This window comes from Lepus europaeus, chromosome 16, assembly GCF_033115175.1.
Source record: "Lepus europaeus isolate LE1 chromosome 16, mLepTim1.pri, whole genome shotgun sequence".
NCBI classification, from domain to species: domain Eukaryota; kingdom Metazoa; phylum Chordata; class Mammalia; order Lagomorpha; family Leporidae; genus Lepus; species Lepus europaeus.
Window position 1 is genome coordinate 31,524,909 of NC_084842.1, and position 72,089 is coordinate 31,596,997.

Sequence of the window (72,089 nt, forward strand, 5' to 3'; positions counted from 1 at the left end):
ACCCACATGGGAAACCCGGAAGAAGCTCCTGGTTCCTGGCTTCTGATAGGTGTAATTCCTGCTGTTGTGGCCAACTGGGGAGTGAACCAGATGATGGAAGTCCTCTCTCTCTCTCTCTCTCTCGCTGCCTCTCCTTCTCTCTCTGTGTAACTCTGACTTTCAAATAAATAAACAAATGTTAAAAAAAAAAAAAGTGTGGAAGCATAGTCTAGATTGTTTGAAAAGGTACCAGGCAAGGCAGGTGTTAACATAATGATTAAGTCACCACTTGGGATACCTATATCACAATATATCACAGCACCTGGTTCAAGTCCCAGCTCCTCGTTTCTGATCTAGCTAAAGCGCAATCTGAAAAACAGCAGATGATGGATCAGGTACTTGGATCCCTGGATACCGGCAACCAATGTGGTTGACCTGGCTTGAGTTCTAGATTCCTGGCTTCACCCTGGCTCAGCCCTGCTGTTGAAGGCCTTTGGGAAGCAAAATAGTGGATGGGAGATTTTTCTATTTCTGCCTCTCCATTCTTATTACTCTGACTTTCAAATAACATTATTTTTTGAAAGGAAATACCCAGCAAGATATTAAAAAAAATAGTGTTCATCACTCCATACTTTTTAAGGTCCATTTGGTTGATTTGCAAGCAGAATAAGGTATATTTCTCAATGCTTTTTCTTCTTTTGCTAAGAGCTCAGAGTTTAAGCTACTACACAACTACCAGGAATAAATGTTAGCAGATTTCTATCTTTGAATAAAAAAAGCCATCCTTTAAGGAATGTAAGAGGACATTGCAAGGTGTATAAAAGTATACAAAGTATTAAGGAATATTGTTTCTTACTTTTCCTTAATTTAGCTCTAAACATTAGTACATACATTAGTACATAGTAAATGCAACACATCTCTTCTCAAAACCATAGGCCAAGGCTTAATGTACTTCCTCTTTGGGGACAACCTTTAAACATTATATGAATATAAATTCTTTTTTGTGTGTGTTTAGCTATATCCTGTTACTATGAGAATGTGAGGCTCAAATAAACTAGCTCCTTTATATCATTTCTGTATTTAAATTGCCTCCTTAAAAATAATGATTTATATACATGTATATTTTGATTTACAATTTCATCTTCCTTAGAACCATCAATATCTGAATTATTTATTTATTAATAGTTTAAATCTCTCTAAACTGAGTAGCTAATTCCCCTATAAATATTCACTTGTTCAGATAAACCTGATTTCCTGTCAGAAGTGCTTCAGATGTTTCATAAGAGCACAGGATTGTTTTCTCCACTACTTTCTTTTTGTATAATTTAAAATGTAAAATTTATTGAGAAATTGGCCTCCACAAAATTCTCTCATATAATTGATAAGGTCAGATAGCAATGAAAAAACATTTGTTTGTCTCTTTCGTCATTAGGTTTCATAGGCAATTTTCATAAATATTTTTCAAAAGACTGCTCATGGGCAATCACTCATTTCCAGTTTTGAACAGAATGACTGAAGTATATTTATTATCCGATATTCAGCACTCAAGTCACTAGTTTTCATGCAGTGTCTGCTCTATCTTCATTAAAACTTTGTTTTTTCTAACTCAGTGTACATATAGCAGCAGAGCTAGTGACGTACAACACCAAGAGCTTTCTTTTAATGAGGAATTGGAAATAGTTTGTGGAAGGCTAACTATTCAAAACTAGTGATTTAAATAGTGAAATTGTTAGATCTTTTTAACTGCTGAAGATTATTTTGCTCCTTTTTCTTACCCCTATTTTTTGGGGGACCAAAAATGTTAATATTGGGATCAGAGAAACAAAGGTGTGCATTATTTACTGATTAAATATTTCAAGTCAGTTTGGCTATATTTGAATATTTCTCTCATTCTTTTCTGAATGAACTTGAATCAATTTTTTGTTGTTTCTAAATAGTAGTTTTGAATCAATGATAAAACGTAAAATGTCAGGGCGACATTGTGGTAGCATGTTAAGTCACTGCTTGTTACACTAATATCTCATATTGGAGCACTAGCCCAGTCCCAGCTACTTCATCTCCAGTCCAATCCCCTGCCAATGTGCCTGGAAAAGCAGTGAATGATTACCCAAGAGCTTGGGCCTCTGACATCCAAGTGGGAGACCCAGATGGAGTTCCAGGCTCCTGACTTAAGCCACTGTAGCCATTTTGGGAGTGGACCAACGAAATGTGATGTCTCTGCCACTGTTCCCCTCCCCTTCTCTGTCACTCTGCCTTTCAAATCAGTAAATAAAACTTTTACAAAATGTAAAAAGTCATTTGTAAATCAGAAATTCATTTTCATCATGAAATGATAAAGTGAAGAAAAATGCTAAGAATATTATCAGCCATATTGCAAACTATTTAATAAGTTTCAACTAAGAGTTTCAATAATTAAAATATATCAACCATTAAAAATGTGCCCAAGTCCAGCTCAGTCTATGGCATAAAAGATGGCTAGAAGAGCAAAGAAGTTGCTCAGAGGACTTGATACTGACCAACGTTCCTTATAAACACCAGTTGCCATGTGTGCAGCTAGTGCTGCAGGCTGGGGACTGCCATCTTCCCGTGTCAAGATAGGAAGAAGTTCCCCCATACTGCACCACCCACAGCTTAGCTGAGGTAGAATTCCACAGTCCTCCACTGACTCCAGCCTGAGGAATTAACAGGCCTGAGCAACAGCTTGTCTCCAAGAAGGGAAATGACTTCACCTCTTTTCCCTCAGCCATGCACCCAGAGCATGGGAGTCAGTGGGTTAAGTAACACAGCTAATTGTCCTTCTGCCACCAAAACAGAGCCAGAGTCCAGGCAACTTGTGGGGCAGAAAGCAGACCCTCTGCATCCTGCAGCTGTGGGAGTTTGGAGTAGAAGCCCCAGTGTTGTGCTCACTCACTCTATGTGATCAAGAGGGGTTTCTCTGTTTCTCGGGTATAGCACTAAGAGTCATCCATAACATACCTCTACTCAACCTGAGGAAGTTCCCTCCACAACTCCTAACTCAAGGTACTAGGAACCCTAGGCACAAACTTGAGCAACACCATTGCATGTTTTGTAAGAACTGGGACAGATTCATCTATGCTTTGCAGAACCAAGTCTGCTGATGTTGATATTATAATCTTTGGAGAGCTTCACTGCTCCCATTCAATGTAGTACTGGAGTGTTAGCAAGAGCAATTAGTAAGGAGAAGGAAATAAAGGGAATCAAAAGTAGAAAGGAGGAAATCAAAAATATTCCTAATTGCAGATGACATGATAATGTACATGAAAAAACCTAAACGCTCCACTCTACAGGGGCCGGCGCTGTGGCGAAGCAGGTTAAAGCCCTGGCCTGCAGTACTGACATCCCATATGGGTGCTGGTTCGAGTCCCAGCTGCTCCTCTTCCCATCCAGCTCTCTGCTATGGCCTGGAAAAGCAGTAAAAGATGGCCCAAGTCCTTGGGGCCCTGCACGCACGTAGGAGGCCCAGAAGAAGCTTCTGGCTCCTGGCTTTGGATCGGCTCAGCTCTGGCCATTGCAGCCATCTGGGGAGTGAACCATCAGATGGAAGACCTCTCTCTCTGTCTCTATCTCTCTCTGTAACTCTGTCTTTCAAATAAATAAAATAAATCTGAAAGAAAGAAAGAAAGAAAGAAAGAAAGAAAGAAAGAAAGAAAGAAAGAAAAGAGAAAGAAAGAGAGAGAGAAAGTGATCTCAGATCCCATGCAATCTGTGTCAAAATACCAATGATATACTTTACAGAACTAGAAAAACAAAATCCTAAAATTCTTATGGAATCACAAAAGATCCAGATTAGCCAAATGATCCTGAGCCAAACAAATCAAACTGGAGATATCACAATACCTGCATCCAAAGCATACTACAAAAGTATAATAGTTAAAATAGTAGGGTGCTGGTATAAAAACTGACACATAGATTTAAAATACCAAAAAATTAAAATCCTAGGGATGAAAAGTGCTATATTTTATTTCTCTTTTTCTTCTTATTTGGGTTAACTGATTATGATTATTTTTCCTTTGGAGGGTTTATTCACTATAACACTTTGATCTCTTATAATATTATGATTCTTTCAGGGCACAGTGACATAGTGAAGCTTCTTCAGAATATCTTATATTGGTTGCTATAATATCTAAGATATGCATCCTTAAATTCCTTTTGCAATCTATCATTTATTATCATACACTGAAGTGAAAGAATCTTAAACCAATTCATTGTACTCCCATTATGATTCATGATTTTTATCTTCTCTCTAGATTTAATCATAATAAATATGTTACATAATTGCATTATGAATACCAGGTATAGTCTTGTAATTTTTGTTTTAAAGTAGTTATATGTGTTTTAATGATTGTATCCTTAGAACACCTATAAATATTCTGAAGTGTTTCTTTGTAAAAACCCAATGATCTGTTAAGTTTTCCTTTCAGTTTCATAAATTTCCCTTGTTTTTTTCCAATAGTAGAGTGACTTTGCCCATAAATTCTTTGTTTCACTAATTTTAAAATGCTTTAATTCTAAAGTTACATTATGCATTACTATAGAATTCTGAATTGATTTTTTTCCTTCTTGCACCATAACAGTGCTATTACTTGGACTTCCAGTCTCCACTTTTTTCTAACATAAAGCAGCTTTTTCATATGTTAATCATTTTATAAACTGCCATTTTCCTTTGGATATAATTAAGATTTTACTTATTGCTGTTTTAAAACATTTTAACTATACTGTACCTGTTTATCTTCTTTGTGTTTGTTTGCTTTCCAGATTGTATAAATTAATATTTTCAGAAAATATGGGAAATTATTTGCCAATATTTATTCAAATAATTTCTAATTTCTCATATGAACACGGAATAATATCTCATATCTGACAAAGGTGTTTATTTTATTCTGACATTTTATTCATACTTATCTTCATTTTAACTGATTTCTATTTCTTTCTTTTGAAGTTCACTGAGACTTTCTGTTGTTTCAAATGGTATTTATGAGAATTTCTTTTTTATTCATTAGAAATTATGTAATTTTACACGCCTAAATATAATAAATGGCTGCTTTGTAGCACTTAGCTGCTAATCCAATGAGTGTTAGTTTACTTTAATTATCTTTTCTCTCAAGTGCAAATATGGTTTGTAGTTTCTGTTTGTACAATTTTGGATTTATATTTTAATCAATGAATCATTATTAAGTAATATTTTTCAGAGATACTCATTTACTTATCTGAAGAAGGTTGAAAATTGTTTTTATTTTTTTCAGCAGCTTTGCTTAAACTATCAAGATAATGTCTTCTTTGATATATAGTAGCTGAAATCTCTTTTCAATATTTAATCTTTACTTGTATTGATTGGAGCCTTAGGCAAGTGTAGTTCACAGATCAGTCAGATATTTGTACAGAATTTTCAGTTTGCTTTGTATGGACTTTTCCTTTCTGGAATTTAACTTATGTCTTCAAGCTCCTACGTATAGTTTCTGTTTCCCACAGACAGGAAAATTATGGCATCATATATAAATAGTAATGGCCTATTCTAGAAGGCTATGAGACATACCTTTAGGTACAAAGTTGTGAATGGAAAATATTTCACTGTCTTTCCTTTCCTTTAAGTATTTAATTTCTGCCTGATTTTAACATATTTTACTATTTTAAAGTAATCGTGCTGTGGCTTTTTTTTCCAGATTTTATGTGTTGAGAGAGGATGTATTTGATATGATTTTTGTGATCAGTATTGGAAATAGAAACTCCACAAATTCCTGTGTTTTAGTATTTTAATAATTTGCTTATTGATTCTAATATGTAATATGTACATTCCTTAAGTCTTTCTAATTACATAATTGTTAATTTTCAAATTATGATTCCTTTCCTTCCTTCTTTCCTTAAACCCTCCCTCCCTACTCCTTTAATTATACCTTCAGAAAAGGGGTTTGCTAACTGTGACCTATAGGCTAAATATGGTATAGCATCTTCTTTTGTAAATAAAGATTTATAGAATATAGAAATGCTCATTCATTTGTGCATTATCTCTGTTTGCATGCTACAATGGCCAAATTAAGTAATTGTGATACATTGATCTTTAGATAAAGTCTACATACTTACTATTTGATGTTTTAATAGAGAAAATTTGTGAACCTCTGTTTAGTTCAATGCCAGACAGGATTCATATTAGTGAGCAACTATATCTAGCTATCAGAGACAAAACTTTATTTTTAAAATCTTCTTGTATTGGTTCCCCTAAGTTTCCTCTCCATGTACTTAATCTTTAGATATATTCTTCCTCCATTTCTTGTTTCCTAGGAGACTATATCAAAGAATGTGTGTTGAATTTGCTTTAACTGCACTTTAAGAGTCTGTTGAGAATATCATATGCTATTTCCCCTTGAATTTGTTAATGTAATGTCACAGGATACATTCCTTAGGTTATAGATTTTGAGATAAAGTTTTGCATGTAGAGTATTTCTAAGGAAATGTTCTCAGAATCAAAATCTCTGGAGTAGAAAAGAAAGTGGGATTGGCAGTGGAATAATTTGAGCTACAAGACAGTGAAAACACAGGTTTTTAGAAATCCTATGGGAAACTGTGGAGCTGTAATGGCCTTACAGAGTTTTCCTGAGCTGATGCAAAGCTAATGTAGAATTCAGGAGTCTCCCAAAGAGGATATCATTAAGATGGCTCTCCAGCCAACTGCAATTGCCAGAGAGGACAACAGCTGACGTATCAACATGCCTAGCTGCTAGCTCAATGTGTGCCTCAGTCTGGGGATGGATATATTTAGGCGACTCATCACAGTACAAACTCCATTAAAACAACTCATTATACTGATCAAATTACAAATATTCAACATTGATTCACTCTCCAAAAGTCCCCAACAACTGAGGCTGTACTGGGACCAAAGCCAGGAGACAGAATTTCAATTAAGGCCCCCAAGTGGGTGGCAGGAACCCAAGTAGTTGATCCATCACTGCTGCCTCCGAGGGCCTGCACTAGCTTGAAGCTGGAGTCAGGATCTGGAGATGGGTACAGACCCCATGCACTCAGATAATAGGATGTGAGTGTCTTAATTACCAAGTCAGATGCCTTCCCCTAAATCTTTTTGCTTTATTCTCTGTCTTCTACTCTTATTATCTAACACACGTTAAATTGATAATAGTTCATTTAATTTATAAGATATAAAAAGAGAACACTGTCTAAGGAAATTACATCATTTACTCAGTAAGAACAATATTTTCCACTGTAAATGAAATAGCTGTCATGGGAGGCAGAACTGTAACTTGTTCATTGTCCTTACTTAGAGATTAAGTATGATGTGAGGGGATGCATGTGCAGGCCAATAGGACAAGTGTTGGGCTCTGATGGTCTTTCAATTTGTAATCTTGGCTAGGATTAATTCAGTTATTAAAATAAACAAATCTTGATATTACTGTAAAAATATTTCATGGAGGAGATTAATATCTATAATCAGGTGACTTTAAGTAAGGAAGATTATCCTAGGTATTCTGGATGTTCCTGTTTCAGTAAATAACTGGTCAAAAAAGAAAGAAGAAAATCTGCTCCTGGAAAAGATCCTGAACCCATTTTCAAGTTTTAGCCTCCTTCCTGAATGCTTCCTATGCGATTTGCAGTTGCCTAGCTATTCCCCACCATCAAGTAAACAATTCATTTTTAACGGTTGTTTGTTTGAAGGGCTGAGTGAGAAAGAGGAAAGAGAGAGAGAGAGAGAGAGAGAGAGAGAGAGAGAGAGAGAGAGATCTTCCAATTTTGGGCCAGGCAGAAACCAGAAACTTCAATTACCATCTGGGTCTTCCATGTGGCTAGCAAAGGCCCAAGCACTTACATCACCATTCACTGCCTTCCAACGATACATTAGCAAGAAGCTAGATTGGCAGCAGAGCAGGAAAGAGTCTGGCATTCTTACATAAGATGTGGGCATCTCAAGTGGTGACTCAACCCACCGTACCACTACATCCACTTGTATCATTTCTATGAGAATTACAAAAGTTAGCTTTAATAGTAATTAAAACCAGGAACCACATAAACAGATAGTCAAAGCCACCTTCTACTGCTTTTTCTAGACCATCAGCAGGGAAGTGGATCGGAAGTGGAGTAGCTGGGACATGATCCAGCGCTCGTATGTGATTCCAGTGTTGCAGGCAGAAGCTTAATCTGCTAACAACATAATGCCAGTCCCATGCAATGCTGATGTAAAGTTTATGATAGTTGTTATATTGCTAATTTCAGCCCCCTAAGATTTCATTTTAACTGTTTTTTAAAGAATATAATTTTTTAAAAACATATCTCATACTAAATTAGTACTTTCCCTCTAATACTACTTGTAATTACCAAGTTAAAATAAATAATATGTTAGGACCTCAGAAATATAAATATTTTGGAGTATAAACTGTGCATTGTAAGAGTCATTATATTTATTCATGTCAAAACTATATATGGAATGAAAGAGTTTGATTGATCTTCAGTGTTTTACATGTGAGGATCTCCAAAGATAAGACTTTCTTTTGGAGTTTAAAGCAGTCTTGTATGATTGTAGAACAGATAATCTCAGAGTACTTGAAGATTAAAAAAGCCCTCCATTTTGTGAATTTTCCCTCGAAGTTGTTATTGCCAATCTCCTTAAACCCTAAAGTGTCTGAGACAATATAATAATTCCCATACAAAGAGTTGTTTGGATAACTTGCTTGTGATGTGGCAGGTCCAGGTTCAGTAACAGAAAGAAACCTTGGCAGCAGATGCCTGGGAGTATTGTTTTCTCATAATAAATGTCATGATTTCATACAAGTGAACAATGGAGGCAACGCACCTTTACATACTGTGTGTGCTAATTCTTGAGAAAGATTGGCACCTCATTAAGAAGACCTTGCCTACCTTCGACAAACATTTCCAGTGAGTTGCTGATTTTTTTCTTCCAATGTATTTTATTATAGCCCTCTCACCAATTTACCTAAAACCAAAAGAACTGTAAAATAATGACATATATTATAAAGGAAGTAGTGGCAGTTTGATATTTGATTTCAGCCAATTACCCATGAAATCAATTAGCCTTATTTGAATTAATATCCTGGTCTAAGACTCAAAGGTGAAATTTGAACTTGTTAAATTCTTTCATATTCCATAACCTCATTTATAAAGTAGAAATTTATAAAGAAATTTATAAAGTAGAAATTTAAAAAATTATAAATTTGTCCTTGGAATTAAAAGGGAGACAGTTTTAAATGTATCAGTTTTATGCTTTGTACATCATAATCAACAAATACATAAGAGCTCCATGCCCTTTGTTTCTTACAGCACAGGGCAAATGGAAGGCTTGATTTAGAGCCAACCACTGAGGTACATATCTAACCAGGCTAACTATAACCGGTATTGTTATTTACAATCTTGCATATGTTACAAAACAATGTAAAGCATTTTAAAAAAGACTCAGAAGATTATATGTCACTTCAGGTACCCAAAAAGTTCTTGAGAAAAATAGTAATCAAACAACAATGAGGTCTATCTGTTCATTTAATGGAGCATTTACAGTACCTTTTATTAATAAGTGTTAAGCACCTAATTGAACTATCTCAATTTGTCTCTCAAAAATCTTAAGAAGAATATATCATAAGTATCCTTCTATATAAGATAAAGATAGCTTTGCAGAAAAGTTAAATATCTTCCCCACATCCACACAGCTGATATGTAATTGAGTGAAGTCAGGCTCCAGGCCTTGCAGAAATAATGAACATGCTATAGACCCAGGCTACACAATGGAAAGCAATAAGAAGAATCTGTTAATATATACCAAAATGGATAGAACTGTCTTGAAATTTGCTTCCTATTTATCCTCTGTGGAACTTAGCTAAGGCTACTGATTCTGTCAAATTGAATCCTGGGGACACACACCTCTTATCAAACTTTCTGCAGCTTTACTTACATTAGATTATAGAAATGTTTCCTTTTCTTTCGTCTTCTGGCTATATTATGAGTTGTTGCTTGTCTTGATGTTTACATCTCCATTTTTTCTTTGCATAAAGGATTTTTTGCATTTTTGCATATGTTAACCCCTTCAGACAGTCAAGCAATTTGGTCAACTTGACTGAATCATTGGCTTGTGTTAGCCCAAATTATCCCTCTAAGATTGCCTTTATGTCTCTGTACTTTTTGTCTCAAAGATATGGTAGCACTGAGAGTAATTATTTGCAAATGTTATTTCCTGAGGTTTCTAACTGGGTTATTTTGTCTGCATCTTACCAGATTTTCCGTAGCACTTCTTGATCTTATTTTCTCAAGGGCTAGACTTAGCATAGATGTCTTAAATGCCTCTCCTTGTTTCATAAATCAGTATCTGTGACTTCCAGATGTCTGTAACCTCTGGCTTATTGTGCAGCTCATCCTAGATAACTTCAGTTTACTCTATGTCAAATTTCATCATTATTCACCTGTGCTCTCTATGGTGGTAAACACATTGACCTTCCAGGAAGATGCTCAATATACTTATAATAAAGCCCAACTCATCTCCCATATATATCCACTTTTAACTGAAATGTTAGTTTATTATGCTTTTAGCATCACTTTTATATTTCCTTATTTTCAACTTATCAGCTAGTAAAGATTTTGACAGAAGATAGTAGCATACAATGTATTTAATGCAAAAATGAATGAATAAAGACAGAAATATATTACAGAGAGAATATTATTTCTTGGAAATTGTATGAAATGATAGTGCTATTATTATAAAGGAAAGTGTGAAACTTCTACCTAATAATATTTAGAAAATAATGTACAAGAGTACTCCAAAAGTTCATGAAAAATGAGTATTACAAAATTACACATGGATTTCAAAAAATTTTTGCACCAAAACACATTTAACTTTTAGGTCCATTTTCCATTAACTTTTTGAAGTACCCATGCAATGGCACAAGAATATATGGTTAAGAGGCCGGCGCTGTGGCACAGCAGTTTAACGCCCTGGCCTGAAGTGCCGGCATCCCATATGAATGCCAGTTCAAGACCCGGCTGCTCCACTTCCAATCCAGCTCTCTGCTGTGGCCTGGGAAAGCAGTAGGAGATATCCCAACTCCTTGGGCCCTGCACCCGCGTGGGAGACCCAGAAGAAGCTCCTGGCTCCTGGCTTCGGATCGGTGCAGCTCTGGCCATTGTGGCCATCTGGGGAGTGAACCAGCGGATGGAAGACCTCTCTCTCTCTGCCTCTCCTCTCCGTGTAACTCTGACTTTCAAATAAATAAAATAAATCTTTAAAAAAATAATATATGGTTAAGCTTTCAGTACTGCTAAGTACAATATTTTGGAGCAGGTGGGTGGAAGAAATCTGTTAATTTTATTATCTCAGGCAGATATATATTTATAGAACAGAAATAGTTGAAATTGTTTTGTGTAACCACAAAATTGTTATAATAGTGAAAATACGTGTCAAAAATAAATACATATCAAAAGGAAAAGTTTTCTAGGTGGGTCAGACATAAACTAAAATCATTTTTAAAGAATCAGGAATTATCTATTACTAGAGTATTAATGATTTTGTGATTATTTTGAAATTTATATAAGTGAATTTGACTGTTTTCTCATTTGATTATTGTTATATATACAAATTTAAGAACATAATGATACTACCCTACCCATACTCCTTATATCATTATGATACCACCCATAATGATACTACATCATACCCATGCTCCTGCCCTCCCTTCTCTTTCCTTTTTCTTTTAATTTTTGCAATGACATACTTTCAGTTTATTTTATAATCACAAGCATAACACTCCACTAAATTTCTTGAACTTTTTCTTTAGTCAAGGCTTTGAGTATGAAGTAAATTAAAAATATGTTGTCAAAAATATTTTTTAAAAGTGTCTCTACATGGGGCTGGCTCCGTGGCTCACTTGGTTAATCCTCTGCATGCAGTGCCATCATCTCCATATGGGCAATGGGTTCTAGTCCCAGCTGCTCCTCTTCCAGTCCAGCTCTCTGCTGTAGCCCGGGAAGGCAGTGGAGGATGGCCCAGGTATTAGGGTTCCTGAACCCACATGGGAAACCAGGAGTAGGCTCCTGGCTCCTGGCTTCGGATCCATGTAGCTCTGGCCTATGCGGCCATCTCGGGGTGAACCAACGGAATGAAGACCTTTCTGTGATTCTACCTGTCAAATAAATAAATAAAAATATTTAAAAAAAAAAAAGAAAAAAGTGTCTCTATAGGAAAGAAATAATAAACTAATAAACAAAAAAGAAGCTCTCTCTTGCTGGCCTTGAGATAGTAAAATGCCATGATATAAAGACAGCTACATGTAACAGAGATTGAAGAACAGCTCCCATGCACTGAAGGCCTCAGTTCTACAAAGACAAAGACCAGGAGCGTAAGAACTCTGTGAGCTTTATTATCGCAGACAGTTATGGAACAGAGATTATTTAAAATCATTTTATGTTAACAGAGCTGAGAATTATTATAATAATCAAAAATGTATGTCTATTGCCAAATGAGCTTCAATGAGTCCCTAAACATAGATGGAGTCAAACACCTAGGCTGTACCCATAGGCTTGTAAACCATGGATACTGTGAGATAATAAATGCATAGTGCTTTACACTTTTGAATTTATGGCATTCTGTCAGTCACTTTTTTTTTTCTAATTGAGAAGAAAGTACAATAATTATCTAAAGTTGTGGAGCAGTTTTTTTTTTTTTTTAAGACATTACTTATTTATTTGACAGAGTTACAGACAGTAAGAGAGAGACACAGAGAGAAAGGTCTTCCTTCCGTTGGTTCACCCCCCACATGGCCACTATGGCCCGTGCGCTGCACCAATCTGAAGCCAGGAGCCAGGTACTTCCTCCTGGTCTCCCATGCGGGTGCAGGGCCCAAAGCAGCTGGGCCATCCCCCACTGCTCTCGCGGGCCACAGCAGAGAGCTGGACTGGAAGAGGAGCAGCTGGGACTAGAACCCAGTGCCCATATGAGATGCTGGTGCTGCAGGCGGAGGATTAACCAAGTGAGCCATGGCACCGGCCCCATGGAGCAGTTTTGGAACTGAGAAATGAGTAGAGACAGGGAGACTTTTGAGGAGCCTAACGCTGAAAATCCGAATTACTTTTGTTAAGGCCTTTTTGACAGAAACAGACAGGATCTGCAAAAAAGGTTAACACCGATTTATTCAGGCAGAATGTGAATGACCTAAGTGTGGGAAACCTAAACAGAATGACTTTTATTGAATCACGGGAAGTGCTCCGAAGTGGTCAAATTCTAGTCAGAATTTACGTATTCATGTATTACACAGTGAATATACATGGGCTTGGCTGGAAAGGCAGACTTCAGGTAGCATGATTGACTGAAAACACTTTCAGAGACAAGGTGGGTGTGACAAAGGGGCTATTGAAAAGAAAACTACAGCTTAATTTTAAGGAGGGAATTCCACAAATGGATACTAGGTGTATAGACAAAGAACAAAATTCAAGGTTGCTGAAAATGTCTGAAATGGGACAAACTTTATCACATCACCTAAGTCAAATTGTCTTGATAGATGATATTGATAGCCCTGCCTGGCCACTTCTCAGATAGTCACAGGAAGTATTTCTCTGGAGCACCTTTCTCGGCTTTTTTAGGGGTAATTCTTTCTCAGGCTACGTGCTAATCACATCCTGAACCCTCAGGATCTTGCCAGTACAGATTAAGAACAAGATGGGCATAAGGAACAGGTTACTGAAAACCAGAGGAAGGGGTTTACTTGCTATGTAGCGACAGAAAGCTTTGTGTCCTGTATTTTATGAAGAAAATAAAATTTGTACGTGATGAACCTAAATATATAGCTAAGGACATTTACTAGTAAAACACTAAAGGTGCTATATGTCTCCTTCTTACTATGTACAGTAAAATGTGACACAGATAAATGGAAAGAAAAACTGTTAAACCAAAGTGAAGCAGGCTAGACAACCTTTGAAAGTTCTCTGCACCTTGAGATGACAAAAATTGCTCAGTGTAAGGAATGTCAGCCAGAAGTATAATACAGAGAAAGACTGAGTGTGTGACTGAAATCTTTCATTAAAAGCACAGATTGTCCAAAGGACAAAGTAGTCAATCACAAGAAGGATCTATTCCAGAGAAGGGTGCACCTCAGATATCTTTTTAATCACACAAGAGCATCTTTTGTAAGTTGGAGGGTATTGTTCCTTAGCCATTTCAACAACAACCAAAAAAAAAAATCTAAGATGGAAATAGGATTATTGCAAAAAGTTCCATGGATGTGGCTCTTATCTAAGTGTGTGAAGTGCTCAGAAATCCCCACAAGACCACAAAGGTTTTGAGAAATTTATTTGAGCAGAAACACTGGTGGCTTGGACTGAAACAGAAAAAGAGAACACAAAACGATAGGAGGCTTTTTAGAAAATTCTACAGACAGGAAGAAGATGGTTAGAACAATTAAGCGGCAAACATGTAATACCTTTAATGAAAAAGGGAGGATGGCTCAGAATATAGAAAATAAGAGCCCAGTCATCTCAGGCCAGACACAGGGAAGATTATGTCCAGGCATTAAAACCTAACCAAGTTAAATCTAGCACATGTCCATTGGATTTCAGAGTTATGGTGCACCAGTGGCTTCTCACATTTTATTTGCTCCCCACTTGAAGTGGAATATCTGTAACCAGTATACCCTATATGCCATGCCTTTCTGTTAATTGTTGGGAGTATGGAGAACAGATGCCTTGTTTCTTGAGTAGCATGGGTCCGCAGAGAGAAAGGAATATCTGTGAATATAAATTCACTCATATATGACTTATATGAGAATTTGGAATTGGTACTGATGAGATGATAAAATGTGTACATGGATATGTTTTGGGACTTGAGAAATTCAGCTGTTGCTCAACTCTTGAGAATCTTGTGGAGGGTGGGTGGCTGTAAGCATACTTTGCAGGTTGAATGAAGTGAACTGTTGAGTTCCAGAGAATTGGGTTGTAGTAGACAGAACCAAAAGCAATTTACAGATTCAATGAGATGTCAATCAAAATGCTAATGATGTTCTTCTCAGATCTAGAAGAAAAGATGCTAAAATTTATATGAAAACATAGGAGACTGTGGATAGCTTAAGCAATCTTAAACAACAAAACAAAACTGGGGGGCATCACGATACCAGATTTCAAGGCATCCAACAGAGCAGTTATAATCAAAGCAGTCTTGTACTATCACAAATATAGACTTGTAGGCCATGAAAAAAGATAGAAACCCCAGAAATCAATCCACATATCTAAACAGCTAATCTTTGACAAAGGAGCTAAATCAATCCCTGGAGAAAGGAAGGCTCTGCAACAAATGGTGCTGGGAAATTTTTATCTCTATATGCAGAAGTATAAAACAAGAACTCCTACCTTATACCTTATACAAAAGTCAACTCAAAATGGATCAAAGATCTAAATTTTTGAATTGATACTATCAAATTACTAGGGGGAAACTGCAAGACATTGCCAAAGGCAAAGACTACTTGGAAAAGACTCCAGAAGTGCAGGCAATAAAGGGAAAAGTAGACAAATGGGATTATGTCAAGCTAAGAGGCTTCTAAACCACAAATGAAACATTCAATACAGTGAAGAGGCAACTGACAGAATGGGAGAAAATATGCAAAGTATGAAACTGATAAAGGATTAATATCCAAAATTTATAAAAGCTCAAAAACTCAACAATAATGAAACAATATAGTTAAGAAATGGGAAAAGACTTGAACAGGTATTTTCCAAAAGAAGAAATGGTCAACAAACACATGAAAAATGCTCAGGATCAGTAGCCATCAGGGAAATGCAGATAAAAACCACAATGAGGTTTCACCTCATCCCAGTTAGAATAGCGCTCATTAAATAAATAAATAAATAAATAAATAAAAACAGGGGCCTGCGCCTTGGCTCACTCCGCCTGCAGTGCCAGCATCCCATATGGGCACCGGGTTCTAGTCCTAGTTGATTCTCTTTCCAGTCCAGCTCTCTGCTGTGGCCCGCGAAGGCAGTGGAGGATGGCCCAAGTACTTGGGCCCCTGCACCCACATGGGAGACCGGAAAGAAGCACCTGGCTCCTGGCTTTGGATTGGCACAGCACTGGCTGTGGCGGCCATTTGGGGGGTGAACCAATGGAAGGAATACCTTTCTCTCTGTCTCTCTCTCACTGTCTATAACTCTACATATCAAATAAAAAAAATGTTATATGGAAAAGAGTATGTATTCAATTAAAATCCTCTTCAGTTGACTTTGAGTTCATTTAAAGGTGATAATGTGGGTGCATCTGACCTAATCAGTTGGATCCTAAGAATACAATCTGAAGATCAACGATTCACATGCTGTCTTCAGAAGATTAAATTACTACAACTTCTATAATGTCAAAGAAACTAATCTGCTAGTTAATAAAAGAGATAACAGAAGAACCCAAGACCCCAGGCCCAGCTGTCACCCTTACTTAAAGATTGTGAGATCCTGTGCAAAACACTCAACCAGGGCATCCTTAGACTTTGGACTCATAGAAATTTTGAGATTAAACTTAAATTTTCCAAGTTTGTGGTAATTTGTCACACAGCAATTGATAAGAAATAAATAGTGCATTAAATACTGTATTGCCATAACAACTTACTTACTGTTTTTTTCCTATTATAAGAGGCTTTATTCTCTTTCCTTCTGTGTTCCTAGTATAAGTTACTGCGATTCAATTATTGGATGCTAAGTTAATTCCTTTCCAGACAAAGCCATTCACTCATGTTATTCTGTTAGGAATGTGTTTCTTAATTTTCATTAGGATGTTGTCTATTAATTAGTCTTTTGATTTTTTTGGGGGGGGATCTTTTGGAGACCTCTTTTCCCTATTTAGTTATGTCTCAATAATAAAGACATGCATGAATCTTCTCTATTCTATTTATTTCTTTTGTACTATACACAATAATTTATTACTAATTTCATTTATTTATTCTTCATCTTCCAAGTGAAATTATGTACTTTAACTCTTTTATTCACAGTTACATAATGAACATATATTTTAAAAAATTAAATCAACTTAAAAAAAAAAAAACCACCATTTCTAGTACTAAAATCAGAGCTAAATATTGCCTATAAATCAACAGCACAAAGAATGTGAATCTCAGTGGCTAGTATTTCTCAAAAATGTCAATGGAATAACTATAAAATCAGATTTTTCTTCTAATACCATTGAACAGGCTGATAGCAGCATGGTAAATTTCAGTTCCATATAAGTTACCACCCCATGATAATTAATATGACTCTGTAAAAGTGTCAAGCTTACTTACACATAATCAAAGAGTTATTTCTAGTGAATCTCATTGAACTGACAGAGTGTATACCTTCATAAAATCTTTAACATTATCCCTCTCATTTGAGATTTACTAAGTATTGAGTGCCAGAGAAAAATAAAGTGCTTTAATATTGTTAATTAAATGTAGAACACCTTGATCTATCAATTGGTGATATTGTTGACATTTTTAAATTAAATTCAAAAGAGCTCATGCTTGACTCAATCTCTATAAGAAAGCAGATCAAAGGATATATATAAACAGTCAAGTTTGTCATCAAAAAGTACAGTGAGGTTAGTTTAATCTAAGAAATCAAAGGAAGAAGGATTCAGTGCACAAAAGTAAAGCTGTGGTCCGCAAATGCTTTGGAAAGCTACTAATATTAACAAAACTTTGGCAATATACATCCAATATAGCTATACTTGTTAATTAATTGCATATATGGCTCTGTAACTACTAAGTGAAGGAGATATATATTTTACAAATAATTAAAACCTTAATAAGATAAAATATGGAATTTAAATAAATGATTAATGTAATTTTAATTATTTGCAAAATTATTTTTACTACAAATCTTTTTTAAACTTTTATTTAATGAATATAAATTTCCAAAGTACAGCTTATGGATTACAATGGCTTCCCCCTCCCCCACAACCTCCCTCCCACCCGCAACACTCCCCCTTCCTGCTCCCTCTCCCCTTCCATTCACATCAAGATTCATTTTCAATTCTCTTTATATACAGAAGATCAGTTCAGTATATATTAAGTAAAGATTTAAACAGTTTGCCCCCACATAGCAACACAAAGTGAAAAAATACTGTTGGAATACTAGTTATAGCATTAAATAACAGTGTACAGCACATTAAAGACAGAGATCCTACATGATATTTTTTAAAAATTAATTAATTTTCTATGCCATTTCCAATTTAACACCAGGTTTTTTTTTTCATTTTCAATTTTCTTTATATACAGAAGATCGATTCTGCATATATTTTTACTATAAAATATTTAAAATGTGTGTTTGGGAATTTATAAAATAGTTCCTCATAGAACAATTTTTATTATATACAAAAATTTTAAGATGCATTGTAGAATTTTTACAACTTTTACACAAAATGGATTATGTTACTTTTTCAAATTTCTTCCTGTGGAATACAAACTGTTGTCATCAAAATAAAATAATGTATATAAATGTAGAATTAGAAACTTAATACCTTACAACTAAATTAACAGATGAATTACCATGTCTCTATTTATTTGAAGTAACAGACAATTATTACACTTCATAGGATAAACCTAATTAACAACTCAGGTACACTGCTCCCTTATTTCTATTCAGAGAATCACAAAGTTGATCTTTTTTTTTTTTTTTTTCATTTGACAGATAGAGTTGGACAATGAGAGAGAGAAATAGAGAGAAAGGTCTTCCTTCCATTGGTTCACCCCCAAATGGCCACTGTGACAGGCGCTGTGCTGATCTGAAGCCAGGAGCCAGGTGCTTCTTCCCGGTGTCCCATTCAGGTGCAGGGCCCAAGCACTTGGGCCATCCTCCACTGCTTTCCCTGGCCACAGCAGAGAGCTGGACTGGAAGAGGAGTAACTGGGACTAGAACCCGACGCCCATATGGGATGTTGGTGCTGCAGGCAGAGATTAACCAAGTGATCCACGGCGCTGGCCCCACAAAGTTTGATCTTAATAGGCATGCTTATCATACTTTCATGTCAACATCAACTTGTATCTGAAAGAATAGTGTGGGCACTTGAAAACATCCATCTTTAACAATAAAATATTTTTGTGTGTATAGTATATATATGTGTGTGTGTATATATATGCACACACATATTTGAATTTATGTAACATCTAGGAGGTCAAATGACATAGGTTTGATTAATTTTGAGGGGCAGAAAAAAGTAGTAAACAATGTTTCATAGATATATATTTTTTTTTTGCCAGGCAGAGTTAGACAGTGAGAGAGAGAGACAGAGAGTTACAGACCGTTAGAGAGAGACAGAGAGAAAGGTCTTTCTTCAGTTGGTTCAACCCCCAAATGGCCGCTATGGCTGGAGCTATGCCAATCCGAAGCCAGGAGCCAGGTGCTTCTCCTGGTCTGCCATGCAGGTGCAGGGCCCAAGCACTTAGATCATCCTCCACTGCCTTCCCGGGCCACAGCAGAGAGCTGGACTGGAAGAGGAGCAACCGGGTCTGTCTCATAGATTTTAAGCTTGGGTTGAGACATAGAAAGACTTTTTTACTCATAAATATGCTAATGTAATTAATATGGTAGGGTTGAAAATCATAGTACTGTGGGTTGAGGGAATAGGAAGTGAGGGAATGCAAAAGTGGTTCTAGTGACTGTAACCTTACTCTTTCAATAACAGTGACTAGCTATTACATACACTAATCCTTCCTCATCTCATTTCTCCTGTGGATATTCATTTCCAACTCTACGTTTTGTCATTTAGAGTTGTTTTACTATTTGTTTCTTGCTGGTCCATAGCAGTTCTTATGATTGTATGTATTGATTTTATACCAGTAGACAAAAAAAAAAAAAAAAAAAAACTTGAAAAGGAAAAGAAGGCAGAAAATATGTTTTTGCTAGAGGGAAAGATGCAGATTACAAACTAATGGAGAGCAGACGGAGCGAGAAGTCAGTAGAGTGAAGTGGTTCGAAAAAACTTATGTGTTACAGATATTTCCTTAGGATATCAAATTGAATTGTTCTTTCTCTATTTTTGGTTTTTATTTGAAGGTAGAAAAAGACAAATGGACACAGAGGGATCTCCAACCTACTGATTCACTCCCCCTCCTCAAAAAAAAAAAAAAAAAGGCATGCAACCTATGTGCCATCATAAAATGGTATGACTGCCTAAGAAGCAGTGGGTACTTGGTTAGACTAATAGTCATTTTGGTCAGTCAGAGGATTTTCTTACTGACAAGAAGTTACTGAGGCATTAGAAAGGTAGAGAGAGACAAATAGACACAGAGGGATCTCACATTTACTGATTCACTCCCCAAAGTCTGAAACAGCCAGAGTTGGACCAGTACGATGATAAAGAGTCTAGAATACTAGAGCTATCAAATGAGCATTGAGCAAGCTAAATAAGCTAGCACTGTGGTTTACCACCATGACTGGGGTGAATGTTTCCACAGGTTCATTTTACTGTGTGGATGTCTTTAATTCATTTTCATAGAAGGGCATATTTTGGTGCCATTCTTCTTTAATGTAAATAAATATTTACTTTTCCTTATTTGAAAGTCAGCGGGGAAGAGAGAAGAGGGAGAGAGCCGGAGAGGGAGAGACCAACAGAGGGAGCTGTTCCATCTGGTGCTTCATTCACCAAATATCTGCAACAGCTGGGCTAGGACAGGCCTAAGACCAGAACTGGGGATTCAAGCCAGGACATCAAACCAGAGTCCCATGAAAGTGGCAGAGTTCCATTTACTTGTGTCATCACCTGTTACCTCCCTAGGTGTGCATCATCAGGAAGCTGGAATCAAAACCAGAGCTGGGACTTGAACTCAGCCATTTTAATGTGGATGCAGCCATCCAAAGTGGCATCTTAAGTGCTTTGCCAAACTCACACTCCAGGGCACTATTCTTTACATCAAATTCTCTTTGCAGTACTAGGGTCTTTTCTTCCTGCTTGGTGATATTTCATTCACCATTATTACTCAGATTATAGACCTGCCCTTACTTGTCATCACAAACAGAACATTGAGACCAATCAATTTCATTTGTAGTAAGACGAATTTCCCAAGAAGGAGGAAAAATCTGCTTTGACCGATGGTAACGCCACTTCAGAGAGGCACTCTTGCACTTGGAATCTATGAGTAAATTATGTAAAACTGCATAGCAAATATTTCATGTCTAATTTCTTTATTCATCTGCATTTTTTGTGAGAGTGTTAGCATTTAAGCAATTTCATCAACTCATAACATCCCTATTAAAAACCATTTGATCAGAGTTTGGTATCTGTAGTAAGACAAACAGTATTTCATTCAGAAGATCCTTGAGGCTTGCTCTCTTATCTCCTATGACTATTGATAAGTTACATAAACTACTGAGATCACTCTGCATTCTGTCCATTTTTCTTTTGGTTACAGAATTATTAGTATGTAATTGAAGCTAGCATTTGTAACTGAACTACTTTCATGGATTTTTATTGCTATTTATCAAAGTCAAATTTAAACAATGTAAGTAGTAGTATGTAAACACAATAATAAATGAGTCTTCTCTTTCTTTTTTCCTCTCCTACATGTACTTTAGGTTTTTTTTAACTTTTGGAATAAAAATATTGAGTATTAAAAAAGTCCAATTTATCGAAGTGAATTTAAAGCTCTGTAGAATCAAATAGATGGTAAACAATAGACAATGATATATTTTAGAGATTTGCAATCACAGATTGGTGAAGTATTTTGAAAGAATTTAAGAATTAAATTAAGAATCAAAGCTCTTTTCTTCAATCAAGAAATGCTGTGCTTCATCTAGATAAATTTTTATATTGAGTAATAGTATAATGTTAGAAAATATTGTTTTCATGGGATAGAGAGCTAGAGTCAACAACCATAGATTTTTATTTTAAAATAAAAGCTAAAGATGTCACTGTATTATAGCAATATGCACAATGATATTTTCAAAGATCAGGCTATTGACACTGTAGAAAAATCACTCAAAGACAGGGATTATTGACATAACTTCAAACTTGACATTTCATGAACTGTTAGACCATGCTACAGTGGGGAAGTGCTGTCAGATAGCATGCATTAAACATAAATAAACTGATTTTCATGGTGCCATAGTGAAATATGTCAGGCATAAAGGTGGGGAAGCCACAGTGCATTGAAGCAGTTAAGAGTCTTGCCCAAGCAAGAGATTATGGGCTGCTGATGAGAGCTTATCAGGTCACAGGTTATGTTAGCTGAACTTCACAGGAAACTGGTATTTTAGGGGCAGGTTAAACCATTTGCATGGATGTGTGACACTGTGGTAGTGAATTGTAAACTATTAATCGACAGTGCAAATTACATTCTTTATTCAAGGGTAAAATAGATATTCTTCAGATGATCTGTCTTTCTTGCCTGAAGATGTAGAAATGCAATAATTATTTAAGTGTTAGAATATTCATTAAATTTTCTGAGATAATATTTGGAATATACATGTAAGTATGATGCATTCCTATTTCAACACAGTTTCTAGAAAACAAAAAATAATAACAGTGTAATGAGAAAGCCATCAACAAAGAAAACAGTATACGTGATGGTTTGCATATTGGAGAACATCAGTTGACACAGAGTAATTAAATTACTGACATAGCAGAATAGATTCTATTGCATTTTTAGAAAATATTATTTTGTTGCTATTATTTAATATTTTAAAAAGGCATTTTACATGCATATATGTAATTTAGGATTTCCCAGAAATTCTTTGATTATATTCAAAGGTAATTTCTCTAAAGACAAGAACAAAACTCATTTTAGTATATATTTTTAGAGTCCTGCAGTCAGTTTGTACTGTAATTTGAGGATGAAAAGCTTTAATTGAATTGCATTATTAAACTGAAAATAAATAGCTAAATGGATGATGCATTTCAATCTTATCCTGACAGGTACTTTTGAATCTCATTTTAAATTACAGAAAATCATCTTCATCTAACTCAAGTACATATAAAAAGTGGAAAAGTCTCCTGACACTTATTTAGTGCCACAAAACTTTCTGTGTATATGAACTTGAATTCAATTTGCTAACAAATCACTGGTCAAACAAATAATCTAGTCTCTAAATCAAAGCCACCTACAGATTTAAGAAATGTCGATGATATAATGACTGTCATGCTTTGAAACTGTATTTTGACAAATAAGGATCACATCTACTAATATTTCAAATAAGAGTGAACTGGCATTACTGAAAGTTCAGCTTCCAGTGAGCAATGTAAGACAAACTATAAATTCTAGGGAGTAATAAAAGGCTGTCATAAAAGATCATTAAAAGGAGTCAATCTTTAAAAGCAAAAGATGAAAAAACTGAAACAGTTCAATAATATATATACTCTTTCCACAGTGTTTCTTTATACACACATAAAACATCTATATATCTGTATAGTGTGCATGTATGCTTACATGTAATTATTTTCATATAGATAGTTGTATATTTATATGTAATTATTTTCAATTTATATGTCATACATACATACATACAACCATTTTCCTCAAAGGCAGATACTGGAGTAGAGATATCAAAATCTTTACATTATTAGATTAAAACAAATTTATTATAAGTTTAACAGGAAAATTCAAATATAAACAAGGAACTAAAGTGAAATTTAGGAATATGAATGGAAAAACTAAGTAGAACAAACAGCACTTAATAATTTCATAGGCTATGTGTGAATTTTACATGTTAGTGAGTTCACAAAATTATTATTAACAATATTCATCTTTTTCTGACAAATCACATTTTGTCTTATTCTTGTAAGATAAATATTATTTTTGTTTTATTCTAATAAATTATGCATTTCTTCTAAATTTAACACTAAGACATACTATATGGACCCCTAGTGATTTTTTAGCAATTTTTTTTAGTTTTTTCTGAGGTAGCTGTCACTTATTTCCTTATCAAAATAATCTAATAATTATAGGGAAAGTAACCTAAAATGGTACTATCGGCATTTGTTTTCACTCTATATTTTTATATTGATTACTTATTACTTGCAAATATATGTTTATCACTGATGTGATTTTTCTTACACTGGACTACAAACTACTAGACTAATTTTTAGGTTTATTCAATGTAATTGCCGCATTTATATGCAATAAAAGACAATTGTACAAACATACAAATTAACTTTTCTGATATTTGTGATTGGATTTTGATAAAGTAAAAGCTGTATTAATATTATATAGAGTTATAAGAACTCAAGACAAAAACCACTGATTCCTATTTGCAAAATTATAACTAGGTAATTATTCTAAGATGGATTGTCTGGGAAGGAAACACTGAGACAGAATTAAAAGAACAAAGGTTTTATTGAGAATGCTGGCTAATACTTAAAGTCAGGCAATAGGAAGTTAAGTCCTCCATGAAGCACACGTGTTCTATGAATCAGGCACTCTGTCTCTGAAGAATCCAAATGTTTGGTTATGGGGATCATAAAGTCTGCCAGTGAGTCACTGGAGTGACAGTAAGTGGGGTTATTCATGTTTACCCACTTGGACTTCTAACACATGTACTCTTATTGGACCCTGACAACATCCTCTCCCCTCCTCTCGCTTGCTCTCTCTCTCTCTCTTTTTTTTTTTTTTTGTTTTTTAGATTTGTTTATTTGGAAGAGTTACACAGAGAGAGGAGAGGCAGAGAGAGAGAGAGAGAGAGAGAGAGAGAGAGAGAGGTCTTCCATCTGCTGGTTCACTCCCCAGATGGCTGCAATGGCCGGAGCTGAGCTGATCCAAAGCCAGGAGCCAGGAGCCTCTTCCGGGTCTCCCATGCAGGTGCAGGGACCCAAGGACTTGGGCCATTTTCCACTGCTATCCCAGGCCATAGCAGAGAGCTGGATTCGAAGAGGAGCAGCCGAGACTATAACCATCCCATATGGGATGCTGGAGCTTCAGGCCAGGGCGTTAACCCACTACTCCACAGTGCCAGGTCCCCCCTCTCTCCACCCCCCCCCCCCCCGCTGTCCTCTCCTGCCCTCCCCTCCCCTCCCTTCCCTCTCCTCTCCTTTTCTTTCTTCATGGTATTGCCTAAGAATTTGCCCTCATCTGGCCCCTTCATGCTTTCACAGGTACAGTGGATCCTAAGGCCTGGGCCCATTCCCGTAACTGTTTCACTATAATGTGCTCTCCTACTCACAGTTGGGTGGCAAGTACTTACTGAGGAGAAATGGAGTAAAGCTTGTCTGCATCTGCCACATGAAGTAAGCCATTTTATTTACTATTTCCCTCTTTCTTCCCCAAAGGATGTGAGTTCAGTCATGACACATGATAAATGTATTAATAAAATGGAGATGCAAATTTAAAATGAATTGGAAGAAAAGCAAGAGGAAGTCAATTTGTGCACAGTAAAGACAAACATGTTACTAAAATTGAGGATTAAAAATAGCACTGAGCCTTCTGACAACCAGATCAAACAGTAATGGCATACATTCCATAATTCTAGTCCAGAAAGAGGGCAAGTAGCAGTCCCTCAAGGATGATGCCATTTTGTCCTGACATTCTATTTTAAAATTTACTTGTCATATATTACCATATAAACAGGGAAATTATGAGTTCTTTCATGAAAATATTTGGTAATAAAAAATATTGTAAGAAAACTGTCACAGCCTCAGTAACAAAGGGGCAACTAAACTGCAATATAACTACTAAGGAAAGTCAATGGATAATTAAAATACCCCGTAAGAAATAAATCTGTAGGCCCAAGTGTTTTCATTAGAGAACTCTGCCAAATAACCAGAGAAGAAAGGACACCCAGTCTATTCAGTCTCTTATAGAAAATACAAGATGAAAGAACACATCCCAATTTGTTCTGTGAAGCTAGTATTACACTAACACCAAAACTAGGTAGTGACTACAAATACAATAAGAAAATCACAGGTAAGTTTTCCTTATGAATAGAGACTCTAAAATCCTTAAGAAAATATTGTAAAAATCTGGAAATACTTAAAAATAATGGCCGAGAAATTTGTTCCAGGGACTCGACTGTTTAATGTTTTAAGAATAAAACTTAGAATCTCTTATATCAACAGATAAGAAAAAAGCACATGATATAGAAAACCATTTGATAGAATTCAAGGACATGGGCTCATGATAAAAAAAATGGACATGGGCCCATGATAAAATCTGCTTGCAAAAAATTAGAAACACATCCGATATTATACTTAATACAGCAAAACTTCATGTCTTTCCCCTGAGATCAAGGATGCTTGTTCCCCTTAGTTATATTCAACTTAGTGCTGAAATTATTAGCAAAGTCAGCACAGCAAGAAAATAAGATGAAAAACATATGGATGAAATATGACTGTCTTTATACGTAGGTTAAATGATTGTCCTTACAGGAAATTCTAAGAAATCCATTTTCAAAGCCAGAAAAAATAAGTTCAGCAAATCATGGGATGCACATGAACATACTAAAAGTGACAGTATTTATCTGTGTTAGCAATGAAAATGAAACCCAAATTAAAAATAAAATACCATTTATAGCCATCCAAAAATAATGCACTTACATAGGTGCCTAACAAAACCTATTTAAGAGGTTATGCCAAAAGCTACAAAACACTGATAAATGTTTTAAAAATATTGAAATAATTGAAGATATTTATTATGCATATAAATTAGAAGATTCATGAGAGTAAGCATATCAAAAAGATATACATATATTAAAAGATGTTCAACATCAATAGCCAATTGGTCTAATGTAAATTAAATCACATGAGTTTTCATTCTACACTGATAAAAATGACCAAGAACAAAAAAATGACAATACCAAATTCTGATGAGTATGCAGAGACTGGATTATTCACATATTGTTGATTGGAATGTAAATGGAAAGTTTGATAATTTTAAAAAGTGGAATATGTCCAATAATGTATAGCAATTGCAATCTTGAAAAGTTATCTTAGATAAATTATACTCATGTTTATAAAATTTATGTAGATAACTGCATAGCAGCTTTATTCATACTTGCTAAAAATTATCAACAACATGAATACCTTGAATTGGAGAATGTTTAGCAAACAATTAACACACACACCATGAAATATCAGTTGGTGATTAAAAGAAACACTATATGCAGCAATCTCTACAAAGCTTCAGAGAACAATGCTCACCAGAAAATAAATTCCCAACAGTTACACGCTGTGCAAATTCACATATACAACTCTCAAAGTGACAAAATTAGAGTTTGGAATGCATTACAGTTTGACAGAGATAAACAGGGAATGAGGAGAAGTTTATGAGCGATCATTATGGTATTTAAAATATGTTGCATGTCTGTTGTATCAATTCTAATGTCCTGATATGATATTACACATTTTTTTAAAATATCACCAAACTGTTGAAATCTTTACTTAATATATACTAAATTGATCTTCTGTATATAAAGAGAATTGGAAATGAATCTTGATGTGAATGGAAGGGGAGAGGGAGCAGGAGAGGGGAGGGCTGTGGGTGGGAGGGAAGTTATGGGGGGGGGAAAGCCATTGTAATCCATAAGCTGTGCTTTGGAAATTTATATTCATTAAATAAAAGTTAAAAAAATAAAATATTACCACTGGGAAAAATTGGATAAAGAATATTATATTTTCTTCTGCATGTGAGTCCACAATTACCAATAATAAAGAGGCTTAAATATATATTTTAATAGTCCATTATATTCAGCAGGTAATTGAGCCCAAATAAATGTATTTTGTGATAAACAATCTTGTGATTGTTTATAAATTGCACATATGTAATTATTAAATAGATGAATAAATATATATTGACATTTAGGATAAACCTACATATTTTGCGTAATTATTGAATAGTGTAAAATCAGGTCCAAAGTATTGCCAAAACTTTTATGTCTTAGTTTATTTATTTATTTATTTTTAGAAAGGCAGAGTTAGACAGTGAGAGAGACAGAGAGAAAGGTCTTCCTTCTGTTGGTTCACCCCCTAAATGGCCGCTATGGCCAGTGCGCTGTGCCGATCCGAAGCCAGGAGCCAGGTGCTTTCTCCTAGTCTCCCATGCTGGTGCAGGGCCCAAGCACTTGGGCCATCCTCCACTGCCTTCCCGGGCCACAGCAGAGAGCTGGACTGGAAGAGGAGCAATATGGAGAGAATCTGGCACCCCAACAGGGACTAGAACCCGGGGTACCGGCGCCACAGGCAGAGGATTAGCCTAGTGAGCTGTGGTACTGGCCTGTCTTAGTTTATTTTCAAAGATAATAGTAAAACATAAATTTAATGCTGGTTCCTAAGATATTTCTGTTTTCCAAGTTACAACTGTCATAGTCACATGAGGCAGAGCTGTGATGAAAAGGAAGGGGTTTCTTTTATTATTTTAATAATTAATATATTTTCTTTATTTGAGAGAAAGAGAGAGAAAGAGCACGCGTGCAATGTACTGACACAGGTTTTTCCATAGGCTGGATCACTCTCCAAATTCATGCAATAGTCAGTGATGTGTTAAGTCAAAGCCAAGAGTATGGAATTTAATCTGGGTCTCCCATGTGGGTGGCAGGAACCCAAGTTTTTGAACTATCACCTGTTGCCTCCCAGGGTGCATATTTGCATGAAGCTGGAATTGAAAGCAGAGCCAGCCCTCAAACACAGGCCTGAGATATGGAATGCAGGCTTCCCATGTGGTGTCTTACCTGTACAACCAGATGCTTGCCTTTGTCCATAAGTTTTTATTTGATTTTAATATGACAATTATATAATCTTTTTTTCTTAATTTTAACTTTGCTTGCCCTGTCCATAAGTTTTTATTTGATTTTAATATAAGATAATTATATAATCTTTTCTTCTTAGTTTTAACCTATAGTTTAGGATATTTGGAAAATGGTAAACCGTGCATTTTGTAAATAACTTTTTAAATAAAATCTTCCATCTAGGTAGAATAAGATCTTTATGAGATTTTTCAGCCTACAGAGAAAACAGTGTACAATAGTGACTTCCCAATAGAAAGCCTTCTTTGAAATGTGTATATTAATAAAATTATTAGAATTTGGTGAAGAAAGTGACCAAGATGAAGCTTTTGCAATAATAGTAGTTTTATTTGCAGGGATGTTAAGGTCTGACGTGTTCCTTGTATACCCAGAACTGTCACAATATTCAAAAAGATGTAAACGTCAGAAATAGTTACAGTTAGGGAGCTGACAAGCATATATTAAAGAAACTTATCTCTAGACAAATATTTCTGGGCTTTGATTGCTGTTATTTTCATTTCACATAATATAAACAGTCTATGATTAATATTTATTTAGGGATTGTTTTCTAAATCTGTTATTTGATTTGCTGTGATGTGGCAATATTGTCAGGTATTCTACTAAAGCATAGGAACCATGCTCATGAACATATTGAAGAATGAGTCTAATTTTCTTTCAGAAGTGACATCCCAGGCCCAGCCAAATGCTGCCTCCTGTGATATTTTGTGTTCATCAGAAAGTCCAAGGCCTACTCAACTGGAAGACCTCTAATCACTCCAGCTCATTAGGTGTTTAGTAATGGTTCATTCGGAATTGAAAGGTTAGTCACACTGATTTTTACTGAGACCCTAAATTCTCTGAGATTATATGCAATCTGTAGCATTGTCTATGAACTTCCTTATGTAAAGCACTTTCTTTCAGGCTGTATATGAGTCATGCCAGTGTGTATAGTGACTATCCCTTTTAAACTTCTATTTATTCCTTCTGGGTATATCTTGCTTTCCAAGTCAAAATGATCATTTATCACCCACTATTTTTATTGTTGTTCTTTTAAATACAGGGACCCAGGAAAATGCAGTTATCTTGGTTTAAAAATACTAATGCTACCTTTATAATAAGAAATAATTATATGCATTTAATTGTTTCCCCGTTTATATTACCAAACAACTTATTCACCTAGACGATCTTATCATTTATTTCTTTTTTTTTAAATTAAGTTTATAACTGTGTTAGTGTAGGCTACTTATACAAAAAAATTTCACATATAAACACACACTACAAAAAATAAATCAAATAAGCCAACCCTCAACCTAAAAATGCTCATTTCATAGGGTAACAAATTTTACTATTGATAGGTAGCACAGCCAAGCGAATGGTTAGTAGATGCGCATTAACTGAGGTGCTGAGATCACGCAAACCTGTTTAATTTAAAATAAGATATATCTTCTTCAGGATTTTAGTGCTTGTGGACAATTATTATATGAGAAGAATGGCCTCTATTTTGCCAAAATCTAATTCTGGATTTAGTCATCTAGACTTAAAACTTGTAAGAAAAAAATGTGTTTCTATCTCAGGTGAGTATTTAATTTCTTAAAAGCTGATAATAAATTGATGTGAAAAGAAGTATGATTTCTTAAACATAGGGCCATATTTTTCCTTTCCAATATTGACTGGACTTCCTATTTTATTCAGGGTCATTCTGGTGAGAAAAAGGCTCTGGCTTCACTTTGTAGGCTACATACAAAAAAGCATAATGAGTTTAAGAAGCAATGTCATTAAGAATAGAAGATACGGCATCTATAATGTACATAAAATTGCAAATACTTTGCATGTGAAAATTTTCCAAATTATTAAACAGCAGGGTGATCTCCATCAGAATCTTGGTTTCATATGATTACTTCCTCAAAAATTTTTTCTTTAAATAAGAAAAACTTAGGATTAGAGCTCCCAAACCAGCTAAGTTAGAAACTGCTAATTTTCTGAATAAAAATAGCACATTTTTATTATAATACCACTTAACTGAAAAGTTAGGAAAGGATGTGCAGTTGATACAGAAAACTATCAGGCACTTCTCTGCATTGAGCATCTGCAGCCACTTGCTTCTGCTTTGTCATTCACAGACATTTCAACCCCGTTGGCTACTGTTGGCTACTGACTGGAGATGGCCCTCTGACTGTCCACCAGTGTAGGTGGGGGTCCTGTACTTTAAAAGGATCAATTTAAACTGCAACAGAAGTATCCATATGCACACCCATTGGGACAAAATGAGTCCTGCTTACTTGAAAGCCTGCTTGAGAAAGCACAAAAACATTTTTAATTTTGACATATTCATTGCTTTAATGTTTTGTCTGTGGCTATTGTAATAAAAGGTAGGATGTTCAGTACTGATATCAGTCTTGCTTTTTGGAAAAAATTGTGATCATTTCATTACTTTTTCTTTTCCTTTATGCAATGCGATTGTCTGATGTGGTTTTAATAAATACATCATTTTCTTCCTGCTTGCTGAGATTGGAGGGTGCATGAACTGAAAACTGACTTTGAGGAGTACATTCTGATTCAAAGATTAATGTCTTACTAGGGCCTGAATGTCATCCAAGCCATGATAAAGAGATTCTAGAAGATATATCTATATTTCCTAGCAGGGCAAATTCCAGCCTATGGATTGTTTTGATTCAAATAATCTAATTCATTCTAAAATAGAGCAAGAGATGATAGGGTCATGTTTAAACACATTATCCCAAATCTGGAAATATGTATGATTTGTGGCTTGGCTTATAAAAAGTTTTTGACAAGTTAGAGTAAGAGCAAAAAGACACAAAACTTTTGTAGTTATGGGAAAATAAGGCTGCACTAGCCCTTTTACCTTATGTGCTAGATGAATTACTAACAAACAAAAAAAACACACACACACATTTTAAAAGGACAGAGATAATGCACATGAGGACAGAGAAATCAGTGGAAAGAAGAAAGAAAATTATAATTAAAAAGTGCAATGAATTTGTCAATTATTATTCCTTCTTGTTCTATGTAGAGTTTTGCCCGGATATTCATGAGACAAATATTCTAAAATATACACCTTGAAAACTGACTGATTCAAGTAGGTTTCATTCCTGGAGTCCAAAACAGTCTCATGAGTATAAAATTATTAATAAAAAATTATAGCATACTAGTAAATTTGTATATTTTAAAGATGATAGTGTAAACAATTAGAGCAAGGGTTTCTATTGTAAAAGCAAGGACTACATTTGCAGTCAGAATAGCATGTGTTTACTTAATCCCAAAACTATTGCTTTTTCTCTTTACCATGTAGTCACTCCTATGTTAATGCAGACATTGTTGTACTCTTCTGTCATGCAGCCATTAACTGATGTTGAAATTCACCGAACTGAATTGTAAAAACTATCCAATGAATGGTCTGTAAAGTAAGGAAGAAAAAAGTTTCTTTAAACACAGCCAATGATTTTTCTGTCTGTGTTTGCTGAATTGTGTATAATAAAAAGTAAAAGGATGAAAGAGACTAAAAATTTTTTTCAAGGAAAGATGTTAGGTTTTTTTTTTTTAAGATTTTATTTATTTATTTGAAAGTTAGAGTTACAGACAGTGAGAAGGAGAGAGAGAGAGCAAGGTCTTCCGTCTGCTGGTTCACTCCCCAAATGGCCGCAATGGCTGGAACTGCGCTGATCCGAAGCCAAGAGCCAGAATTTTCTTCTGGGTCTCCCACACAGGTGCAGGAGCCCAAGGACTTGGGCCATCTACTACTGCTTTCCCAGGCCATAGCAGAGAGCTGGATTGGAAGAGGAGCAGCTGGGACTAGAACCATATGGGATGTTGGAACCGCAGGTGGAGGATCAACCCACTGTGCCACAGTGCAGGCCCCAACATATTAGTGTTTAGAAGAGAATCAATTTATATGAATCTAGGTGGGATTAATGTGAAAAAGTATTATTTAATTTTCACTACCACTAAATTGCAGAATCTACATCTCATGAGAGATGAAAAATACCTGATCATACTCATGGAAATTATACTGAAATGGATGCTGATAGCCATCAGGATTAGGACATATAGTATAAAAGATGATTACCTGTTTACTGGGGGAAGAGGCTTAGAATTATCCTTAAAGTAATTGAAGAGTTATTATGGGAGCTATCTGTTCTACATGTCCTTGAACTATATTATAGTAAGAAACAGGATTAACTCATATGATTTAGGTTTTGGACAGTATTTAATCACACTAACAAAATGCCTGATGCAGCCAAGCTTTATAAAGGCAAAGGTTTATTTTAAGGATCATATTCCAAGTTTGGGTGTGCCCCATCTGTTCCATCTCTGACAATCGCGTTCCTGCTAGCACAGTCATGGAGTAATACCCAGGATCATGGGGCAAGAGGGAGCGACTGTGCTGGGTCTATGACCATGTGGTCTCTTACAAAGTCTCCAGGATTTGATTCCATGAGAGCTCTGCATAATGGCCAAAGCTAACCTGGTCACCTCCCAAACCAGTTCCAAATCCCCTAAGTGGATTACATTTCCACCTCTTAGTACCATTAACATAAAATATTGGGAACCAAACCTTTCATTTATGGGCCCTTAAGAGTCCTTCAAGATGCAAACATCCAAACCATAGTAATTTGTTAGGTGTTGGTAACAAAAAAAGACACTAGGAAAGGTTATTAAAACATTTCCAACATTGGAAAATGTAGGATGAGTAGATTCTCTTAATAATTATACATATGACAACATTTAGCCATAGAAGTCTAATTAAATTTCAAGTCTCCATATATGATTCCAAAAGATAAATACTGTGGTGGTATCTGTTTACAAATATATCTACTGAACTATTATGGACAGTGAATCATTCTTTATTTACTATTCTAAATACAGAAACTTATGAAGGATTCAAATATATAATGTCTCTAAAATTACCATATTAAGAGATGACAAATTGTACATTAATCTGTTCCTTGATTGATTGTTCTTATATTGACATCATCTGTTGTAGTCATCCTGAAGTTCTTGCAAAAAGTGGCTCAAATGTTAACATCGTTGACATTGCACACATACCAAAAAGATATGAAAAGGTTAATTACTTAACTAAAGAGGCTTTTGGGGGATAGCCAAGAGGGATTCCCAAGGTAGTCTAAAAATGGGTTGAAAGAGCAAGAGAACTGGCTTAGGATATTGGAGGAGGTTTGTTTTTGGTGTAAGACTGGGATTTCATGCATGGATAGGCAGTGGTTTTCATGGTTTGGTACATACATTTCCCTCCAAAAGCACCCTGAAGCTAGGCCACCATTGTGCAATACTTATCTGAATGTCCAGATAGCTTACTCTTCACTGATTTCTTTCTGTCTGTAATAGGCAGCAGTGTAGTTCTGAAAAATTTCTAAAAATTTGCTTTCCAAACACTTATAGGATCATATACCCTAGCATTATTGTGCATGATTGGGGCATACATATATATACGGGCATGAAAAAATAGTTTTGAGTTTTGGGGTTGTCTGTTTCACAGTCCACCTGAGTAAAACACAATCCTTCTCATTACGCTCTTTTAAAAAATATTTATTTATTTGAAAGTCAGAGTTACACAGAGAGAGAAGGAGAGGCAGAGAGAGAGAGAGAGAGAGAGAGGTCTTCCATCCACTGGTTCACTCCCCAATTGGCCACAACAGTTGGAGCTGCGCCGATCCAAAGCCAGGATCCAGAAGTTTCTTCTGGGTCTCCCAGACAGGTGTGGGAGCCCAAGGACTTGGGCCATCTTCTACTGCTTTCCAAGGTCATAGCAGAGAGCTGGATGGGAAGAGGAGCAGCCGGGACTCAAACCTACGCTCATATGGAATGCCAGCACTGCAGGCAGCGGCTTTACCTGCTCAGCCACAGCGCTGGCCCCCATCTCATTACCTCTTAAATTTATTGCCTTGAAGTCTGATATTCAGTGAGCTCAGTTCAGTAACGTTCTGATTTTGAGTATTACTGTTCCATCACATGAGAAAATATTCCCATGGACATTCATCTTGAGAGACATCAGACATAGCTCACTGTAACCTTTTGCCACAAGGAAATGGGAAAGTTATGCAAACCATAGAGCTGAAAGTTTGAGAGCACAGATGGGAACTTACTTCATTCTCTCATTCAATCACAGTAGGATCTTTTTTTTCAAATACAAAAGGAAAAATAGGGGCAAGTGTTTGGAGCAGCACTTAAGTTGTTGCTTAGGACGATCATACCCTGTATTAGAGTGATTGGTTCAAGTCTTACTTTTCCTTCATTCCCAATCTTGCTTTTCTGGAAGGCAGCAGCTGATAATTCAAGTTTTTGAGTCTCTGCCTCCGGGATAAGACACCTGAATTGAGCTCTGGGCTCCTGGCTTTTTCTTGATCTAATCTTGGCTGTTGCAAAATTTTGAAGAGTGAACCAGCAGATGGAAGATACATGTATGTCTGTTTTTTCAAATAAAATGAAAAGAAGTAAAATTTTTTTAAAAGAAAAATGTTTCAGGCACATTGAAAAACACTGAAACTTTGTTGTCTTATTTTTAGGTGTATAAGGACAAATTAATCAAATAACTGAATAATTATTTTGTTTATTCATTAATTTAAGAAACATGAAGTGGGTGCCGGCGCTGTGGTGTAGTGGGTAAAGCCACCGCCTGCAGTGCCGGCATCCCATTTGGGCGCTCGTTCAAGTCCCAGCTGTTCCACTTCAGATCCAGCTCTCTGCTATGGCCTGGGAAAGCAGTGGAAGATATTCCAAGTGCTTGGTCCTCTGTACCCAAGTGGGAGACCCAGAAGAAGCTCCTGGTTCCTGGCTCCTGGCTTCGGATCGGCGTAGTTCCAGCTGTTCTGGCCAACTGGGGAGTGAACCAGCGGATGCAAGACCCTTCTCTCTCTCTGCCTCTCTGTAACTCTGCCTTTCCAATAAAGAAATCTTAAAAAAAAAAAGAAAGAAATATGAAGTGGAGTCTATGTGGTGAGCACTGATCTAAGTGTTAAATTATTTTTCAAATAGATACCTTTTTTCTCAAGAATATGCAATTAAATAAAAGTAAACAATGCTAGCTGATATCATGGATCTGCCAAACTGCCCAAATTCAAATTCAGACACCACCGTAGCTGAACTGTGGAAACATAGCTACCTCTTACCTACCACAGTAAAGTCATCTGTGCAATGTGAGTAAGGACATAGTATCATGAAAACCTCTACTTCATAAGGGCCATGGAAGGATTTTCCAATATATGCAAAGCTTTTAAAGCCATCTTTGGTATATAACAAATGCCCAATGTGTTAGTGACATAATGGTAATGTTGACGATGGTAGCAGTGACTACATAATTAAATTGTATAATTTTCGCTTTGATGAAAAAATGAAAGCACTACAAGGAGGCCTTTAAAATTTTAAAGCCAGGAGAGTTCTCAGGAAGTAATACTTATGCTGAAGTTGGAATACTTTAAAAAGTGAGTCATGTTTCCATTGAAATATCATTTGAGACAGAGAAATACACTAGTTTTTAGAAGATAATTCGAGTATTTAAAAAAAGCAAGAAGCCTAGTGTGGCCAATGCAGAGTAGGAGAGGGGAAATGAAGTAGGAAACACGTCTTTGAACTAGCCAGGGAGATTACCCAATAATTTTCAATTCATTAAAAAGTAAAATCAATGGAATATAAGAATTTAGGATCTCTTTTCAAGGTCAACTTGGTATAATATTTTCTCAAGGAAAAGTGAAACTTAGGAATAAGACTGACTGCATCTACTGATTCCATTATGTTAGTTTTTTTCCTTCAAGTTTTTGGTTCCACAAAGAGCAAAACAGTAGCCCCAATTTGCATGTTGCTATTGGATACTTACTGTTTCTGGTACAAATGAGGAGAGAAATTTTTCATTGGTATTGAATTTACTGTAATTGAAATTGAAATTGTAATAGTCTTAAATGGCTAGTATCTGCCTTATTGGAAAATTCAGCTCTAGACTCAGATGTCTTTAACAATTCTGTAATATCTGACAGGAGCCTGCCTCCAAGTTTGAAAGTCCACTCCAGGTGAACTTTGTTATGAGAAACCTCAATAAAATATTTAACATTTGGTGCTGGGGATTGTTTCTTAAAGAAATAGTGTCCCAACTTCCAAAAGTTCACCATTTCTTCACGGAGCACTGTTGTACCTTTGAAAATATTTGAATTGACAATGTCTTTGTGGAGTATTTTGTTATGCTTCCATCCCAACTCAACATGAAAACATTGGTTGAAGTTCGATTTTTTCTCAGACATCTATCTAAATTCCTTCTTACTTTTGTTTGAAGTTGCCACAGCTTATTCTAGGAGATTGTAACAATTTTCACTTTTTACATTTTATCAAAAAGCTGATATTGAAACTACTTGTTTTGGATGTTTCTCATAATAAATGTTGACTAGACCTTTCCTATTGAACTCTGATTTGAGGGAATTACTGACAAATTTAAAAATATTTTACTTAGCTTGCCACATTAAAGAAGAGAAGATGGAAAGTATCCTAATATTTACATGTATCATAATTATGGCTTAGGGAAAATAAATATAGTGTTTTATTGATGAAAAACATTGCATTATGAGAAATAAGCAAAATCCATTTTCTAAAGTACTCTTTCAGATTCATCTAATAATATATTTCTTTAGTTTTACATTTCCTGTCACATGTAATTGAGTCATGATATATAACACTTGACGTTTTGGTTCTGCTTGCTGTATTTTGCTGCTTGGGTGTGGAATAAAAACTAGCCACGAGTCCTTTGTTGCAAAAAGCTCTGTAAAACACCATTCCACTGACAGGCTCATTAGTCACTGTGTGAAGGAAAAGCTGTATTTCCATGCTTGACATGCAAAAGTAAATCAATCCTCTCCTAAATTTAAACTGTGTTCCAGTTGTAAGACATAAGATGCTGAAATTCATACTAGAAGCATTAGAAGGTTTATAAATCTGTATATACACATACACGCACAACACTCACACATACTATATCACACAAATGTACTAAACTGAAAAAATTTATCATTAACAACTCAAATACATTGGGACAAGGAAAATAGAAATATGAATTCTTTATATTTTCTGTTCAGAAAATTTAGAAACCCACATAAAAATATTTTAGGTTGAAGTTTCATAAAATAATCAATGAAATAAACAAATAAACATAATCAGAAATTTCGACATGTATTGAAGTGCAAAATATCTTACTGGTTCACTCTAACCATAATTATCAGAAGCTCTGCGAAAGTTTTCTAGACATTAATTGTTAAAGTTGAGGAAAAGTACTGCTAAGTCTGCCAAAAGTTTCTTTGATGAGTCTGCAAGCAGCATTGAGATCTTCCAACGTCTTCCAGTGTGGGAGCTCAGACAAGACAAGGAAACTGCAGGAACACATTATTTTCTCATTGAACCAATCCATGCAAATAATTTGCTTGTTGGGTCTATTTATGGAACATCATTTAGAAATGTACCTCATGGAGAGAAACAGCTTTTTTCTCAAATCAAGCCAAGCACCAAACAAAGCAAAATCATTTAAGTTTAAAGAACCCAATATGTTTGGGAACATGTTTGTCCCAGAATAATGGTAAATTGAGATGTCACATTGGCCTGGAAGATAACTATAAATATAAGGATAGCCTTCTAGAAAAGAGTACAATATCCTCCTTTCTGTTAGTAAGATTTGGGGAAGGGGGAAAGTATTTTTTTTTGTTTGTTTATAGCACACATAAAAGTTATATTACATTTATAATTAAAATATATCTCTATCTAAGTTGTTAAAATTTTGTTACTTGCGAGACTGTGATTTGTCAACAATAAGCAAACAAGCAAGAGCATTCATTAAGTGAAGATTTTATTATTTTAAAAGTAGATTTATGGGGCTGGCATTGTGGCTCAGCAAGTTAAGCAACGGGCTGCAGTGCTGGCATCCCATATGAGCACAGGTTCAAATCCCAGCTGTTCCACTTTTGATCCAGCTCCCTGCTAATGTGCCTGGGAAAGTAGTGGGAGATGGTTCAAGGACTTGAGCCCCTGTACACTCTTGGGAGACCTGGATGAAACTCCTGGTTCCTGGTCTCAGCCTTACCCAGACCTGGCCAAAGTGTCCATTTGGGGATTGAACCAGAGGATGGAAGATTCTCTCCCTCTCTCTCTCTCTCTCTCTCTCTCTCTGTGTGTGTGTATGTGTCTCTCTCTGTGTGTAAACTTAACTTTCAAATAAATAAATATTTAAAAAATAAAAAAACTTAAAAAGTTAGATTTATGCTTGTCTACATCCACCTATCACACATAATGAAACAAAAGAAGCAAAAGAAAGTTTGCTTCTCAAAATGTCTTTAAAAGTATGCATTATCTTTTTACTGGTTTAAAATGCACTTTCAATCATTACAACTACATTTGAGTAAAATTTTAATATCACATAAAGTAGCTACTTCATGTTTGTCTTCCACAGAAGGCGGGAGTTGGAGACTTATTTTATGTTCAAGAAGAATTAACAAGGATTTTAAAATCAGATAAAAGCTTTAATTTCATGTCACTTTTAATGTATCATATAATCTTCCAGAAGTAATCAAATCTCTCCAAAACTCAGTAAATCTCTTCCTAAAATGGTACAAATTATGGCATCCATCATACACCAGATATCAGAAAATTAAGGAGTATGAAGGCACTGACTCAAACATTATGGTATGTCAATGTCAGTTTTCTTATTCCCCCCACAACTACTGAATGCATGAACAAAAAAAACCCACCTAAGTTAAATAACAATCATCCTCATCTCCATCTGATTTCCTTCCTCTTACATTTTTATGTCTTAATTATATTCTGGTTCATTTCTCTGCTCAGTGCTGACATCATATGGAAACACTCTGTGCTGCTTACAATGGATAAAATAACTTCCAAGAAAGGACTCTACTGATACAAACCAGAAATGGACAATGGAGACAGATGAAACATTGCTAGACAACATAATCCTATAAGATCCCTAGTGCATATGTGGTCCATCGTTGGCTGACACATTTTTATGCTTCACAAGATTGTAGTTGCAAAATGATTTTTTGAAATCCACTACTTTTGAAAGATCTTTCCTAATGACATTTAATATTTTCTTAAAAATTGTACATATAGATGGGGTACTGTGTGATACTTTGTTATATTCATATGTTATGTAATAACCATTTATGGTAAATGTATTCTTTCAAGCACTTAGCATTTCTTTATAGTGAAATGATGTAGAATACTATGTTACAGATTTTTCTCAATAGAGAAATACATAGTAAATTATAGTCACCTCGCTGTGCAATAGAACCCCAGAACTTCTTACTCCTATTTAGCTATAACCTAATAACAGGTGATCAACCTTTCCCTATCTCCCTCCCCACTGCCCATCCTACCCTGTGGTAAACACTTTTATATTTTTAATTACTATGAGATCACATATATTTAAAATTCCATGAATGAGTGAGATAATGTGATATTTATCTTTCTATGCTAAATCTTATCAACAAAAAACCTCAAGACTTGGCCAAAAAGTTGTTAGAACTAATAAAACTATTCAGCAAAGTTTCAAGATACAACTCAATGCAGAAAAATCAGTATTGTTACACATCATGAGTGAATCATATGACAAAGTTAAAAAGCAATCCTATTTCTTATATTTACAAAAATTGGAGATAAATCTAACCAAATAAATTAAGGGTTGATATGATGAAATCTATAAGTCATTGATGGAAGAAACTGAAGAGGACACAACTAAATGTAAGGAGGTCCAAGAACTTGGGCCATCTTTCAATGCTTTCCCAAGTGCAGTAGCAGGGAGCTGGGTCAGAAATGGAGCAGCTGGGACTTGACTGATGCCCTTGTTGGTTGCTGGTGCTACTGATGGTAGTTTAACCTACTGTACCACAGAACCAACCCCCTTATTTTCCTTTTAATTTTTACAATGACATTTAAAAGGGATTTGTGTTGATTCTTCTTGAAAAGTTTCACAGAATTAAGCAGTGAAGCTATCTGGTTCTATGGTTTTCTTTTTTCTTTTTTACTTTTTTTTATTTTTATTTTTATTTTTTTTTTTTATTTTTGACAGGCAAAGTGGACAGTGAGAGAGAGACAGAGAGAAAGGTCTTCCTTTTGCCGTTGATTCACCCTCCAATGGCCACCGCGGTTGGTGCACTGCGGCCGGCGCACCGCACTGATCTGATGGCAGGAGCCAGGTGCTTATCCTGGGCTCCCATGGGGTGCAGGGCCCAAGGACTTGGGCCATCCTCCACTGCACTCCCTGGCCACAGCAGAGAGCTGGCCTGGAAGAGGGGCAACCAGGACAGGATCGGTGCCCCGACCGGGACTAGAACCTGGTGTGCCGGTGCCGCAAGGCGGAGGATTAGCCTAGTGAGCCGCGGCGCCAGCCTATGGTTTTCTTTCATGGGGAATTTTTATTATTGATCCGATCTTACTTCATGTTACTTTTCTTTTATATGTTTTCCTTCCTCATGATTTAATCTGGGTAAGTATATGTGTCCATAAGTTTACCAATTTCTTCCAGGTTTTCTAATGTGTTGCTCCATAATTGTTCATAGCATTCTCTAACAGTCTTTGTATCACTGCAGTATTACTCATTATGTCTCCTTTGTCATCTTCGATTCTGATATTGAAAATCTTTCTCTTTTTTTCTTGGATAGTCAAGCTAAGCATTTTTCAAATTAATCCATTATTTTAAATATATTGATTTTTAAAATTATCTTTTCCATCTCTGCCATTTACCTGTGTCATGAGTTTTATTGCTTCCAGTCTGCTACTAATTTTTGAGTTTGATCCTCGAGGTGCAATGATGAGTTGTTTATTTGTGACCTGTTTCTATATTTCTTTTTAAATAGGCATTGATGGCTATAAACTTCCCTCTTAGTACTGCATTTTCTGTGTTCCACAGGTTTTACCATGTTGTATTTCTATTTCAATGAATTTCAAGATAATTTTTGTATTCCTCTTCCACTTATTTTTTGATCTATTGATTGCTCATGAGTAGGGTGTTCCATTTCCATGTATTTGTAAGGTTTACAAAATTTTTATTATTATTGATTTTCTTTTTATTGTGTTGTAGTAAAAGATGCTTAATAAGATTTCTAGTCTAAGCTGGCGCCGTGGCTTAACAGGCTAATCCTCTGCCTTGCAGCTCCAGCACACCGGGTTCTAGTCCTGGTTGGTGCTCTGGATTCTATCACGGTTGCCCCTCTTCCAGGGCAGCTCTCTGCTGTGGCCCAGGAAGGCAGTGGAGGATGGCCCAAGTCCTTGGGCCCTGCACCCACATGGGAGACCAGGAGAAGCACTTGGCTCCTGGCTTCGGATCAGTGCGATGCGCCGGCCGCAGCAGCCATTGGAGGGTAAACCAACGGCAAAAAGGAAGACCTTTCTCTCTGTCTCTCTCTCTCGCTATCCACTCTGCCTGTAAAAAAAAAAAAAAAAAAAAAAAAAAAAAAAAAAAAAAGATTTCTAGTCTTTAAAATTTGTTGTGACATACATAAAAGCAATGCTAGAATACATAAATTTTTTGTGACATACATGTAAGCGATCCTAGAATAAGTTCCATTTGCCAAGAGAAGACAGTATTCTGCAGCTGTTGGAAGGTTCTGAAGATGTCTGTCAGGTCTTAATGATCTAGTGTACAATTTAACCCTCTAGTTTCTCTCTTGATTTTCTGTCTAGATGATCTGACCATTTCTAAATGTAAATAATTAAATTCTCCAGCTATTATATTTGAGTCTACCTTTCCACTGGCTTCTAGTAATATTTATTTTATTTATTGATTGCTCCAATACTTGATGAAGATATTACTAACTTCTCTTCTGGATTGAGTCCTGCTTTACTAATTTTGATTTAAAATCTGCTTTATTTTATAGTAGTGTCTCTTCCCCTGACTTCTCTTCTGTTCAATGTGTATGCAATATCTTGTTCCAATATTTCACTTTCAGTCTGCGTGTGTTCAGAAATGAAATGCATTTCACGTAAGCATCAGATAGATGGATTCTTTTTTAATCCATTTGGTTACTCTTTGTTTTTTAATTGTTATTAAAGGAAAAAATTGATAGGTAAGGTTTTATTAATGCCATTTTGATACTTGTTTTATGTTTTCTTTGTAACAATACATTTTTCTTTCTCTTTCTCTTCTAATTTTCATTTTTTGCTTAGTGGGCTTCTTCTAGTTAGGTAGTTAGATTCCCTGCTTACCATTTATTAAATCTGTTATACATTCTTGCTTTGGGGATATGACAAGGCTTACAAAAATCTTTTGATTATGAAAAGCAATGTTGAGGGGCTGGCGCTGTGCCATAGCGAGTAAAGCCACTGCCTGCAGTGCTGACATTCCGTATGGGCACCGGTTTGCGTCCTGGCTGCTCCTCTTCCAATCCAGCTCTGCTGTGGCCTAGGGAAGCAGTGGAAGATGGCCCAAGTGCTTAAGCCCCTGTACCCGCATGGAAGACCGTCAAGAAGCTCCTGGCTCCTGGCTTCAGATCGGTGTAGCTCCGACCATTGCAGATGACTGGGGAGTGAAGCAGCAAATGCAAGACCTCTCTCTCTGCTTTTCCTCTCTCTGTGTAACTCTGACTTTCATAAGTAAATAAATCTTTTTTTTTTTAACTTTTATTTAGTAAACATAAATTTCCAATGTACAGTTTATGGATTACAATGGCTCCCCCCCTCCATAACTTCATAATTTCCCTCCCACTCGCACCCCTCACATCTCCGGCTCCCTCTCCCATTTCATTCACATCAAGATTCATTTTTAATTCTCTATATACAGAAGATCGATTTAGTATATATTAAGTAAAGCTTTCATCAGGATACATCAACACAGAAACACAAAGTGAAAAATACTGTTTCAGTACTACTTATAGCATTGCTTCACATTGGACAACACATAAAGGGCAGATCCCACGTGAGAAGTAAGTACACAGTGACTCCTGTTGTTGACTTAACATTTTGACACTCTTGTTTATGACGTCAGTAATCTCCCTAGGCTCAGGTCATGAGTTGCCAAGGCTATGGAAGCCTGTTGAGTTCATCGACTCTGATCTTATTCTGATAGGGTTATAGTCAAAGTGGAAGTTCTCTCCTCCCTTCAGAGAAAGGTACCTTCTTCTTTGATAGCCCCATTCTTTCCACTGGGATCTCACTTACAGAGATCTTTCATTTAGGGTTTGGTTTGTTGTTTTGTTTTGTTTTGTTTTCCAGAGTGTCTTGTCTTTCCACGCCTAAAATATTCTCATGGGCTCTTCAGCCAAATCCGAATGCTTTAAGGGCTGATTCTGAGGCCAGAGTGCTATTTAGGACATCTGCCATTCTATGAGTCTGCTGTGTATCCTGCTTCCCATGTTGGATCATTCTCTCCCTTTTTGATTCTATCAGTTAGTATTAGCAGACACTAGTCTTGTTTGTGTGATCCCTTTGACTCTTAGACCTATCAGTGTGATCAATTGTGAACTGAAATTGATCACTTCGACTAGTGAGATGACATTGGTAGATGCCATCTTGATGGGATTGTATTGGAATACCCTGGCATGTTTCTGATTCCACCATTTGGGGCAAGTCTGATTGAGCATGTCCCAAATTGTATATCTCCTCCCTCTCTTATTCCCACTCTTATATTTCACATCAATCACTTTTCAGTTAAAATTTAAACACCTAAGAATAATTGTGTGTTAATTACAGAGTTCAATCAATAGTACTAGAACAAAAAAATACTAAAATGGATAAAGTATTAAATTGTACATCAACAGTAAGGACAAGGGCTGTTCAAGTCACTGTTTCTCATAGTGCATTTCACTTCAACAGGTTTCCCCTTTGGTGATCAGTTAGTTGTCGCCAATCAGGAAGAACATATGATATTTGTCACCTTGGGACTGGCTTAATTCATTCAGCATAATGTTTTCCAGATTCCTCCATTTTGTTGCAAATGACCAGATTTCATTGTTTTTACTGCTATATAGTATTCTATAGAGTACATGTCCCAGAATTTCTTTATCCAGTCTACTGTTGATGGGCATTTGGGTTGGTAGTATCACATTGATTGATGTGCAAACATTGAACCATCCCTGCATACCAGGGATAAATCCCACTTGGTCTGGGTGCATGATCTTTCTGATGTGTTGTTGCATTCTATTGGCCAGAATTTTTTTGAGGATTTTTGCATCTATGTTCATCAGGGATATTGGTCTGTAATTCTCTTTCAATGCTGCATCTTTTTCTGGCTTAGGAATTAAGGTGATGCTGGCTTCATAAAAAGGATTTGGGAGGATTCCCTCTTTTTTGATTGTTCGGAATAGTTTGAGAAGAAGTGGAGTTAGTTCTTCTTTAAATGTCTAGTAGAATTCAGCAGTGAATCCATCTGGTTTTGGGCTTTTCTTTGTTGGGAAGGCCTTTATTAATGTTTCAATTTCTGTGTCAGTTATGGGTCTGTTTAGGTTTTCTATGTCTTCCTAGTTCAATTTAGGTAGGTTGCATGTGTCCAGGTATTTATCCATTTCTGATAGATTTCCCTGTTTGTTGGAATACAAGTCCTTGTAGTAATTTCTGATGATTCTTTTTATTTTTGTGGTATCTGTTGTTATGTTTCCTTTTTCATCTCTGATTTTATTGATTTGGGTCTTTTCTCTTCTTTTTTTAGTTAGTTGGGCCAATGGGGTGTCAATTTTGTTTATTTTTTCAAAAAACCACCTCACATTTGGTTGATTTTTTGTAATATTTTTTTGGATTCAATCCTGTTGATTTCTTCTCTGATTTCAATTATTTCTCTTCTCTTACTAGATTTGGGTCTGGTTTGCTGCAGATTTTCTAGATCCTTGAGATGAATTGAAAGCTCATTTATTTGGTGCCTTTCCAATTTCTTGATGTAGGCACCTATTGATATAAACTTACCTCTAACACTGCTTTTGCAGTATCCAATAGGTTTTGGTATGTTGTGCTGTTATCCTCATTTACTTCCAGAAAGTTTTTGATTTCTCTTTTGATTTCTTCTATGACCCATTGTTCATTCAGGAGCATGTTGTTCAATCTCCATGTGTTTGCATATGTTCTAGGGATTCCTGAGTTGCTAATTTCCAACTTCATTCCTTTGTGGTCTGAGAAACTGCGTCGTATGATTCTAATTCTTTTGAATTTGCTGAGACTTGCTTTATGGCCTGGTATGTGGTAAATCCTAGAGAAGGTTCCATGTACTGCTGAGAAGAATGTAAATGCTTTATGTGTAGGATGAAAAGTTCTGTAGATATCTGTTAGATCCATTTGGGCTATAGTGTTGTTTATATCTACTGTATCCTTGTTGATCTTCTGTCTGGTTGATCTGTCTATTTCTGAGAGTGGAGTATTGAAGTCCCCCAGTACTATTGTATTGGAGGCTAAGTCTCCCTTTAAGTCCATTATCAAATCTTTTAAATAAACCGGTTCCCTGTAATTAGGTGCATATACATTGATAATCGTTATATCTTCCTGTTGAATTTATCCCCTAATCATTATATAGTGCCCCTCTTTGTCTCTCTTAACAGTTTTTGTGTCAAAGTTTATTTTGTCTGATATTAAGATGGACATGCCCACTCTTTTTTCATTTCTGTTGCCATGGTATATCTTTTTCCAGCCTTTCACTTTCAGTCTGTATGCATCTTTGTTGGAAAGATGTGTTTCTTGTAAGCAGCAAATAGATGGGCTTTGTTCCTTAACCTGATCAGCCAATCTGTGTCTTTTAACTGGACAGTTCAGGCCATTAACATTCAATGTGATTATTGAGAAGGAGTAACTTTGCCCTGCCATTTACCAAAGATATTTTCTAATATATGCTTTGAATTCCCTGTGATCGTTTGGTGTGAGGTTTCCTTCCTTCACCTTCTTTCATATTGATGACCGTGTTTCTGTGTTTCTGTGTGTAACACATCTTTAAGCATCTTTTGAAGGGCTGGATGAGTGGTGACAAATTCTTTCAATTTCTGTTTGCTGTGAAAAGTCTTTATTTCACCTTCATTCACAAATGAGAGCTTTGCAGGATATAATATTCTGGGCTGGCAGTTTTTCTCTCTTAGTACCTGGGCTATGTCTTGCCATTCCCTTCTAGTTTGTACGGTTTCTGATGAGAAGTCAGCTGTGAGTCTAATTAGATATCCTCCAAGAGTAATCTGATATTTCTCTCTTGCACATTTTAGAATCTTTTCTTTATGTTTCACTATAGTGAGTTTGATTACAACATGTCATGGTGAGGATCTCTTTTGGTCATGTTTAGTAGGGGTTCTATGAGCTTCCTGTGCTAGGATGTCTCTGTCCTTCTCCAGACCCGGGAAGTTCTCTGCAAGTATCTCACTAAAAAGGCCTTCTAATCCTTTCCCCCTCTCCATGCCTTCAGGAACTCCTAGAACCTGAATGTTGGGTTTTTTAATAGTATCCTGTAGATTTCTAATTTCCTCTTCTTTTCTTTAATTTGACTGTATACTTTCCTTGCTCTGTCTTCTAAGTCTGATATTCTCTCTTCCGTTTCACTTACTCTGTTTTAAGGCTTTCTAATGTGTTTGTCATTTGATCTATTGAGTTCTTCATTTCATTTTGATTTCTCTTCACTATCACAATTTCACGTTCTACTAGTTTCTTCATTTCATTTTGATTCTTCCGTAAGATTTCATTTTCACGAATGAGATTTTCTATCCTGTAACGATCCAGTAAGTATCTCCATAGCTCAAGCATTTGTTTTTGAAAACTTCTAATTGTTCTTATCATAAATTTTTTGAAATCCGTATCTTGCATTTCTTCCATCTCATCATCTTCATAATCTTGGCTTGGGGTGTCTTGTTCATTTGGGGGTGTCATAATGTCTTCCTTGTTCTTGTTTGCTCGGTTTCTGCATTTGTTGCTTGGCATTGTGGAGATATTCTTTGGATTCTTCTTCCCTCACTGTGGTGTTTTTTTTCTTGTTATACTATGACTGTATTAAGTGGACTGTCGCTTTTGATGGAGCCTTAGAGGCTTAAAATGGGTGTGGCCTGAGAGCTCTGTTTGGTTCCTTAGGGTTAAGGGTGTGCCAAAGGTGACACTCCCAGGTTAGGCGTGGTAAATCTCTCTCTTTCTTTTCTTCTTTCTTTTTTTTCTTTTCTTTTTTTTTTTTTTTTTTTTTTTTTGATTCAGAAGGGAAGTAATTCCACACAGCTGAGCAGAATTGAATGTAGTTAGCAGGTGAATGATATAACCACAGGAGCCAGAGATTGGAAGCTCTTTCCTAAGGACCACACAGGGAATCTGTGCTGCCCTCAGTGTGGGCTCAAATTCTCCTGCAGTCTCCCTGGGTTGCCAAGGTTACCGAATTGTAGCATCTCTGGAGAGTACTCTTGTGAATTCCGTGAGTTCCCTCACCTGCTGTCTCTTTTTTCACAGTCTCAGTTCATTAGCGCCACACATTCACTAGGTCCTAATCTCCTATTATTTTACCGCCTCTCCCCCAGAGTCAGGTTTTTCTGCTTGGCTGAGGGCAGGTGCAGAACTGAGTTCATGCCGCTTATGACATATGTCCAAAATGGCGCCTGCTCTTTGTCTTGCTTGCCTTTGAGAGGTGAGTGGATTGAGAGAAACTCATGTCCGTATCGTTCACTTTTTTTTTTTTTCCTCTCTCTTCTAGTTAGCCTGGTGAACTTTTTCCCATGGGGTTTCTTTCTTTCTTTCTTTTTTCTTTTTTTTTTTTTTTTTTGACAGGCAGAGTGGACAGTGAGAGAGAGAGACAGAGAGAAAGGTCTTCCTTTTTCCGTTGGTTCACCCCCCAATTGGCTGCTACGGCCGTTGCATTGCAGCTGGCACGTTACGTCAATTTGAAGCCAGGAGCCAGGTGTTTCCTCCTGGTCTCCCATGTGGGCCATCCTCCACTGCCTTCCTGGGCCACAGCAGAGAGCTGGATAGGAAGAGGAGCAACCAGGACAGAATCTGGCGCCCCGTCTGGGACTAGAACCCAGGGTGCCAGTGCCACAGGCAGAGGATTAGCCTATTGAGCCATGGCGTCAGCCTCATCCTACTCTCTCTTGACCTGTAAACTTTCTGCTGAGAATTCTGTAGTCAAGAAAATTAGGGTATCTTTATGTGTTACTTCCTTATTTTATTTTACTTTTTTTTTGCTGCTTTGAGAATTGCCTCCTTAATTTTGGAGAGCTTACCTATAATATGTCTTGGGGTATACTTTGTTGAGCTGAATCAGACTGGAGACCTCTGATTTTCCTGTTCCTAGATAGCTATACCTTTCTTTTTAGTCTGGGCAGTTTTTATCAACATATCTTTAGATATGCTTTCTTGTCCAAGATATTTTCAAGTCCCTCTTAGATCCCAGTCAATTGAGTATTTGCTCTTATGATGCTAGCCTATTATTCCTATAAGCTTCTTTCATTACTCTTGATTATTCTTTCTCTTTTCTCCTCTAACTGTGTATTATCAAGTGCCCTGTCTTTGATCCCACTGATTATTTATTTGATCTGTTCTGCTATTGATGCTTTTTATTGAGTTTTTCAATTTAATTTGGTGTAATTTTCAGTTGAAGGTATTCTGCTTGATTTTATTCAATTAATTCCACCTCTATCAAATCTGTCAGAATATTGAATTGTTTCTCTGTATTCTTTTGAATTTCATTGAATTTTCTAAAACCTAATTATCTTGAATTCTTCATTCAAGCATTTGGAAATTTCAGTTCCTAGGTGACTGATTTCTGCTCTTTAGATGAGGTCATGGTTCTCCAAAAGTTTGTGATACTTGTTGATAAACAATGTCTTCAGCATGTTGAAGGGTTCGTTATTGTGCTATGACTTTATGATTGTCCTTCTAGAAATTCCCAGTAGTCTTTACTTTCTCTGAACCTATAGATACTTCTGCTATTTCAGCACTAGAGAGCACCCAAGTTGTGTTTTACCACAGGTCTGCTATTGATGTTTTTGCTGATTCAGTCTTACAAAACTTCCTGATCTCTTATTTGCTCCAGGTTTACAGTTGATGCTGTTTTCAGCATGAGCTACTGAATTGTCTGAAAAATTTCAGACAGTTTCTATCAGCCTCTTCATGTACTATTGATAGGTCAGACTCCACAAGTGCCACAATACTAGATCACACCTGGATCCCACAGTCCACTAAGACCAGAGTGACCAGGGACTAGAACAAAACTCATCTTGTTATGGTCTGTCTGCTGCTGAGGATGGTTCATTGCTCAATGCTGCACTAATCAGCCGCTGGTAATGTAGACTTTGTTATCAGTCTACTAACCAGGACCACAGAATTCTACTGGGGATTGAAGCAGGTCCAGAGGCTCTGACTTCAGACTATGGCAAGGGGACAACACCTTTACTATCTGCTCAATGCTGGGTTTAATAAGCCTGGCATCACCTCCCAAAATAGCTCTGTGATTCTTTGTTGTTCCTTTATTGCAGGAAGGGTGATAGAATCAGCCCCTCAAATATACTAGCAGACCCTAAGTGGGTCACACAGAGGTCTCATACCCACTGGGCCCTCTGTAATCTTGGGAGTGAACAGTCAATCTGCAAGAGGATGGTGGTTGGGGCTGATGCTGAGTGTAAAAAGTTAAGCCTCTGCCTCCATCACCGGCATCCCACATGAGTGCTGGTCCACTTCTGATCCAGCTCTCTGTTGATGAGCCTGTTAAATCAGTAGATGAACCAAGTCCTTGGAACCCTGCACCCACGTATGAGACCCAGAAGAAACTCCTGGCTTCTGGCTTTGGATCAGTTCAGATCCAGCCATTGCGGCCATTTGGTGAACCAGTGGATGGGAAAACTTGGTCTCTGCCTCTCAAATAAATAAATAAATAAATCTTCAAAAAAGATAGTAATATATACAAAAACATATGTATCTCACCAGGGCACAGGCCTCTGCCTTACACTGGGGCAAATCCATAGATCCTGTCCACAGTTACTTTCCTCTCTGTAGAAACCATTCTGATCTGTACAGACCAGCACTTCATCCAAAAACACAGTCCAATGGACACTTTCTGTCTACCCAAGATTATAGGAGAGCAATAAAAGTAACCCTAGAGCCACGCAGTCTCTCTAGGTTGATCACCTGTGTCCCACAATCAGATGTACTACAAAGTCCTGGGAATGTCTTCATGACCAGCCAGCAGTGACACATGTCAAAGCAAATCCTCTGGAGCACGGGTCTCTGCCTGATGCTGGGCAAGTTCAAAGGCTCAGTCTGTGAGTACTGGTTGGGGGATAGACGGCTTTGGGATTTCTCAGGTATTAGGGCTAGGCAGGGTAGGCCTAGTTGTATACTCGGTGATGTCATCCAAAGCTCCCTCTCTTGGCCTCTCTACATGGTTGACATTTCACTTTCTGTAGGTGGTTTGGGGAGGAGTGGCAACACCTGCCCACCTATGGGCTCCAAATAGTCACTCTGTAGGTTAAGAGCTTGGATCCAGGGAAGGAAGGCTTAGCATTACTGAATTTTTTTCACAGTGAACCTGGCCATTTTACTCTCTCTCCCAAAAAGGAGATATGTCTCTATGCTGTGCTCCTTGAAACTTTGGGATGGGACAATGCTGTCAATCTTTTCCTTCTTGCTTCTTTCTATAAGAAGTGTGGTTTTTATCAGACAAGGCACTGTGATCTCTCACCTGACTTCTGTAGTTCTTGTGAAGGTGACTTGGTGTATTTATATCTGGTTTACATTGGGGTCTCTGTACGGAGATGGTTACTGGAGCCTCTTACTCAGCCATCATCTTGGTTTCACTCTTTATTTTTTAACTTATTGGAATGTTTAATACATAGTTATCTTTGCTGTCACTATGGGTAAGACAGAGCATTTGTCTGTTGCTTTCTTATTTTATTTTAATATGTCTTTTCATATTTTTTCCTTCTACCCTCCGCTCCCATTTTCTTTTGTGCTAAATAGTGTCAAGATAGTTTATTTTGGAGAAACATTACAATAGGAATACATGTGGTATAATAAGCCATGTGTGTATTGAAGAAGGCTGCAGTAAAGGGAAGTTTTTTTTTTTAAGCTCAGGTTTTCTTATTTATTCACTTACAATAATTTAAATATATTTATTTCCTCTCAAGGCAGGGTTGTCCTTTACCACTGTCCTGTATAAATGCATTACCCAAGATAGGTACTGGTGTGAAAGGAGAGGGAAGGGATGACTAGCAAAACAGTTGCTGTAGGGCCATCACCTGCTGAGGACTGGTGGGAGAGCAGAGGTGTGGCAGACAGGTGGTCCTGGAAGGCCTCCCCTGCAGTGAGATGTACCCACAGCCCCCAGTATGCTAAGAGGGGTCATTCAGGCCCCCTACCTATTGTAAAGTTCTTGGGCACCTGCAACCCTTCCTCCCACTTGGGAGACCTGTGTGGATTTCTTTTCTTTTCTTTTCTTTTTTTTTTTTTTTTTTTTTTTTTTTTTTTTGACAGGCAGAGTTAGACAGTGAGAGAGAGAGAAAGGTCTAAGGTCCTCCTTTTTCCGTTGGTTCACCCCTCAAGTGGCCGTCACTGCCAGCGCATTGCAGCAGGTACACTGTGCCGATCTGAAGCCAGAAGCCAGGTGCTTCTCCTGGTCTCCCATGCAGGTGCAGGGCCCAAGGACTTGGGCCATCCTCCACTGCCTTCCCGGGCCACAGCAGAGAGCTGGACTGGAAAAGGAGCAACCAGGCCAGAACCGGCGCCCCAACCAGGACTAGAACCTGGAGTGCCGGTGCTGCAGTTAGAGGACTAGCCTAGTGAGCCATGGCGCCAGCTGCTGTGTGGATTTCTTCACTCCTAGTTTGTGGTTATTTGAGTAAACCAGGAGATGGAAAATCAGCCTCTCCCTGTCTCTCTCTCTTTGTGTGTGTCACTCTTTTAAACAAATAAATACAGCCTTTTTTTTTTTTCATTTCTTACTTTCACAGAGACTGAAGGTCACCTGAAAATGATTGACAAGTTTGTTTTTCTCCCTTGTTAGATCTTTCTAGTGCACAGTACTACAAATGCATATAGTCACTCAAAGCATTCAAATTATGTTTGAGCTTTTTAACATTCTCTTTAGTCACCTGATCTTTAGGATTTACTTATAAATTCCGGGACAATTTCTTATTTGGCTCAAATGCTATCACAGATTAATGCAGCTCTTATGTCTTAATAGCAATCAGCAAATTGCTGCCATTTGTGGCCATGTCCTGAAAGTAGAACATGATCTGCTGGATTGTGTTATCTAGCCGTTCATTAAATTTCGCTGTTAGATTTTTCTGAAAATCTTTGCTGAAACACAAGGAAGAGGTAACAGGCTCCCGTACTTTCTCTTCTAGCACTGGGCTCCCCTCTATACTTACTCACCATCCTGAAGTCTAATTACTCTCTTCTTTCCTGCTGGACTGAGAACTGTTAATTATAATGAATAGTAATAGCAGTAATAATTATAATTGTCATTTATTAAGTTTCTTCCACCAGCAGGCAGTATTAGATACTTTTGATACATCATAGGAATTCCTCAAATCAACTTGCCAGGCAGTATTAAGATCTGAAGTTTCAGAATGAAGGAAATGAGACATGGAGAGAATACATAAAATATGAAGGTTCACATCTGGAAGATGAGGAAGCCAACTCTCAATCACAACTAAGCTTAAGTTTTTCTTACTCTCAAGTGGTTTTTAAATTTAGGTTTCCATTAGAATCCCTTAAATAACCACGTTAAATATTGATTATGGCACCTTGCCCAAGATATAGGAATAAAAACATCGAAGACAAACTTCAAATTCCATAGGTTTAATTTTTGTGGTCTAACTATCTCATCAACTTCATCACCTGAGACCTGAATTATACTCCGATATAAATGTCCTTCACTTTTCTGAACATATGACAACCTCTCAATACTTATTCCTTTGTATATGTTTTATGAATTGCATAGAATGCCCCCATTTTATAAATTATGTTCTTTTTTTATTTATTTTTTATTTTTTTTTAAATTTTTTGACAGGCAGAGTGGACAGTGAGAGAGAGAGAGAGAGAGAGAGAGAGAGAAAGGTCTTCCTTTACCGTTGTTTCACCCTCCAATGGCCGCTGTGGCCAGAGCGCTGCGGCTGGCACACCACGCTGATCCGAAGCCAGGAGCCAGATGGTTCTCCTGGTCTCCCATGCGGGTACAGGGCCCAAGCACTTGGGCCATCCTCCTCTGCACTCCCGGGCCACAGCAGAGAGCTGGACTGGAAGAGGAGCAACCGGGACAGAATCCGGCACCCCGACCGGGACTAGAACCCGGTGTCCCAGTACCGCAAGGTGGAAGATTAGCCTATTGAGCCGCAGAGCCGGCAATAAATTATGTTCTTATTCATTTTCTTAATCTTAATAATGGCTTCCTAGATGAAAATGGATTCAGCCAACTAGCGAATAAAACATTTTGGAAAAAACTGTGTACATATTTAACATGTACATCTTTATCACTATTCTCTAAATGTTATAGTGTCATAACTACTCACATAATATATACATTGCATTAGGTATTACAAATTATCTAGAGATGATTTAAAGTATATGGAAGGATATGCACAGGATATACACAAATACTATAGTATTTTGTATGCAGGACTTGAATATCTACGGAAGTTGATATCTGTGGGAGATCATGCAATCATTTACACATGGATACCAACAGATGACTATACATATGGATATATAAACACACATTTATTTTGAATTACAAATGAAAACACATATACAAGCCTATACACAATGTTTATATATACAATGTATATATCTCATCATACTGACTTTTTATTAACTTTCTCTAGAATATGTTTCCCTTTCTCCTTATAACCTTATATAGTCTATAGTCCTTTGAAGACATTTAATTAATGTCTTGTATGAATGGATTAATGACATAATAGCATACATGGAAGGTTAAATACTTTAACACTGTAATGTATATAGATTAATTCTCTAATTTTTTGGACATGTAAGTCATGTTCAATTTTGCAGGCAAATGAAACTGATCAAAGTAAAAATTCAAGACCTGGTTATTTTCTTCTCACTATATGTGATTATTATGCATCAAAATGATTTCTCTAAGGACTAGAAATATTTAAGCTAGATATGAATAATCAATCTCATTTTCTTGTTGGAACCAGTATTTGGGTTTTAACATTGATGAAGGATTATGGAAGCAGAGAAGCTAGATTGGATTATAAGTTAATTCACCCACATATTCAGTAAAGCTTGGTGTATCAGTCTTTCTTGTTTATGTTCTTTCTCATTAAAAAAACAAACAAACAAAAAAAACCTTCCACTTAAAGACAAAGAAACATACATTCTGTGATTGTAAGTATTCCAAATAACTTTAAGTATATTCAAAATTTGTTCCAAATGAATGGAATTTATAGTGGTGGGTGCTATTTATTTTAATATTGAAAATGTGCCAATAGGACTCCTGTATCTAGTTATAGTGTAGGCTTTTCTTTTCTGAAAGGATCACTGTATTGTGAATGGGTAGTTTTGGATTAAGTTGACTTGAGTGGTTTTCAGAAAATCACCTCTGTTTTGAGCGACATCCCAGGGGAACCAGCATACTGTAATGACATTGTATATAGGCTACCCATAGTTTTCATTATCAGCTATCCTGGCATCTACTTAAAGGTCTTCAGTAACACCCTGTTATCTTACAGAAAGAGCATTTTTGAAGCTTTCAGAAGTTATTGTACATTTATTCTATACTGTCTCACTGTATCTTTATTAGTCTGCAGCTAAAGATAGTGGAATTTGTCTTCATTTTCTTTTATTTTAAATTTACGTCATTCATTATTTCTTATAATATTTTTTAAGATAGACTTTGTTTTTGGTTTGTTTTCTTCATGTGTGCCTGACATTGAAGTCCTTCAGCTGCAACTTTAAAAACATAAATGAATATAGGGGCCGGCACTGTGGCATAGCAGGTAAAGCCACCGCCTGTAGTGTTGGCATCCATATGGGCTCTGGTTTTAGTTCCAGCTGCTCCACTTCCAATCCAGCTCTCTGCTGTGGCCTGGGAAAGCAGTAGAAGATAGCCCAAGACCTTGAGCCCTTGCACCCATGTGGGAAGACCCAGAGGAAGCTCCTCGCTCCTGGCTTTGGATCGGACAGCTCTGGCTGCTGCTGCTAATTGAGGAGTGAACCAGTGGAACGAAGACCTCTCTCTCTCTCTCTCTCTCTCTCTCTCTCTCTCTGTGCCTCTCCTCCTCTCTCTGTGTAACTCTGACTTTCAAATAAATAAGTCAATCTTTAAAAAATAATAAAAATAAATGAATATAATGCTTTGACATGAGTCATGCTCCACAAATTCTATAAAAGAAGTATCTTTCATCAGGCTCCTATTAATAGAAAGAAGAGAATGCTGTAGACTGTCAAAGGTTATCCAAACTTTGATTACATAAATGTTACTTGGATAATTTTCTGAAAAAGTGGACTCCTGGTACCTGCCTTCAGTCTTTTTACGTTTTCCCCCTCTAAGGTTCTGAGAAGAGGTATAGTCATTTGCAATTTTAAATAGCTCACCAAATATTTCTGATACAGGAGATGTGAATTATGCCACTGTTTTATTCCAATGATTTAAATTGCATTACATTTGTTTTCTCAGTTCTTCCAAGGTATTTTGTTTTCCTTGAACTTTCTGGTCTCTTGCTTTTAAATCTGTATATACACTCCCATATAGTTTGATTTATGTTATATTCATGGGCCAATGTCACAGAACGACTTCAAAATCAGCCTTACGCCTTCCTTTGTCACTTTTCTGCTGTCTGCTTGACTAACTGATGTCAACATTGGTAGAGCTAAGATTTGCCTGCAACTTTAACCAAAGTGAAAAAGGCTATAAATTGCAACAACCAGAGAAGATCCCTAAATATCTCATTGTGGCTGGCACTCTTAAGCAAGTCATTTCAAACATTTGAAGCTTAGAATTCACATGGGATTTAGTTTCGGTGGTTAAATCATTTTTTAGATGTAAAAATAAAATCTAATATGGACTATTCTGAGCCAAAATCAACAGCATTGCCTCTCATACATCAAGAAAGTCTACACACAGGAACTCCCTATATTTGGAGAGGTAAAACAAATTACTCACTGCAGAGTTATTGTGGTAAGAATCCTAGCAAGAAATAGCATTATGTGTGCTTGGGCACCTGCTAACCACATGGGAGACCCAGATGGAGGTCCAGACTACTGATTTCTGACTGGCCCAGCCCTGGCCATTGTGGCCATTTTGAGTGAACCGGTCATTGGATGGAAGACTTTCTCTTTCTCTCTCCCCTGTCTCCCTCTCTCTCTCAAATGAATAAAATAAACCTTTAAAAAATTCCCATCTCATCTGTGAGAAAGAGAATGGTGCTTCAAGGCATACTGCGTTAAATATAGATATATATGTGAGCGAGGAGCCACTATAGAAAAGAGTACAGGGTTTCTCAAAACAATTAAGAATAGATCTTCTATATGACCCAATTTCTCTTCTGGCTATTTAACCAAAATAATTGAAATTATAATTTTGAAAAGATGCATCACTCCATTACACACCACAAAATTGTGCACAATAGCCAAAATATAGAAATGATTAAATGGCCATTTTTGAAATGATAAATCAAGCACAGTAAATGTATACAATAGAACATTATTTAGCCTTATTAATGAAGGAAATACTGACACATATTATAACATGGATGAACACTGAAGACTTTGTGCTAAGTAAAATAATTCTTTCACCAAAAAAAAAAAAAAAGAAAAAAAAAAGAAATCCTTGGGCTGGCACTGTGGCGCATCCCATATGGGCGCTGGTTCTAGTCCTGGCTATTCCTCTAATTTTTAAGACCACATAACTGTATATTTTAAAAGATGCATTTGCAGTATATCAATTATATTTCCTCTTCTAAAAATACTTAAAAAATGAATTGTATGGTATGTAAATGTATTACTATGAAATTATTATTTTTAAAAGATATGAAAAAGATACTTTGACTTCATGTGTAAACATGAAAAATTTACACTTTCATGAAATTTATTAAAAGCATAGTTTAATGATTATTTATAATATTATTTTCTTAGTGTCATCCTTTCCTTCAAATTCTTTGGTATCTTAGAAGCAGGGGTTGTTTGTGTGTGTGTGTGTGTGTGTTATGTTATTACTTTATTATGCTATTACTTTATTGCTAGCAATAATCTACAGACTAACACATATGAGTTCCTCAGTGAATAGTTAGTAATTAAATGGCTGACTTAAAGCATGAAAGATACCTATTGTCTAATTTGATTTTTAATATCCTATTTAAGTCAATACATGTTCTCACAGAGAATGTTTCACTGAAAGTTATCAGTATTTCCATATAAAGAAATTTTTATTTTTTCACCTATCTGGGAATCCATCTATTAAAAATATGTAAACTTTATCAAATTGTGATAAACTAAATAACAAAAGTTAAACATTGTAATGTAAGTGGCTATCCAAATTATTCTATCACAGAAGTGATATAAATATTGTGACAAATCATGTCAACATATTACTGAATAAGGTTAGTAAAAAACAATTTCCATCTTGTAAATGAGTAAACAAAGTATCAAAATATTGTGGCTGATGGAAATTAGAGGATTTATAGGTAAAAATGAAACGAGATTTGAAAAGTATTTAATCAAAGCTACTTTATGGAAAATTCTTCACATGTTCAGATGTTGTTAGTGGAAGATTAATTTTCATAAAGTCTTAACAGAAATGGAGTTTAATTCATATTACATAAGATGACACACTCATAACAGTGTTCTACACTACTTCTTTAACAATTTATTAATAAATATCACAAATTCAAATGGTAGTGAAGCTTTGGCCTTATACAAGTAAACTTGAAATTTCATGAAATGTTAATATATATGTGAAAATTCTTTCAGGGGTCGGCACTGTGGCTCAACTGGTTAATGCCCTGGCCTGAAGTGCCGGCATCCCATATATGCTCCGGTTCTAGTCCCAGCTGCTCTTCTTCAATCTAGCTCTCTGCTATAGTCTGGGAAAGCAATAGAAGATGGCCCAAGTCCTTGGTCCTCTGCACCCACAGGGGAGACCCAGAGGAAGCTCCTGGCTCCTGGCTTTGGATTGGCGCAGCCCCAGCTGTTACAGGCAATAGGGGAGTGAACCATTGGATGGAAGACCTCTCTCTCTCTCTCTGTCTCTCTCTCTCTGTAACTCTGACTTTCAAATAAATAAATAAATAAATAAATCTTTTTTAAAAAAAAGAAAATTCTTTCAGTTGACAAATTTCTAATAATTACCTAAAAGACTTGTAATACATAAAGTAAAGCAAAAAGCAAATTTATATAGACACTAATAGAGGAGAAACTGCATTATTTTTCTTTTTTTCTATCAAAAGTATTTTACCAATCTGTCATTATAAAAAAGTGAGAAAATATGCAAATAATAAGGAATTGCAGTAGTTATTTTTTGAAAATTATTTGTGAAAATGTTTCCCCTTTGTTCTAGACGTTGTGGTGTGTGAGGAACTTGTTTTACACAATTAAATTCGTTTTGATTTCTTTCCTTATTCTTGAAAATTAGAATTTCATTCATCTTTGACTATATTTTTATTTGTGATTTGTGTTAATTTTCTTAAAGACCACTTATAAAACTTGTAATCTCGGGGGTCCAAAACACCTGCATGCACAGTATATTGCTGGGTTTTCTACATATAGTGTGCCACTACATATTTTTCACATGTGTGTGGTCACACCTGTAGAATTTTAATATTTCTATCAGACTATCATTTGGATGTCTTCCACACAAATCCTTAGAAAGGGCGATAAAGCCATATGCCCTTCATTGTATCTCAAAATGACTTTGTTCTTGTCCTGGGCTCTCACATATTATGTTACTTCACTGTGGAATGCTATTTCTCCTCTGTCCAGTGAATTCCTATCAATATATCAGATCTCAACTAAAACCTACTTTCATTGGTTAAATGTGCTATATAGTTCTATATAATATATTATTATGTAGCTTAATGTAGTGTTATTATCCACTCAAATTTTAACAGTAATGAATCTTCCACTCTGGACAACTAAATATTTGCAATTGGATTATTAAAATTATATAAACTATATATGTATCTTTATATTGATATATAATAGATAAATACAGATAGATAAATGAAAATATATTTATAGGCTAACATATAGATACATTGTTTTGTGCCTTTACATAAATAGATGGTATTGAAATCATGACCACTGTAGTTAAAAAATTATGCCAGATCTTGTATCCCTTCCAGGAATACAGAAAGTACCTGAAGAGAGATAAGAACAATCTTCACATTTATTTTAGAAAGACAGAATACCATCTCATTAGTCTGGAAAGTTCAGTCAACATGCTATCCATCGACAAAACTGTGGGCCGGAGTCAGCCAATCATTGCTGAATAGTGGTTCTGTGGTCCAGTACCACTCAGTTGCTAGATAACCTTGAATAGTTATTGCTTGTGTTCTGAATTAGATAGGAGATATTAAAATTGCAAATTAAATATCTTTTCATTGATTTTCCATTTGTGTTGTCCAGTTAACTCATGTTACCCTATAACACTGCAATTAAAAAACCCATGTCTGGCCTAGTTGGACATCATTTCTCAGGTTTTCAGACCTACTAAAAGAACTCACACAATAATTAAATTTATATTAAAAAGGAGTATGTTCTAATAATAAAAATAACAACAAGATTGCAAAATAACTACCAAATTGCTTTCTAGTAAGGGTGTAGTAATATGCATTGCCACTGGAAAAACATAATTTGATTTCATATACCTTTGCTGACATTGGTTAATATTTTCAGTAGTTGGGTATTTGACAATTGTATTATTATAAATGTTAGTATCAATTTCTTTGAACAATATCCTGTTAAGTATCTTTTCACATGCTCAGTAGCTATTCTATTATTTTTATTTGTGAATTCTCAGTTCAAGCTCTTTATGTTTATTGCTTATACAAATTTTCTTCATTTTGTTTGAGTGAATTTTATGTAATTATTAGTCACATCAATCAGCACTTTTATAAAAACAGTACCTTCTTGGCCGGCGCCACGGCTCAGTAGGCTAATGCTCCGCCTTGCGGCGCCGGCACTCTGGGTTCTAGTCCCGGTCGGGGCACCGATCCTGTCCCGGTTGCCCCTCTTCCAGGCCAGCTCTCTGCTGTGGCCAGGGAGTGCAGTGGAGGATGGCCCAAGTTCTTGGGCCCTGCACCCCATGGGAGACCAGGAGAAGCACCTGGCTCCTGCCATCGGATCAGTGTGATGCGCCGGCCGCAGCGCGCCAACCGTGGCGGCCATTGGAGGGTGAACCAAGGGCAAAAAGGAAGACCTTTCTCTCTGTCTCCCTCTACTGTCCACTCTGCCTGTCAAAAAAAAAAAAAAAAAACAAAAAAAAACAAAAAAAAGTACCTTCTTGTACATGTTAAAATGTCACTGTTAACTTGGCTTACAAATTGTATTTGATTTGTACCTTGTAGGGTCTTAGTCCACCCGTACAGGATGGACCGGGTCCGAGGAAAGGTAAGTGCGCCACTCGCCCGTTCCCCAGCCTCCTGGTCCCGGAGACAATCAGACGCAGCGGGGAGCCAAGTCTAGTTGCAAGGACTCATTTACCTTTTGCATAATAGTACCTTTTATAACACAAAACTGCAGAGTCATTGGGGCAGGGCTAAGGACCAACCAATCACTTAAAAAATCACCTTATGGGGGGATTTCTATAGGACTAGCCCTATGTCTATACACTTGTTACTAGTTTTGTTACCTCCCTTGATGTTGCGCAGCCAATTAGTTTTAGTGGTAAACAACTTTGGATTCCGCCCATCTTACTTCCTCTGGGCGCCATCTTACTTGGCTCCGCGCGGCTCTGTTCTGCGCAGCTTGGGCGGGGGCACCCAGGGGCAGCTGCGCATGCAGAGCCCCCGGGCCAGGCCTGGCCTGGCCGCACTCATGCCCCACAGTACCTCCTCTTTCTGAACTCACTTTTCCCTGATTTCAGTCTCAACTAGTCTTTTCTACCCTACTAGCCTCTTTAATTGCTTCTCCATAGACTTTTCCAAATCTACAAATCTTAAGGCCACACCAAATCTTTCCTTGTCACATCATATTCTCAGCTTCTAATATTTTTCTACTTATTTGCTTCTCAATGCATTATGTTTTTCCTGCATTAATTTGTCAGCTTCTTGATTTTCCAAGCAATTTCTATCTTCAATAAGCACTACGTGTGCCCAATGTGTAACATCAGCACGCATGTACTTAACAAATACTTGCTTAATCAACTAACTTAAATGTCTTCACATTTTGTTTTTTACTTATTGAACGATTCATTCAGTGAAGCCTTAAGTCTTTGATTAGATGGTGGATTAAAGATATGTTATCTCAAAAATTAAAAAGTCAAGCAAGCAAGCAAGCAAACAAGCTGGGGCAGGCATTGTGGCTGCCGTCTATGACTCTGGCATCCAATGCTGTCTCCAGTTCGGATCCTTGATGCTCCACTTCTGCTGAGCTCCCTGCTGATGAGCCTGGGAGAGCAGCAGAGGATGGCCTAAGTTCTTGTTCCCCTACACCCCTATGGGAGATCCAGAGAGGGCTCCTGGCACCTGGATTCCCCAGGGGCCCTTGTGACTGTTTGGGAAGTGATGCAGCATATGGAAGGCTGCTCTCTCTGTCTCTCCCTCTCTGTGGCTCTGCTTTTCAAATAGAAATAGAGATCTTAAAACCAAAAAAGGAAGGAAAGAAAGGAAGGTAACTATTATATTCTTAGAACCATATCTATCGACTACATTGAATGCTTTCTTTGTATGAATATCACATTAACATGAGAATTGGCAAAATAATTCTTCCCAAAAAACATGTTAAAGTTTCCATATCTTTTTTTAAAAAAAATTTATTTAAGATACACAAATATCGTGCATTTCATAATACAGATTTAGGAAAATAGTGACTCTTTCTACTCTACTCTCCCTTCCACCAGTGCTCCACCCTTCTTCCTCTTCTCTTATTCCCACTCTTAATTTTTACAAATATATATTTTTGTTTACTCGATATCTTTAAGACCATTTTAAATGTTCTTCTAAAACAAGTATAGTTGGGTTTATTTTTGTTTCCTAGAATCAGCCTTTGTGAATATCATGTATTTCATTTGGGGAAAGGAATTGATATTTTATAGTTGAAATAAAGCTTCTTATTGAATGTGGATGAATGGTTTAATCAGTTTCCTTATGAAAAATAGGAGTTTAACAGTAATTTCAACCTCAGAGGTTTGGCATATATGAGAATTAGTTGATATAGGTATGCTCTTTTTGTATTGTTAAGTTTATCTTTTACATATTGTGCCCCATTTGGGTGGATATAATCTACTTTGGGGCAGCCTGGGAAAAAAACAAATTTAGCTCCCTGCAATCAATGTCAAATCACATGCCTCACTCTACCAAGAGAAGAATCTGGGACCTGTAGTTTCTGAATTTTTCTTAGAAAAGACCCTGTTAGGATATTCTGTGTAAATTTATACCATTTATTTATGCTACTTCCTATCAATCTAAAAATGAGTACAATAATTCTTTAGTACTAGGAAAGCACCCAATGTTTTTCTTCTTATTTACTGTCTGATTTCCACTTATTCATATGTTGTTTATACACAAATCCCTTTTTAATTTTACCAGAGGCTTTCAACATTCTTCTGGATGGCAGATATTGCATGAAAAAGCCACATAAACATTCTCACTATAGGATAAATTTTCAAAGTTTTATCTATTACTACTTGACATCTTTTGAAACTTCAGAAATTTTTTTAAGATTTATTTATTTATTTATTTGAAAGAGTTATAGATGAAGGAAGAGAGAGAGAGAGAGAGAGAGAGAGAGAGATCGGTCAATTGATTGATCATTCCTTAGTTCACTACCCAAATGGCTGCAACAGCCAGGGCTGGGCCACAGGACAAAGCCAGGAGCTGGAACTTCATCCAAGTTACCCGTGTGGGTGCAGGGGCCCAAGCACTTGAGCCATTCTCTGTTGTTTTCCCAGGCTCATTAGTAGAGAAGCAGGGCACAATATGGGATGCTGTTGTCAGAGGCAGTGTTTTTTTGTTTGATTGTTTGTTTGCTTGACAGGCAGAGTTAGACAGTAAGAGAGAGAGACAGAGAGAAAGGTCTTTCTTCCGTTGGTTCACCCCCCGAATGGCCACTAAGGCTGGTGCCTGCGCTGATCTGAAGCCAGGAGTCAGGTGCTTCCTCCTTGTATCCCATGCGGGTGCAGGGCCCAAGCACTTGGGCCATCCTCCACTGCCTTCCTGGGCCACAGCAGAGAGCTGGACTGGAAGAGGAGCAACTGGAACTAGAACCCACCGCCCATATGGGATGCCGGTGCCACAGGCAGAGAATTAACCAAGTGAGCCACGGCCCCTACAGGCGGTGTTTAATCAGCTATGCCACACAGCCAGCCTCTTCAGGATGCTTTTTAATGCAATATATAGGATTTAATATACCACACACAGACTTGGATAATTCTTGAAATATGTAGGCAATAAAACAACATGAGTTAATAGAATATAAAACAGAATGCGGCAGTGGAATTAGCTGACCATTATTGATCAGATATTTATTGAAACTATTCTCAAGAAACGACTAAACTAGATAATGATTTCCAGATGGGGGATTAGACATATAAATATCATGAACAAGATGTTAGCATGTTGTTCTCAAATTTTCTAAATTTGTCAAATGTTTCTTAGAGTGAATTAATTATAAATATATTCTCCTAAGTTTAACAGCTTATAAAGAGAATATTTAATAAGCAAAGGATACCTTTAAGCTGTCTAAATTGTCTAAACTAATTAAGAAAATTGGCTGCAAAGACTCACATAAACCTATTCTGTGTGCACAAAACGATTTTACCTACAAAGTTTATCTTTGAAAATGTGTTTAGACATTTTCCCTTACCGTAGTATTCAACATAATTGAAAATTTTAAAAAACATATTCCATGTTTACAAGTATTTGTCACAGCCTAATAATTTCACAGTTTTAAACTTTTGAATTACTGGACTATGGAAATATTACTTCCTAAATGTTTTTGCTATTGATTTGATTTCACTGAATGTAGGTCACCTGTGATCTACAGTGGTTGCACATTTAGGCCAGTGTAAAACATCTAAGAGGGAAATTACTGGGTAATGTTGCACTTTAATTAAAGATGGCCTAAGATTATGGCATTGTTTTTTCCATAAAATATTTTAAAAGCTACCAGCATTATTGTTATATTAGCTTTAAAGTTTGTACCTGGTAAGTTTTGAAAGAATGAAAGAATTGCATCAATTCACATTATCATTCTTTTCTCTCTAAAAAAAAAAAAAGGTAAAGCAAGTGTACTGCACAATGATTATTCTCTTTCTCTTATAACTTCATGTTATGAATGTCTTCAGTCTAGTGTTATTCCTCTTCCCTATATTTGCTCACTAGCAGTTAGGAATTCTTTGATCTTCAGGGCTGCTCTTGTATAATTGATCAAAGGTTTTGAACCTGAAGGTAAAGCATGAGAGATTGGATTCTGAACGTCAGTCCTTCCTCTAACTTTGACCAAATAAGTTCTAGACAGATTATTAAATTCATAAAAAAGAGAAAAAACTTTTGCTTAATTAAATATTACTAGAACATACACAAAAGAGGATTTTACTTGCTCATCACAAATGATGGTGTAGGCATATATATTTGAGTTTCTTAAAATATATTATTTAATGGGTTTTGCTGGCAAATACTCAAATAATGAAATGTGTTTCTTTTATTATTAAAATTAATAATAATTGCAAAACCACCATACTAGTTTTAATCCACTGGTCTGAAATTAAATCATGCTTGTTGAATTTTGAAGTATTTGGACATTATGAATAATGCATAATATTTCATGCCAGAAGAGTTCTGACACAGGTCATTCCAAAAGCTTGGAAATTCAATGTTAGTCTTCACTCTGTACAAGCTGATAGTAGCTATGGAAAAAAAAAAAAAAAAACGAACTTGCAAAGCAAATGTCATTCTAACCTCGAAACACTCTTAGAGTGTGTTTGAAGATCCAGCAGTGAAAGTTTCCAATGATAGAAATAATATATTACTGATGCCACCACCACAGGAACATTGATTTCAAGGCTTCATACAAGCTTAATTAAGCTGTAGTGAGAGCTGTTCCTGAAGCCACTGTATGAAAGGATTCCAAAATCTTATTGTCTGAGAGTTAGGACTAAGGTTAGTATTGGGGAGAGGGGAAGAAATATAATTTCCTTTTGTTTTTCCTACCTCCTGTCTTTTTCTCATTCCCTTATATGTCATACATTGAACAGCTCTTACTTTTCAGTATAATTTTGAAGATTAAATCAGTGTTGTTGAAGTGTGAAAGTCTATTGCCAAACTCCAATGGCATTTTGAGATTCTTCCATTTATAGAGATACCAAAATAACTTCCATTCCATAGGAAATATATTGACATAGAAATCACAATCACAATAAATCTGCTACAACATAAAATTGAATTTTCTCATGGTTATTTTTCCCAGGGAATCGTCTCAAGATATCCATCCTATGCATGTTATAATAAATGTTATTTTTAGAGTTAGAACTACTGAGGGGAGAATAAAAAGGAGCATGTTATCTTTAGAACACAAAATGATAAAATTTAACTCTAACCCATTGAGGTTTTTAAAGCATAAATAAGTAATAGAGTGCAAGATAGGGATAACTTTGCTTTCATTTACTAGAGGATTTTTATATACACAATATTGAGCTTCTCCTTTTCTCTGTGGTTTTCTCTCTCTCTTTAGCAATCAATTCCATCCATTATTTTTACTTTTCTATAATTCTCTTTTTTTCTCTGACGACAGATTTCACAAATTTTATAAAGCCTTCTTCACACCATAAAGAAAGGTTAGAAGTATAGTCACAGTCTCAATAAAAGGTGAGGTTATTATTTGGAATGCCATTTGATCCATTTTCAGGCATTTAGAACAATTTCGACTTCATCATTCATTTAGTCTTCTACTGTAAGGTTGACACTACGTTATTATCCAACATAGAGATCTTTTACAAATCTAAAAATAAGTCCATACTTGGTGTATAATTGACTCTCATCATATATTTTCAAAAACTACAGTAATTATCCTCATATTGCTGAAACATCCTATATAGTAGCTCTCTGAAAATAACTATCAGTTTAATGAACATTTTATTTCTGTGCTTGAATTGCATTCTGCTTCTTGATATGGGTCCATTACTTCTTTTTATCAATTCAGCAAAGACTGTGGTGCTAGAAAAAATTTTTTTAAAAAATGTTCCCTTTTTCTTTCTCTTTGACATCTAAATTTAGTATCAAATTAATATCTGATAACTTCTTATGACTTCTCAACCTTAATTCTTGTCTAAAATCACATCTCCTTGTGACTTGCGTTTAGAACAAAATACAGAAACCACAGTATACAGGAATGGTAGAGACATACACCATTCAACACACACAGATACTGACACAAATGCCAAGGAATAAGAAAAATAAAAGGGGCTGGCTCTGTGGAGCAGTAGGTTAAAGTCCTACTTTATGGGATGCAGTGCCAGCATCCCATATGGGAGCCAGTTAGAGTTTCTGGTTGCTCCACTTCTGATCCAGCTCTCTACTATGATCTGGGAAGGCAGTGAAAGATGCCCCAAGTACTAGGGCCCCTGCATCCTTGTGGGATACCCTGAAGATGCTCCTATCTCCTGGCTTTGGATCAGCTCAGCTCTGGTCATTGCTGTCATTTGGAGGGTGAACCAGAGGATGGAAGACCTTTCTCTCTGTCTCTCGCTCTCTCTCTAACTCTCTTTCAAATAAATAAAATAAATCTTTTAAAAAAAGAAAAGAAAAATAATATCTGAAAATATTAAGTACATGGCTATGTATTTTTGTGCAGATAACACATTTTTTTAAAGATTTGGTGATTTATTTTGAAAATCAAAGTTACAGAGAGAGAGGGAGAGACAGAGAGTGAGATCTTCCATCTGCTGGTTCATTCTCCAGATGGCTGCAATGGCCAGGACAAGGCTGGACTGAAGCCAAGAGCCAGGAACTTCATTTGTGTCTCCAAAGTGGGTGGCAGGGGCCCAAGCACTTGAGCAATCCTCCACTGCCTCTCCCAGGTCATTAGCAGGGAGCTGGATTGGAAGTGCAGCAGCTGGTACTTGAACCAGCCCACATATGGGATGCCAGCATCATAGGCTGTGGCTTTATGCACTACACCACAATCCTGTCTCTAATGCGTGTAACATTCTTTATTTTTTTTTAAAGATTTATGTATTTAAAAGTCAGTTGCAGAAGGAGGAAGAGAGAGAGAGTGAGATTGTCCATCTGCTGGTTCACTCCCCAGATGGCCACAACAGCCAGTGCTGGGCCTAGCCAAAGCCAGGAGTCAAGACCTTCATCTGGGTATCCCATGTGGGTGGCAGGGATCCAGGTTCTTGGGCCATCTTCCACTCCTTTCCTCAGGCCATTAGCAAGAAGCTGGATCAGAAATGGAGTGGATGAATCAGAAGTGGAGTGTCCAGGACTGGAACTGCTTCCCATATGGGATCCTGGCATTACAGGCACTATGCCAAAACACCAGCCTCCAACCCTTTGATGTTTTAAAAATACCATTCAGAAGTCATTCTTTAAAACTAAATAAATCTTGGACCAGTGCTCTGGTGTAGCGGGTAAAGCCACCGCCTGTTACAGGCATCCCAAATGGGGGCTGGTTTGAGTCCTGGCTGTTCTACTTCCAATTCAGCTCTCTGCTAAGGCCTGGGAAAGCAATGCAGGATGACTCATGTCCTTGAGCCCCTGTACACATGTGGGAGACCCAGAGGAAGCTCCTGGCTCTTGGTTTCAGATCAGCATAGCTCTGGCAGTTGTGGCCATCCGGGGAGCGAACCAGCAGATGATGGAAGACTTCTCTCTCTCTCTCTCTTTCTCTCTTTCTCTGCCTCTGCCTCTCTGTAACTCTTTCTTTCAAATAAATAAATAAATCTTAAAAATAAATAAATAAATCGTAACTATAAATTGTATATATGTCAGCCATGTTAAAGACAATTTATTCAAGTTTTTTTCTAATTTTTATTATTTAGATTTCTTTATTTTTTGAAAGAGTGAAAGAGATATATATAGTGAGATAGAGAGATTTTTCCATCCCCTGGTTCACCCCTGCCCCCAAATGCCAACAAAGTCCATGGCTCTGCCAGACTGAAGTCAGAAGCCTGGACTCGATCTGGCTTTTTTATGTGGTTCCAACTGGCGCCCAATCTGGGCTATTGTCTGTTGCTTTCCCAGGTGCACCAACAGGGAGCTGGCTCCAAAGTGGAGCAACCAGAATTCAAACCAGCACTAATATTGCACATCAGCATCACAGGCGGTGGTTGAACCAGCTTTCCCACACTGCTGGCCCCAGGTTTTTAATTCTTGAAGCATTTAAACAATCACATGTAATATTTGTGTATTATAGAAATCCATTGATTGAAAAATAAGCGCATACTATTTTTAAATGGGAAAAAATACAGAGCTGCTTTTAAATAAATGCATGGATTTGTTCCATTTAGAGGTTCTGTGTATCAACTGGCAAAAATAGACAGCTATTATTCTTGGGTGAGACAGATTTCAAGAAAATGCCATTCCCTCAACTTCTCTATGTAACACTTCTCTCCTTGTGACTCTGGAAGAAGAAAGATTTCTTTCTACTTTGTTGATTTTCCTTTCATCCTCATTTAAGAGAATGATATTTGTATGTTTCCAGTTTGTTTGCAGAAGACATTTCTATATTAAATGCCTTGGATCCCTGTGTTCTCACAATGTTAGGAATATACTTTATTCCTTTGTTTCAGATATGTGAAGTCCATACAAACTCCATTCAGACAGCTGTATATTGAAAGGCATCAAATTGTCCTGTTAAGGTCCTATTCCATAAACAAATAATTGTATCCTGTTGGCCCATATTATCTGGGCATCACTTACTGCTCATTCATTCATTTAGCAAACATTTCTAAGCACTTAATATATTCCCATTGTGCCAATGTTCTGTTCACTGAAGATAGCAAAATCAAATAGAACATCAAGCCTACCAAAGGAATCACAGCCTCCTATGAAACAAAGAACACAGAGCAGTGGCTGCATTTCAATATAATAGAGGTTATGTCATTGTACTGTGGAAATTGACAGAAGAGGCATCTGATTTTTTGTTGTTTTATAGTTATTCAGGCTCCTTTCTGAAAATATCAAAGTTTCTCTGCTAAAGATAATATCATTAAACTTTGATCAACTCATAACAACTGTTTAAAGAAGATTAATAGATCATCTGAAAACACTGTACAAAGAAGTATTGATATGTAAGAGGAGTGAAATAATTTCATGGGTGCAGAACGTGAGGTCAGGGCGTAAAATGCCCAGTGAAAAAGATGGATCCATGATATTTATGCTGGTAGGACTCCAAAGGCATACTAGGACTGTGTGGAAATACATGTTAGTTATTTTGGCTCTATTTTTTTTTCTCATGTAAAGCTTGTGTGGAAACATTTACTTTTAAAAGAACAAGGAGTACAGCCTGTTGCTGTGCATATAGTAAAGAGTTGTTTACAAAGTACAGTTATGTTTCCAGCCTATGCTGAAAAGAGCTGTGACCTTTCCCAGAAGCTCTGTTGGAGTCTTTGATAGATCAAGGAGGAGCTCAATAATCTGCAGTTTCCACATGTGGTATCTGTGCAGGTAGCTCAGCAGTTATACTCTATTGAAAGGAAATGGTCAGGGCCGGCGCTGTGGCACAGTGGGTTAACGTCCTGGCCTGAAGCATCGGCATCCCATATGGACACTGGTTCAAGTCCCGGCTGCTCCTCTTCCAATCCATCTCTCTGCTATGACCTGGGGAAACAGTGGAAGATGGCCCAAGTCCTTGGGTCCCTGCACCCGTGTGGAAGACCCAGAAGAAGCTCCTAGCTCCTGCTTTCAGATCAGCGCAACTCTGGCCATTGCAGCCAATTAGGGAGTGAACCATCGGATGGATGACCTCTCTCTCTCTCTCTCTGCCTCCACTCTCTGTGTAACTCTGACTTTCAAATAAATAAATAAATAAATCTTTTTAAAAAAAGAAAAAAAGAAAGGAAATGATCATGTGATTTATGTTTTCCATGCAATAAGTCAATTATTTTAGCTTGTATCAGTAAAATGAAATGTGTCTAATAAAACTAGAGGAAGCCTGAAGATTTTCATTATCCCAGTCTAAGATAACATCAACAAGGAAAAACAATGATTGAGAGCATTGCACTGAGAATTCTCTTCAGCTCATAGTTGGAAGCCCATAAATTACAATACCATGTAATGTGTTAATGGTAAATTCAGAGGATATTCCCTGATGTTCAATGAGAGTAACTTTCAAAGTTATAAATGAACCCTTTGTGCACAGAATCTTGATGATTCATGATTGTGGAGAAAGAACGGAAAAAAACAGGCACAAATAAAGGAAAATACTAACTTGTGATTTAGAAAGTAAAAATGAAGCATCCCTTCTGGTATCACCTTTTAAAAGTAGACTTGGTTAATCCTGACAAATTTTCTGAATGTTCCTAAAATAACTTTGATAAACCTTCAAAGAAAGTTTATTTGTTAGGAACTGGCCACTAAGGGAAGAGTTTAGAAACTCATTAGGGAGTCAAAATGAGAGTCCATTAAGTCATCCACTCAGATTATCAGCAGTTCCATTCCTTCAGAACATGCAGTCCCAGATCATGTGCAGTTTTAAACTTCATAATAAAAAATTTATATTGAAGTAGAACGGACTGGAAGTTTATACTCAGGAGGAATTAGCGAGCTGTGTCTTTAGCAAAGACCTTCAACTACAAATAAGTATTTTAGGATTCTTCCCCTGAAACTCAAATTCCTTGAAGAGTTTTTGAATCTAAATTTGAATGGTTAAGAAAACAAACACTGAAAAGAAATGCGTCAAAACAAATCCTGGTGTCTAAAGCTATTGCCAGCTTTTTGTTTGTTTATTTAACATTGGTCTGGTATATTTGATGTTTGATTTTCCCCAAAAATAATTTGCATATGAATTTTGAATGAAAGTCTTACTGATAATCAAGTACATTATTTATTACTTTCCAACTATGTACACAACCTATACAAAACATGTGATTACATCCTACTAATCTTTACAAAAGTACTGCAAGAAATTGTCACTTGACATCACAGAAAGATTCTCAGAAGTTTTGAAATCTATGGCAGTTAAACATATAACAAGGACATAATTTCAAAGTCTGTCAATTTCTGAAGTCTACATTTTTATCCCAGCCTGTCCTATCTTGTGCTACAGAATATGATTAATGTTTTTATGTGTGCTATTTCTTTGAACCTTTGATAAACTCTGTGAACTAGATAATAATATGTCCATTTATATTTTATAATTGTGATACTACTTTAGAAAGTAATTACATA